At 36.2% G+C, this 72089-nt stretch overlaps 1 protein-coding gene across 1 annotated transcript; it reads right to left on the minus strand.

The window, feature by feature from the left end:
* Positions 1–9540: 9540 nt before the first annotated feature.
* LOC142356203 (RNA-binding protein 39-like) lies at positions 9541–40664 on the minus strand. Its single transcript, XM_075408155.1, has 6 exons — positions 40584–40664; positions 40106–40258; positions 39836–39997; positions 29081–29201; positions 10682–10774; positions 9541–9852 (listed from the first exon to the last, which is right to left on the minus strand). Exons 1-6 carry the CDS (start codon positions 40646–40648, stop codon positions 9541–9543), a joined length of 906 nt encoding a protein of 301 aa, XP_075264270.1. The 5' UTR covers positions 40649–40664.
* Between the last annotated feature and the right edge of the window lie 31425 nt (positions 40665–72089).

The following is a 72089-nucleotide window of genomic DNA, read 5'->3' on the forward strand; positions in this document are numbered from 1 at the left end:
CAGTAGAAATCACTGAAATCGAAAAGTCAATTCTAAGGAGTCAGGTCGCAAGAATCATCAATGGACACGGCGAATAAAAAAACATAGCAGGACAAGTCCTGACGCACAATTCAAAGAATTTTATTTGACTAAACAGAAAACTAGACCTAGAACGGACTATAAATGGATTGGGAAAACCATTTAGAAAAATATCCGATCCAAAAAATTGAAAAAACAGTAAAAATCAGAGTAAAATTGCCGCGCGTGAACAAAAAACCATTTCCGTGAAACCGAAATTTTGTTCAAACACAGTTTTCTCACTCTACTTTAAAATTAGAGCAAAAAAATTCATGCCTCGAAACTACTCGCTTTTTCCCGTTTTGGCGTGACCAAAATCGCTACTCCAATTTGACTTCAAAAATCATGAAAATGTGTGAACAGATCTTAAAAAAAAGGACAGCGCCCCAATACAATTCAAATTCTTAAATTCAAAAATCAGACGACGAAGCAACAGAAACAAAGAACACCGCAATATAGCTCCGCTCAGCTTACAGCTTTGCAGCTATAAACACAACCGACTAACGTCGGGCGAATTGCTCTCAAATGACTTGCGAGCGGTTGGCTTCGTAAGTCGCTAGCCACGGTTTAGTGAGGCTAGCTTTAGATAAATTGCAGGGGAGTAAGGTGAGCGCAGCAGGGGTGCACCACAGCGGGGGAGCAAAAGTGGATTGGGGGACTGATGAGGGGCAGTGTGTGGGTGGGGGTGTGGTATGAATTTCGAAGAACAGTCCTTCACACCATAAGTTTAAGTCTCCAAAACTGTTTCTGTTAATCGCATACTAGTGGGCTGAACGACTGTACGAGAAATTTACAGAATCTGGGCGCTACCTCTTTATCTCGTTTCTGAAGACGAAAGTCAAATGGGTCACATCAAAAACCAGCCAACTGAAAAATTTCATAAAGGAGACTCTGCATGGGATTCAACTCTGCAACCTTTTAGTTTTTTAGCCGTGTTAGTAAATAAATATAGAAAAAAATAGAAAAATAAATATAGAAAAAAACTGAAAAAGGCAAAATTAAAAACAAAAGTTTTCAACTTCACAGTAAAAAGTTCAAAAACATTTTTATCTCGAAATTTCTGTCAAGTAACCCATCTCCAAGACATAAAAAGTTTCGTCGGTCAGAAATGGCGCTAAACTCAGAGAAGGCCAAAAAATATTGAAATTTTGAAACAATTGCAAATTTTAACAAAATCTTGCTAAAATTCAAGATATTAAATCTTAAGAACCATTTCATTATCTTAGGAGACTATCAGGTTTTTCTGTTTTAAAAACTGAAACAGTTTCACTGGCTCATAAAGATCCATACACTTCGAACAAGATAAAAATTTCAAAAATTTGAAAAAAAGTTTAAATTTTGTCCTTAAAATTAGTAAAACTGGAGTCATAACAAATATTGATCACCATTCCATTAACTGGAGAAACTTTGCAGCAGCTTATTATCAAACCTCGGAGGAGGTCCCAGGGCCCTTGGTGCCCGGAAAAAAAATCAAAAAAACAAAAAAAATGGCGAATATTTTAAAAAAGTGCTCAAATTCCTGAAATTAAAATCTTGAAAAACATTCCATTACATCCATTAACTATGCAGTAACAGACTATTAAAACCGAGAGGAAGTTCCGTAGCTCTTGAGGCCAGGGAAACCTAAAAAATGACAAAAAACGTCAAAAAATTAAAAAAAAGTTCTTTAAAAAAATTGCTATAACTTGTGATAATAAAAAGTTCAAAACAAGTCCATGACAAACAAAAAATTTTCAGTAACTTATTATCAAACCCTAACGAAGGTTTTCTGACCCTTGAGGCTCAAAAGACCTGAATAGCGACTGAAAAATTTTAAAAAAATGGCAAAAAATTGTCACAAAAAAGGATAAAATTCGTGATGTTAAAATCCTGCAAGACATTCCATTACATCCAGAAATTATATAGTAACCTATTTTCAAACCCTAGAGTATGTTCTTTGGCTCATGAGGTTGAAAAACCTTAAAAAACGACAAATTCTCAAAATTGAAATATAACCGACTAACGTCGGGCGAATTGCTCTCAAACGACCGGCGAGCGGTTGGCTTCGTCAACAGCTAGCCACGGTTTAGTGTCCTCAGGGCGCTACCTCTTTATCCCGTTTCTGAATACGGAAGTCAAATGAGTCCGACGAAAAATTGGCCAAAGAGCTTTTGAGAGCAATTAACAATAGTTTTCTAAAAGTGCCTGTTAAAAGATTTATGATAAAAAACATTTCAACTATAACTCATTGATAATGAGGATCAGAGATGGTGAAATTACGCCACATAACAGCAGCTGAAGTGCGGAATCAAAGAGAGAGAGAGAGAGAGAAAAAAATAAAACGTGAACAAGAGAGAGAAGGAAAGGAACCCCAACCGAAAGAGAGAGAAGGAGACAGGAATATCTTCCATGATTGGATTCGACACTGCAACTTCTAGTTTTCTAACCTTGTTAATAAACAAATAAAAAAAACTGGAAAAGGCAAAATAAAAAAGTTTTGAACTCCGCAATGAAAAAAATCAAAACCATTTTTTGTCTCAAAAGTTCTGTCAACTAAGTCATCTCCGAGACTTGAAAAGTTTCGTTGGCCAGTAATAAACGTTAAACTCAGAAAAGGACAAAAATATTGAAAGAATTTGGAAATTGCAAATTTTAAAAATCTTTCTAAAATTCAAGACATTAATATCTTAAGAACCGTTTCAGTGTCTCAAGAGACTATCCAGTATCCCTGTTTCAAGCCTGAAATAGTTTTACAGGCTCATAAAGATCCATGCGCTTGGAACTTAAAAATTTTCCAAAAATTTGAAAAGTTTAAATTTTATTACTCCAAAACTAAAAGTTTTAAAGTTTTTAAATATGACTAAAACAGGAGTCTTAAAAAATGTTCATCACGATCCCATTAACTCTAGAAACAAGGCAGCAGCTTATTATCAAACCTTGGAGGAGGTCCCAGGGCCTCTGTTGCAGGAAAAAATTCAAAAACAAGAAAAAATTGGTTTAATTCGTGATATTAAAATCTTGAAGAACATTCCATTGCATCTATAAACAATACAGTTAACATATTATCAAACCCTAGAGGAAATTCGGTGGCCCTTGAGGCTAGAGAAACCTATAAAAATTACAAAAAATTTCAAAAAAAACTTCAAAAAAATTGCAAGTTTTAAAAAGAAATTGCTAAATTTGATATTAAAAATTTGAAAATTAACATATGACCACTAAAAAATTCCCAATTACTTATCATCAAAACCTAACGGAGGCTTTTTTGACCCTTGAGGCTCAAAAATTCTGAATAATGACTATAATGTAAAAATAGGGAAAAAGTGCAAAAAATATCAAAAATATGCTAAAATTCGTGATGATAAAATATTGCACGACATTCCATTTAATCTAAAAATTATTCAGAAACCTATTTTCAAGCCCTAGAGGGGGTTTCTTGGCTCTTAAAACTGAAAAAATCACAAACGACAAAAAATTTAAAAAAAAATTGAAAAAAAGCAAGTTTTATCAAAAACTTGCTAAAATTTGTGACATTAAAAAGTTGAACTACTCCATTACCATTAAAAATATGTTAGTAACTTATTATCAAACCCCATAGGATGTTTTCTGGCCCCTGGGTCTGGAAAGACCTGAATAAGGAAAAAATGTCAAACAATTTGAAAAAAAATGCACGTTTTGTCAAAAAAATGCTAAAATTGGTGATGGTAAAATTTCGCAACCATTACATTACCACTAGAAACTACGCAGTAACCTATTTTGAAAACCAGCGGAGGTTCCTTGACACCTAGGGCTGATAAAAAAATGTCAAAAGTTTTCAAAAAGCTTGAAAAAATGCAAAATAGTATAAATTTGTGTCTTTAGCAAGCGGTTGTTCGTCACTAGCCAGCCACGGGAGCGGGGGGGGGGGGGGGGGGGGGGGTGCAACCGGAGCTGATTGAGGGGGGGCAACACCAGGATGGGGGGCAACAGCGCGGTGGGAGGCAATGGGCTGAAAGGCTCTAAGAGCACTTAATGCCCGCTGCGCGTTTCCTGTTTATCCCGTTTTTGAGGACAAAAACTCAAAAGCATCAGACGAAAAATCGGTCAAGCGAAAAATCGCATTAAAAAAATACGGACGGGACTAATATAATTGCTACAATTTCGTTTGAGAGCAACTTGACACTACTTAGATGCAATCCATTGACCTTTAACTAGTACATGTTCATGAAATTTAAATTTCATTAAGCGAGTTCAGAAGTCATTTTTTGAGTGACGTAAATCACGCAATTGACCTGAAAGCAGAACAAATGACGTCACGCACAAAAAATTTAACTGCAAAGCAGTAGAAATCACTGAAATCGAAAAAGTCAATTCTAAGGAGTCAGGTCGCAAGAATCATCAATGGACACGACGAATAAAAAAACATAGCAGGACAAGTCCTGACGCACAATTCAAAGAATTTTAATTGACTAAACAGAAAACTAGACCTAGAACGGACTATAAATGGATTGGGAAAATCATTTAGAAAAATATCCGATCCAAAAAATCGAAAAAACAGAAAATCAAAGTGAAATTGCCGCATGTGAACAAACTACTAACGAGAAAGCGAATTTTTTGTTCAAACACCGTTTTCTCACTCTGCTTTAAAATTTAAGCCAAAAATTTTACGCCGCAAAACCACTCGCTTTTTCGCTCCACTTCCTGTTTCGGCGTGACCAAAATCACTACTCCAATTTGACTTCAAAAATTATGAAAATGTGTGAACAGATCTTTAAAACATAGCCGAAAGAATTCCGGAAACGACTCGAAGTGGAAATCCACTTAAATGCCATTCAACTACTCATCAGACAATACGTGCCTCCACTAACTTAGGATTGTCTTGAAATAAAACCATAAAACAAAAAAAATCAAATCTAAAATATTGTAACAAATCTGATCAAAATTTGTCATCAATCGAAAGCCCGAAATAATTATATCTGTCAAAATTACTTCATCAACACAACTAGTACCTACTTATGAGAAGTTTTAAAAATACTTGCTGCCAAATCATGAAAAAATAAGCTCTTACAAACAAATAACTAAAAACTGGAAACAAATAAAAACTATTAAAATTTTTTAAATATTACAAAAGCACATAAATCCAACGAAAGGTTCTTTTCAGCCATTTGTGTCATTAAAAAGCTGAAAAACTATTCCATTACCATTAAAAATATGTCAGTAACTTATTATCAAAACCCATAGGATGTTTTCTGGCCCCTGGGTCTGGAAACACCTGAATAAGGAAAAAATGTCAAACAATTTGAAAAAAAAATGCACGTTTTGTCAAAAAAAAAATGCTAAAATTGGTGATGGTCAAATGTCGCAACCAGTACATTACCACTAGAAACTACGCAGTAACCTATTTTGAAAACCAGAGGAGGTTCATTGACACCTAGGGCTGATAAAAATAAAAAAATGTCAAAAATTTTCAAAAAGCTTGAAAAAAATGAAAAATAGTATAAATTTGCATCTTTAGCAAGCGGTTGTTCGTCACTAGCCAGCCGCGGGAGCGGGAGGAGGTGCACCCGGGGCTGATTGAGGGGGGCAACACCAGGGTGGGGGGCAACAGCGCGGTGGGGGCAATGGGGGGTCAACAATGGGGGTGTCAACCTCTAAGAACCGCCCCTCACACCATAAGTATAAGTCTCCAAGACAGTTTGAGCTGAAACAGAGCTGACAGGCTCTAAGAGCACTTACTGCCCGCTGGGCGCTACCTGTTTATACCGTTTTTGAGGACAAAAAGTCAAAAGCGTCAGACGAAAAATCGGTCAAGCGAAAAATTGCACAAAAAAAGACCGACAGGACTAATATAACTGCTACAAACTTCGTTTGAGAGCAATTAAAAAAAGCAAATTTTATCAAAGAATTGCTATAATTTGTGACATTAAAAAGTTAAAAACTACTCCATGGCCAATAAAAAATTGCCAGCAACTCATTATCAAATCTCTTAGGTTTTTTGGCACATTGGTTTGGAAAGACCTGAATAGGGAAAAACAAAAGTAGAAAAAACGTGCTAAAAATTGAACGTTTCGTCAAAAAAATGCTTAAAATCGTGATGTTAAAATGTTGACATCAATCCATTACAACTAGAATTTAAGCAGTAGCCTACTATTAAAACCTAGAGGAGGTTCCTTGACACCTAGGGCTAATAAAAATTTTCAAAAAGCTGGATAAAAATAGTGCAAAATAGTATAAATTTGCGTGTTTTTAGCGAGCGGTTGTTCGTCAGTAGCTAGAAACAGGGGGCACAAAGGTGGTAGGGGTGGGGCAACAGTGCGGTAGGCGCGGGGGTAACAGCGCAGGGGGTGGGGCAATAGTGGGGGGGGGTTGTCAACAGGAGGGATCTTCAACCTCTAAGAACAGTCCTTTACACCGAATTTATAAGTCGGTAAAACAGTTTGAGCGGAAACAGAGCTGAAAGGCTCTAAGAGCACTTAATGCCCGCTGGGCGCTTCCTGTTTATCCCGTTTTTGAGGACAAAAACTCAAAAGCATCAGACGAAAAATCGGTCAAGCGAAAAATTGCATTAAAAAAATACCGACAGGACTAATATAATTGCTACAATTTCGTTTGAGAGCAATTAAAAAACTCAAGAGGGGGCATATACGTTTGACACTACTTAGATGCACTTCATTGACCTTTAACTAGTAAATGTTCATGAAATTTAAAAACGACGTCACGCGCACAAAATTTAACTGCAAAGCAGTAGAAATCACTGAAATCGAAAAAATCAATTCTAAGGAGTCAGGTCGCAAGAATCATCAATGGACACGACGAATAAAAATACATAGCAGGACAAGTCCTGAAGCACAATTCAAAGAATTTTCATTGACTAAACAGAAAACTAGACCTAGAACGGACTATAAATGGATTGGGGAAACCATTTCGAAAAAAATCCGATCCAAAAAATCGAAAAAACAGAAAATCAAAGTGAAATTGCCGCATGTCAACAAACTACTAGCCAGAAAGCAAATTTTTTGTTCAAACACCGTTTTCTCACTCTGCTCTAAAATATAAGCCAAAAATTTTACGCCGCAAAACCACTCGCTTTTTCGCTCCACTTCCTGTTTCGGCGTGACCAAAATCACTACTCCAATTTGACTTCAAAAATCATGAAAATATGTGAACAGATCTTTAAAACCTAGCCAAAAGAATTCCGGAAACGACTTGAAGTGGAAATCCACTTAAATGCCATTCAACTACTCATCAGACAATACGTGCCTCCACTAATTTAGGATTGTATCGAAACAAAACCATAAAACAAAAAAATCAAATCTAAAATATTATAAAAAATCTGATCAAAATTTGTCATCAATCGAAAGCCCGAAATAATTATATCTGTCAAAATTACTTCATCAACACAACTAGTACCTACTTATGAGAAGTTTTAAAAATACTTGATGCCAAATCATGAAAAAAAGCTCTTACTAACAAATAATTAAAAAACTGGAAACAAATAAAAACTATTAAAATGTTTTCAATATTACAAAAGCACAAAAATCCAAAGAAAGGTTCGTTTCAGCCAATAGGGTATCCAGATAATCGCAAAACAATAGGCAAGTCATAAAAGGCTAAGAAATTTATCTAAAGAACAGAAAAAAAACGAAAAACTGCAAGAAATTAAGAAAAATAGTTCCAATTTTCGCTATTTTTCCTCATATTTCTCAGCAAAAAATTGCTTCATATCCACAAAACGGCAACTACTTGTTAAATAAAACTTGCTCAAGTAATAGCGGTCATTCCAATACCCATTTGAGGCAGTAAAACAAAACAAAAGTAAAATCGCAAAAATTAGCTCAAAAGTCAGCAAATACATGAAAAACCTCCGAATTAGCATAAAATTCATATAACTTTCCAGAAACCTTCAAACTACTAACAACACCAGCCTAAAATTTAAAGAAAATCATAACCAAACCTCTTAACCAAAAAAATGGAAAAAACCGCTTTAAAATGCTGTACGTGAAAAAAAAGTTCACTCGCTTACAGAATTCTCTTTCACACCTCAATTTCTCGCTCACTAGAAAACAGCGATATGAACAAAAAAACACTCCCTTTTCGCTCCACTCTTCATTTTGTTCAGCAACAAAATCACTCCAAATTTTTTATTTTTTCACGTGTTTCATTTCCCGCTTCAAAATTCACTGCAATAAAATTGATTTTAAAAAAAGGACTTCCCCAATACTCCTCTTCGAGTCGTAATAAAAAAAGACAGCGCCCCAATACAATTCAAAATCTTTGAATTGTAAAAAAAACATGATGTCTCCAAAAAAGCCGCTATCGCTTCGCGGCTATTAAAAACAATTGTAATCCAAGTGATCAAAAATCATAGCCAAAAATTTTCCATAACATAGCCGGCAGATTACCGGAATAGCTGCGAAAGAATAGACCTGCGCGCCATATAATAGAGATAGAAACAGATACAGATCTAAATCGAAAAAAAATCGACGCCGCTCAAAAAACTAGGCTAAAAAACGTTCAGCGATAAATTAATAAAGCTTGTTAACATTCATTCCACAGAAGCCTCTTATTAGGGACCTTTACTGCACGTAGGAGTTCCTTTGACCTTAAACAAAATCAAATTAAACTTAAGTTTTAAAGTGCAAAAGTCATTTTATTGAGTGAGGTCAGTCACGTATGATCAAAATCAATCACGCAAATAACCTAAAAACTTTCGCAAAAGCGAGTTAGAAATGACGTCACGCGCGCAAACGCCGTTAGTGAGAGGAAGAAGTCATTCAGAAAATTTGACTTTTTCAGGTTTGCGATGTGAACAAATGTAAAACGAAAAAAGAGCGTCAGACGACAAAACAAAAAACATAGCAGGACAAGTCCTGACGTACAATAAAAAGAATTTTCATTGACTAAACAGAAAACTAGACCTAGAACGGACTATGAATGGATTGGAAAAACCATTTACAAAAAAATCCGATCCAAAAAAAACGAAAAAAACAGTAAAAATCAAAGTCAAATTACCGCATGTGAACAAAAAACCACTAGCGAGAAAGCGAATTTTTGTTCAAACACCATTTTCGCACTCTACTTTAAATTTGGAGCGAAAAAATTTCACGCCGCAAAACCACTCGCTTTTTCGCTCCACTTCCTGTTTCGGCGTGACCAAAATCACTACTCCAATTTGACTTCAAAAATCATGAAAATGTGTGAAGAGATCTTAAAAAAAAAGACAGCGCCCCAATACAATTCAAATTCTTTGAATTGTAAAAAAACCAAGAGCACCGCAGTATAGCTACGCTCAGCTTACAGCTTCGCAGCTATAAAAAAAGACCAACACGTTTACAATAATAGCTTCAAACTTTATTCGAGAGCAATTAAACACACAGGTTTGATCAAATTGTTATAAAACCAATACAAAATCGAATGCACTGTTCAATTGGCCATGGGAGACATTTATGAGTAGGCAATAGTTATGAAATATTTACTATCCATTATATATGAAACTTATATCAGCTAGACCTTTCACGCAGTAGCGGGTTACGTAACAGTTTCTATGCCTACCGTGACAAATGCGTATCCTTTAGATGTTCCGCTCTCGTGATCTTTGACCAGTTCAATCTTCTCCAAATTACCGTACGGCTTGAACAGATTTTCCAGCATACTCTCAGTAATATTCTCATGGAGAGATCCCACAAAGAGACGCATTGGACCTGACATAGAACCGAAGACAGAGGTCCCAGTTCCGCCAACAAAAGTCTGGCTCTGGTTCACCACTCTGTTCTTCTCGGCTTGACTTGGCTGGACTATGATTGGCACTCCCAGCACTTTCTTGCCAGTCATTGCGATCGCCTAAAGCACTCAAAGTTAACTAAACCACGCAAAAGGAACAAACTACGGAGCAATGTCCATTTAGCTCCCAAAAGACGTGTCCACAAACACCTGAAAACAATAGAAAACGAATTTTCACCCCAAATTTACTTAATGTCCACAAGTAGACCTGCTGAGCAATCTAAATAGAATTAATAATGAAAATAATGATTGGAGAGTCAAAAACGGAAAGCTGTTTTTCTTCTTGCTCCTCCATCGACCACGCGTGCCCTTCCAGTGTGCATCTAGGCAGTCTTAATTCGTTATTTTATAACACTAAGTTCTCGTCAAATGATGATTTAAATGCTACGCCATATCACTCAATCAGAGTTATATCATGTCTGCTATTTGATCTTTACCAATTTTTGCAATCCATTGTTGGTATTATTGATAAGCTTACCAGCCAGGAGCCATAGAATAAAATTCAGGACGGTTAGCTCTCCAGCTCTTTGTTAGAGAAAACCTAAAACATGGTCTTAATCGAGAGATTTCTCTCTCTAGGAGTGAGTTTGTTTTGCGTGTGTGATTTGATTGCTGGCGCTGAGAGGAAAAGCAAGCGACTACTCTCGTCGAATGACAACCCGTTCCGCTTCATAGACTCACCAATCTAGAATAGCAAACAACTCCTTGTTACCCAAGCTTTCCACACAACACACCCCACTAACATCTCTTTAGTTAGCTAGGCTTGCCTTTATTGCTACAGACACTAGTTTTGCTCGACTCCTTAAAGTCTCGCAATATTTATGATTGCCGAGTTTTAAAAATTGAAGAAATGTTACCATCTGTTGCTTAGTTGCATGCATGCTCATACCTTTTGGACTGATTCTATCTCCAGGAATTCCACATAGGCGATCCCCTTCGATCTGCGACCATGTTTATCTCCAATGAGACGCACGTCTTGAACCTAAATCAGAACTAGTAATTAGCAAGAAATTAAGCACTCAAATCAAACATCTCGATCAATTCTCGTGTTCGGTCACGAAATCAGAACAACAATTAAGACTGAAAGACCTGGTACAAGAGACAACAGGGGTTAGATTCTAGCTTCACTAAGCCAGAGATTCAACTTAATTTTAAATTTCGACCGGCTTGAAAAAATAATACACGGCAGCTTGCCGGCAAATAGTCGCCAATGATTCTCATAACCCCAGTTGGGATTGAAAGAAAATATGAAACACAAACCGAGCAACGTCGGAAAAATTGCTCTCGAATGGCCATCGGGGCAATTTAATTTAGGGTCTGTAGCCTAGAAATTTTTTATGGGTGCAAAATTATCAGAAAAAGGTAAGGTTCAAACCCCCACCTCCTGGGTCGGATTCCGTGACCTCGACAGAAGCATTAACCGCTCGGCTATAAGAGCCTTGGGAACTTTTCCGTTTGTAAGCCCCCCCAGCTTAGTGGGTGCATATTATTTGCAACCCCCAGACGTACGTGCAATATTTTTACATAATGATTTACTATGTAATGACACGTGATCTGTCACTGGGGGAAGCATAACGTACTGGGGGGCACAAACGGAAAAGATCCGAGCCTTGGCATCTCCTCTATAACAATCGGTTTTCTTTTAACAACAAACTTTATTTCGAAGTGAGAGCAATTGAAATCACTCAAAAATCAAGAAGAGGTGCGTGAAAAAGTCACTTGAGAAATCAAAGATTATGCTAGAAAAGCGCAAAAACGGCCAAGCACAAAATCTACAAACATAGCTGGCAGATTGCCAGAAAATAGCCGCAATAGATTCGTAGATCGGCAGTCTAATAAAACAGTAAAAAAGACAGACCAAAATAATTCGTCTTTTCATTTAAGGCTGATCTGTTATATTTTGATTAAAAATCTGTAAAAGTTATTGCTGCCTCTATTAGCTGATCTCAAATAACCTTCATTTAGAGTGACACACACCCATTTGACCTTATCTCTTTGAAATAAAGTAAATAAAAGTCAATTTGAAATTGAAGTCATTTTTGAGAGTGAGGTAAGTCAAGTGTGACCAAAAATTTATTCACGCTCATGAACAAAAAAACTCGCTCCACTAAGAGCGAAAAATGACGTCACATATGCAATTCAGTTGAAATTGCATGAACGAATGAAGAAAAAGCTGCTGTGACGTCATATGGTTGTAACAAAAATCATGACGACGAAATAAAAAAAACCAAGAGAAGGCCAATAATAGCCCCAGCTATCGCTATGCGGCTATTAAAAAACATACGTTTACAAAAATTGCTTCTCATTCAAGAGCAATAAAAAATGATTTACACAAAAATATCTTTAAGTGCATTTCACTTTGATTGGGCTTCGTAGTTTTACGCACTCCGGTTTTTATATGAGAGGATACAGGGATTAGTATTAATACCAATAAGAATTAGAGACGATAAATAGGACTTATATGAAAAAGTAGCTGGCATCTAAACCTGCACTCCAAGAGTTTATCCTATTTCTATTTTGATATCATGTTCCAATACTGACGCCGTTCATTTTCGACTTCTTTGCGGAGCAATTGCTGATTAACTAAACTTTAAGCAGAACGAGAGAAAACTAAAATAACCCAGAAGAGAAACTATTTCGCGAAAAATATCGAAAAAGCGGCAAAATAAGGTAAAGAAATAACATTTTTTTGATGAAGTAAAAATCATAACAGGACAAGCCCCGACAAAATTCCAAAGAATTGAATGCAAAACAACTGACATGACCACCAGAATAATTGACAATTACAAGCCAAATAACAAAAAAATTCACAATAGTGAAAAAACATCAAAATTAGCACACAAAATGTTGATAATTTTGGTTTTAAACTACTGAAAACCAATAGATAATATCAGAAACAAAAAAGCACAGCTGAACAGCTAGATAGTAACTCAGAACTTGCTTCACAAAAAAGAACAGAGAAGAATAAGAGCAAAATAAAAATTTTATAAATTTGCAAAAATAGTTTGGGTTTCTTGAAGTTTGTCTTTCAGATCGAATATGCGTAGGTAAAAAAACGAGTAAACGAGTGCAGGTAAATAAAAATCAGAGCATAAAAAATTATTAGCATCTTGAACTAAACAAACACAAAAAAAAATATAAAAGTTTCTTAAAAACACGGAAGTTGCTTGAACCATTAAAAATCCTTGGTAATATTGTCCTAAAAAACCAACTAATTTTCAGCTAAATTAACAAAAACAACTAACTTTAAAGCTAGCGGGGAAATGGCTGGGCATATAAGAGGAAACGCAAAAAGTAGTAAAAATTTTAGGAACTCTTATAAGTAAAAATCAGTTTCAATATTTTGCCTAAATCTACCAAATGTAAGAAATGTACATAAAATTGTACAACATCGCACACAAAAATCAAATCAAAACCTGAATGAATCATAGCTTATTTGGAGAAAGCTATAATGAAATCCTGGAGAAATATAAAATTAAAGCCGGTAGATCTATATCAAAATTCAAATAATTCCAAATAATTAACTTAGCTGGCAAAATGCCAGAAAAAGGCTGCGATAACTTCGAAACTTTAGTCTCACCAAAATAATGAAAGGGAAAAAAGATGAGAAATTTCAGTTATTTTTCTATTTGCTGAAATCTCATTAATTCAGTGAGAAAAACCTGCATATTCTTTGGTTCTTTTAATTACATTTCAAAAACTTTCAATTAGAGTGAGATATCCTCAGTTGAATTTAATACCTTCTATTAAAGTTAGCAAAAATCAAGTTGAAAGTGATGTGATTTTTGAGAGTGAGAGGGAAGTCACGTATGACCAAAAATTTCAAAATCAGTGGCATCAGAGTCATGAAAATACGTAGTTAAGGTTTCATATTTTGAAACATTAAAACTATTCTTTAGTAGTAGTAGTAGTATAAGACTTCAATTACCTTCTGAGGGTATAAACAAGGATGATGATACAAATGATAAAACAAAGATAAAAAATGATATAAATTATGTAACAGCTAGCAAAAACATTAATTGAACAGAAAATCATGCTATACAGAAACTACAACTACACCTAAGGTACCACGTGCAAGATAAGTCGAAATCATATTTATCATTTCTCATTGCCTTTAGTAGATTTCGAGTTGCGGTTTTGGATTTGCAAGTATCCCTGAAAAAACTGATGCTGACATTAAGAAAATCCGCGGCGTCATTTATAATACGTTCAACTCTGAAAAAAAAACGATTTTTCTGTACATCTTTTCTTAGCTCGTGTGAGTGCCAGACGTTCACGATCAAAAGTTCGTAGGTTTAAGACCTTTGAGTCCAACTTGAAAAATCTACCAGAAAGATTTGCAATTCTCGTTTAAGATTGCCGTAAAAACGCGTATATCACGCTCGATGAGTTGATAGCATATTGGCAGAGAGTTGGATAATTTTAGCAGGGAGGCGTAGTCATTGTAACCAAAGCACCAACGCAGGCCTTGGATATTGAGCTGTTCTAATTTCCGTAGATCATAAATTTCAGGAAACCAAGCAGGGTATCCATATAGTAGAACCGACAAAACACATGCCTTGAATAAATTGAATTTAACTCCAGATGGGAGATTGAACGGAACACTGTGCTTCAAGTAATTAAACAATCGACGAGCTTTTACTATTTTTGTTTGAACATGAAGACTCCATTTCAACGTTTTGGATACCTCAATTCCCAGATCCGTAATATTATCAAGCGAAGGAATCTCGACATCACCAAGAAGTATATTATCCAATGCACTTCTACTAATATGAAAATAACCGCTTTTAGCTGAATTAAAAGACAAATAGTTACAATAAGCCCATAACCGCAACGAGCATAGATCATTTTGAGCACTATTCAAGCAGAGGTTGCCATGGCAGAGCAATTTCGTGTCGTCAGCGTAGCAGAAAACATTTGATACTTCGGGTACGTCAATCATATCATCAATGAAAATTAACAAGAAAAGCGGTCCCAACACGCTTCCCTGAGGAACACCACTAGTAACTGGGAGGCTCTCTGATAAAACACCATCTAATTTAACACATTGACGTCTAGATGATAAATAAGAATTAATAAGTTCACAAAATCTTCGTCAAAACCAAAACGAATAATCTTCGAAAGCAGAGTGGAGTGGTCCACAGAATCAAAAGCTTTGCTGAAATCTAAATAAACAACAACTTGTTCAACGTTTCTGTCAAAATTCAGATATAACTCATGCAGAAATGTGAGCAATTGCGTAACTGTAGAATGTTCTGCACGAAATCCATGTTGTCTAGGATTCAGCCGATCTTTAATCTTTGGATAAATGAACAGAAATAGAATTTTCTCTAGAGCTAAAGATAACCTCGGGAGTATTGAAATAGACCGATAATTTTCAACGTCCGCTCGAGGTCTTTTTTGTGAATAGGGGTTACATAGGCACATTTCTAATTCTCGGGCCAAAATTGTGAATGAATAATATATGTGAAAACAAGATGGACGAATGGTGCTAATGTATGTGCCGCTTTACTTAAAATAGTCGGCGGTATACCATCAAAAGCAGGAGTCGAGCTACTAGGGACCCTTGAAAGATTATTTTGAATTTCGTCAAGGCTGAACTGAACATCAGATAACTTGATCTCATTGTCGCACACAAAGTCAGTTAATCGTATTTCAGTTTTCGGTTGAAAAACTGATTGAAAAAATTTGTTGAACAGATTTGCTTCCACTGAGCCTTCAAAATACACCTCGTTTTTGTAGAACAATTAAACTTTTCAAAATAGCAAACGCTTCATTTGTATTAAACTTCTGTACACTGTTCAACAAGACCTGCTTGTCGATGTCAATAAGAATCATTAGCTCCTTTTCGAGGCATTCAACTGTATTTTTCTGATGTTTTCGAGCTGTATTGAGTTCATTTAAACAATGCATTGTCTGCGACGAATAATAGAATGGAGCTTCGAAGCGCTTTTTCCGTTTTCTGTTAAGACTTTGATTGAGAGCACAAAATACTTCACGATAGAACGTTGATAGAAAAACAGGATTCAAGTTGTGGCATTCCTGAGCGAAAGATCGTGAGAGTGTTAGATGCGAAAAGTCAGCCTCGTTAAAAGCTGATCGTATAAGCGTGCCCACTTGCATATTGGTAATCTAAGTCAACATTTGTTAAAAGAAAGGGATAATGATCTGTGCACAATCGCTCTACAATATTGTAGTCCCAATTGTCGGGGTGAGAGCAAAAGATTAGATCCAAATACTTCCAAGCTTATGAGTAGGCAAATCAATAATTTGTGTAAGCAATAAATCGTGGCATAAAAATTCTAAAAACTTTTCTCGTCAGAAAGAGGCGACGAGATCGACTCCTAACGTACTTTGGGACAGTTAAAATCACCAAGTAGAATCCACTGGACAGCTTTGCGTTGATCACAGCTTAGGCTTGCCTCCAAGTCGGCAAAAATACTTCGCAATTTGTCTTCTGTAACACCAAGTTTGACATAAACCAGCCATCCACGAGGAGGAAAATATGCAAGTATAATGCAGAGAGTAAGAATCTTGTTACTTAAGACAAGAACACAAAATTGCTCACACTTCGAATAATAAATTAAGCTAATAGTACCCAAGAAAGCGTTACTCATTGCTACTAGGAGTCCACCATGATGACCGGCCGTTCGATCTGATCGCAGAACGACTGTATAAGGGTGACCTGCGAAAACTCCATTATCACTGACCGAATCGTCAAGCCATGTTTCTGTCAGACAGACAACAGTGGGTGAAACTAAGCTTAAGAGCTGGCAAAAGTTTAGTCTTCTCTCAATCGATAGAATGCTCTGAACGTTAAGAAGAAGGATCGAAATTCGAGAGGAGCATTTTGTCTGTAGTCAATTCTGTTGTTGTACACGACCACGACGAATTTTGTATATGTTCGCAGGATTTTGACTTTCAAGTTGACGTTTCTGCAATCGCAAATTGTACTGCTGCACTCTCTCAGCTCTAGTTAAGTCTGGTGACACATATACACAATCGAAATCTGACAGTCTCTCAATGCTACTGACTTACGCAGAAACTGATTTCGTTTAATTATTTCTTTAAACTTGAGAAGCAATAACTGATTTCCTGTACCACGTTGTGGTTTTCCAATCCATTTATATTGAACATCAGATGACACAAGAGATACATCAATTTGATTTGCAATTTTTTCAACAAAATCGTAGCCAGCACAATCCTCAGATGGCTTTATCCCTTTTACGATTAAGTTTAATCTTTTTGCATCTTTACGTGATTGCTCTTGCTGAATTTCAGCAAACAATGTTGCTCGAGTCTGCTGCTCATTTTTCAAGGAATTCGTAACCGCTTCAGAGTACGCTTTTGTATGTTTCGACTGATTAGAAGCACAACAAAAGCCGCAAGTGAAAGGTTGAGAGCAGTCAAAATTAGCGGGCACCAAAACTTTTGTATGTACAGGACAGTTCGTAGTCGTGCATGCTATTAATTTTTCAACTAGATCATCGCTGGTTGAACCGATATTGTTACGTGTTCGCGGAGGCATTAAGATTCTTTATTTAAAGGCATATAACAAAAACTCACTGAAAAATTTCGAAAATGAAATGTTTCTGGAGGAAAAATTATGTCTAAGTCGTTAAAATCCTCACAAAAGAACCACAAATATTCACAAAAAAATTAAACCTCATCATGAAGCCACAGAAACTTGTTATTAACGAGACTGAACGATAGGACAACAAAAAATACACGAAGGGCTGTTGTGTGTGTGTTTGGGGCCCTCCACAATAAATTTATGTCTCCAAAAACAGTTTCGCTCAATCGCATACTTAGAGAGAAATTAGTGCCCTCCGAGCGTTACTTGTTCATCCTTTTTGAGAATGAAAAGTCAAAGGGGTCAGACCCAAAATCGGCCGCGCCAAAAGCTGCATTAAAAAAGACCGCATGACTAATAAACTTCGTTTGAGGGAAATTTAAAACGTTAGATATGACATTAAACGGTTAGATAGGCTCATTTATATCCCATTACTGTGCCAAAGGGGCCTGTCGGTGACGGAGCCGTTACAGGAGGATAAAAGAACTACAAAAACAGACCTAATACAAAAAATCACAAAATACCTTAACCATCGAAAACTGTTCAAAGAACAAACTCTCACTTCACAGACAGTTTGACAAAAATTTATGCCCTAAAACACTCTTGCTCCTTTTGCTACTTCAGCTAAAAAACTCGAAAATTTTTTGAGTTGTAAAAAATCCAAGAGAAGGCCAATAACAGCTTGATTTCACAGCTGTTAATAATCAAGAAAAGTAAAATAAACTATTTGAAATATGGAGGAAACAATTTTTGGAAAGCAATTGTGAAAGAACAGTGAAGAAAAACAGAAGAATGCCAAAGAGAAAAAAAGCCATTTTCTTGCTCTAAATTTCAGAAAAATTACGTACCTAAAACTCATGTTTCCACTTTTTATTACTATTTACCGACCCAATAAAATCAAAACTCGAACATGACTTCTAACTTCAAAATTAAAAAGAACGAACCGATCTTAGGAAAAGAAAACGCCACAGTTTTATAACCTATCTGTAAAGTCAATTACAAACTAATATTAAAATGCAAAAAAATTAAACAAAAAAGTAAACATGATAAGACCAGGCCCTAGCAAAAACCAGCTAGACTCCTATATTTGTTAGATAGATAAAATGCTGGAAAACCGTCTGAGAGTTAAAAATAGCAAAACAACAATGGTAAAATAAAATCAAAAGTTAACAAGGATATAAAATCCCAAAATTCTCCTAAATAATGCAAAAACAATTTCTTAAAACATAAACAGACCAATGTCGGTCGAAATGCTCTCGAACAACAGGTGGGGCAATTTAGTTCAAAGGGGCTGTATATTAGATAATTTCAATGCGTGCAAAACATTCCGACCAAAATTTACGCCCTAAAACACTGGCTCCTTTTGCTACTTCGGCTACAAAATTCACAAATTCTTTGAATTGTAAAAAACCCGAGAGCAGCCCAATAATAGCTTGCTTTCGCAGCTGTTAATCAAAGAGAAATGTAAAGAAAACTATTTGAAATACGGAGGAATTAATTTGTGTAAAGCACTTGCGAAAGAACAGTAAAGAAAAACAGTGAGACCAGAATCTAGAGTTCTGTACGAGCACAGAAGAATGCTAATGAGAAAAGGAGCCGTTTTCTCGCTCTAAGTTTCAGAAAAAATTAAGAACCTAAGATTCATTATTTCACGTTTTTCATTACTATTCACCGTCCCAATAAAATCACAAATCGAACTTAACTACTAACTTCAAAAATTGAAAAGTACGAACCGATCTTTGGAAAAGATACGGCCACAGTTTTATAACATACCTGTAAAGTCAATGACACATTAATATTAAAAGGCAAAAAACTTGAACATAATAAAACTGAACATATTAAGACCAGAACCTAGCAAAAATCAGCTCGACTTCTAAACTTATCAGATAGATTAAGCGCTGGAAAACCGTCTGAGAGTTAAAAATAGCAAAACAACAATGGTATAGCAAAAACAAAAGTTAAGAATGATATAATAAAATCCCAAAATTCTCCCAAATGCTGCAAAAACATTTTCTTAAAACAAAAACCGACCAATGTCGGTCAAATTGCTCTCGAACACAGGTGGGGCAATTTGGTTCAAAGGACTGTAGCCTAGATAATTTCAACGCGTGAAAAAAATTCCGACCAAAGTTTACACCCTAAAACACTCTTGTTCCGTTTGCTACTTAGAGTACAAAATTCAAGAATTATTTGAATTTTACAAAAACTCAAGTGAAGGCCAATATTAGCTTGCTTTCGCAGCCGTTAATCAACGAGAAATGTAAAAAAAACTATTTGAAACACCGAGGAATTAATTTGTGTAAAGCACTTGCGAAAGAACAGTGAAGAATGACAGGGAGACCAGAATCTAGAGTTCTGACGAGCACAGAAGAATGCCAATGAGAAAAGGAGCCGTTTTCTTGCTCTAAGTTTCAGAAAAAATTAAGAACCTAAGATTCACTATTTCACGTTTTTCATTACTATTCACCGTCCCAATAAAATCACAAATCGAACTTAACTACTAACTTCAAAAATTGAAAAGTACGAACCGATCTTTGGAAAAGATACGGCCACAGTTTTATAACATACCTGTAAAGTCAATGACACATTAATATTAAAAGGCAAAAAACTTGAACATAATAAAACTGAACATATTAAGACCAGAACCTAGCAAAAATCAGCTCGACTTCTAAACTTATCAGATAGATTAAGCGCTGGAAAACCGTCTGAGAGTTAAAAATAGCAAAACAACAATGGTATAGCAAAAACAAAAGTTAAGAATGATATAATAAAATCCCAAAATTCTCCCAAATGCTGCAAAAACATTTTCTTAAAACAAAAACCGACCAATGTCGGTCAAATTGCTCTCGAACACAGGTGGGGCAATTTGGTTCAAAGGACTGTAGCCTAGATAATTTCAACGCGTGAAAAAAATTCCGACCAAAGTTTACACCCTAAAACACTCTTGTTCCGTTTGCTACTTAGAGTACAAAATTCAAGAATTATTTGAATTTTACAAAAACTCAAGTGAAGGCCAATATTAGCTTGCTTTCGCAGCCGTTGATCAACGAGAAATGTAAAAAAAACTATTTGAAACACCGAGGAATTAATTTGTGTAAAGCACTTGCGAAAGAACAGTGAAGAATGACAGGGAGACCAGAATCTAGAGTTCTGACGAGCACAGAAGAATGCCAATGAGAAAAGGAGCCGTTTTCTTGCTCTAAGTTTCAGAAAAAATTAAGAACCTAAGATTCACTATTTCACGTTTTTCATTACTATTCACCGTCCCAATAAAATCACAAATCGAACTTAACTACTAACTTCAAAAATTGAAAAGTACGAACCGATCTTTGGAAAAGATACGGCCACAGTTTTATAACATACCTGTAAAGTCAATGACACATTAATATTAAAATGCAAAAAACTTGAACATAATAAAACTGAACATATTAAGACCAGAACCTAGCAAAAATCAGCTCGACTTCTAAACTTATCAGATAGATTAAGCGCTGGAAAACCGTCTGAGAGTTAAAAATAGCAAAACAACAATGGTATAGCAAAAACAAAAGTTAAGAATGATATAATAAAATCCCAAAATTCTCCCAAATGCTGCAAAAACATTTTCTTAAAACAAAAACCGACCAATGTCGGTCAAATTGCTCTCGAACACAGGTGGGGCAATTTGGTTCAAAGGACTGTAGCCTAGATAATTTCAACGCGTGAAAAAAATTCCGACCAAAGTTTACACCCTAAAACACTCTTGTTCCGTTTGCTACTTAGAGTACAAAATTCAAGAATTATTTGAATTTTACAAAAACTCAAGTGAAGGCCAATATTAGCTTGCTTTCGCAGCCGTTAATCAACGAGAAATGTAAAAAAAACTATTTGAAACACCGAGGAATTAATTTGTGTAAAGCACTTGCGAAAGAACAGTGAAGAATAACAGGGAGACCAGAATCTAGAGTTCTGACGAGCACAGAAGAATGCCAATGAGAAAAGGAGCCGTTTTCTTGCTCTAAGTTTCAGAAAAAATTAAGAACCTAAGATTCATTATTTCACGTTTTTCATTACTATTCACCGTCCCAATAAAATCACAAATCGAACTTAACTACTAACTTCAAAAATTGAAAAGTACGAACCGATCTTTGGAAAAGATACGGCCACAGTTTTATAACATACCTGTAAAGTCAATGACACATTAATATTAAAAGGCAAAAAACTTGAACATAATAAAACTGAACATATTAAGACCAGAACCTAGCAAAAATCAGCTCGACTTCTAAACTTATCAGATAGATTAAGCGCTGAAAAACCGTCTGAGAGTTAAAAATAGCAAAACAACAATGGTATAGCAAAAACAAAAGTTAAGAATGATATAATAAAATCCCAAAATTCTCCCAAATGCTGCAAAAACATTTTCTTAAAACAAAAACCGACCAATGTCGGTCAAATTGCTCTCGAACACAGGTGGGGCAATTTGGTTCAAAGGACTGTAGCCTAGATAATTTCAACGCGTGAAAAAAATTCCGACCAAAGTTTACACCCTAAAACACTCTTGTTCCGTTTGCTACTTAGAGTACAAAATTCAAGAATTATTTGAATTTTACAAAAACTCAAGTGAAGGCCAATATTAGCTTGCTTTCGCAGCCGTTAATCAACGAGAAATGTAAAAAAAACTATTTGAAACACCGAGGAATTAATTTGTGTAAAGCACTTGCCAAAGAACAGTGAAGAATAACAGGGAGACCAGAATCTAGAGTTCTGACGAGCACAGAAGAATGCCAATGAGAAAAGGAGCCGTTTTCTTGCTCTAAGTTTCAGAAAAAATTAAGAACCTAAGATTCATTATTTCATGTTTTTCATTACTATTCACCGTCCAATAAAATCACAAATCGAACTTAACTACTAACTTCAAAAATTGAAAAGTACGAACCGATCTTTGAAAAAGATACGGCCACAGTTTTATAACATACCTGTAAAGTCATTGACACATTAATATCAAAAGGCAAAAAACTTGAACATAATAAAACTGAATAAATTAAGACCAGAACCCAGCAAAAATCAGCTCGACTCCTAAACTTATCAGATAGATAAAGTGCTGGAAAACCGTCTGCGAGTTAAAAATAGCAAAACAACAATGGTATAACAAAAATAAAAGTAAAGAATGTTATAATAAAATCCCAAAATTCTCCCAAATGCTGCATAAATATTTTCTTAAAACAAAAACCGACCAATGTCGGTCAAATTGCTCTCGAACAACAGGTGGGGCAAATTGGTTCAAAGGACTGTAGCCTAGATAATTTCAACGCGTGAAAAAAATTCCGACCTAAGTTTACGCCCTAAAACACTCTTGCTCCGTTTGCTACTTAGAGTACAAAATTCAAGAATTCTTTGAATTTTACGAAAACCCAAGTGAAGGCCAATATTAATTGCTTTCGCAGCTGTTAATCAACGAGAAATGTAAAAAAACTATTTGAAAAACCGAGGAATTAATTTGTGTAAAGCACTTGCGAAAGAACAGTGAAGAAAAACAGTGAGACCAGAATCTAGAGTTCTGTACGAGCACAGAAGAATGCCAATGAGAAAAGGAGCCGTTTTCTCGCTCTAAGTTTCAGAAAAATTAAGAACCTAAGATTCATTATTTCATGTTTTTCATTACTATTCACCGTCCCAATAAAATCACAAATCGAACTTAACTACTAACTTCAAAAATTGAAAAGTACGAACCGATCTTTGGAAAAGATACGGCCACAGTTTTATAACATACCTGTAAAGTCAATGACACATTAATATTACAAGGCAAAAAACTTGAACATAATAAAACTGAATATATTAAGACCAGAACCTAGCAAAAATCAGCTCGACTCCTAAACTTATCAGATAGATTAAGTGCTGGAAAACCGTCTGAGAGTTAAAAATAGCAAAACAACAATGGTATAAAAATAAAAGTTAAGAATGATATAATAAAATCCCACAATTCTCCCAAATGCTGCATACATATTTTCTTAAAACAAAAACAGACCAATGTCGGTCAAATTGCTCTCGAACAACAGGTGGGGCAATTTGGTTCAAAGGACTGTAGCCTAGATAATTTCAACGCGTGAAAAAAATTCCGACCAAAGTTTACGCCCTAAAACACTCTTGCTCCGTTTGCTACTTAGAGTACAAATTTCGAGAATTCTTTGAATTTTACAAAAATCCAAGTGCAGGCCAATATTATCTTGCTTTCGCAGCTGTTAATCAACGAGAAATGTAAAAAAACTATTTGAAATACCGAGGAATTAATTTGCGTAAAGCGATTGCGAAAGAACAGTGAAGAAAAACAGTGAGACCAGAATCTAGAGTTCTGTACGAGCACAGAAGAATGCCAATGAGAAAAGGAGCCGTTTTCTCGCTCTAAGTTTCAGAAAAATTAAGAACCTAAGATTCATTATTTCATGTTTTTCATTACTATTCACCGTCCCAATAAAATCACAAATCGAACTTAACTACTAACTTCAAAAATTGAAAAGTACGAACCGATCTTTGGAAAAGATACGGCCACAGTTTTATAACATACCTGTAAAGTCAATGACACATTAATATTACAAGGCAAAAAACTTGAACATAATAAAACTGAATATATTAAGACCAGAACCTAGCAAAAATCAGCTCGACTCCTAAACTTATCAGATAGATTAAGTGCTGGAAAACCGTCTGAGAGTTAAAAATAGCAAAACAACAATGGTATAAAAATAAAAGTTAAGAATGATATAATAAAATCCCACAATTCTCCCAAATGCTGCATACATATTTTCTTAAAACAAAAACAGACCAATGTCGGTCAAATTGCTCTCGAACAACAGGTGGGGCAATTTGGTTCAAAGGACTGTAGCCTAGATAATTTCAACGCGTGAAAAAAATTCCGACCAAAGTTTACGCCCTAAAACACTCTTGCTCCGTTTGCTACTTAGAGTACAAATTTCGAGAATTCTTTGAATTTTACAAAAATCCAAGTGCAGGCCAATATTATCTTGCTTTCGCAGCTGTTAATCAACGAGAAATGTAAAAAAACTATTTGAAATACCGAGGAATTAATTTGCGTAAAGCGATTGCGAAAGAACAGTGAAGAAAAACAGTGAGACCAGAATCTAGAGTTCTGTACGAGCACAGAAGAATGCCAATGAGAAAAGGAGCCGTTTTCTCGCTCTAAGTTTCAGAAAAATTAAGAACCTAAGATTCATTATTTCATGTTTTTCATTACTATTCACCGTCCCAATAAAATCACAAATCGAACTTAACTACTAACTTCAAAAATTGAAAAGTACGAACCGATCTTTGGAAAAGATACGGCCACAGTTTTATAACATACCTGTAAAGTCAATGACACATTAATATTACAAGGCAAAAAACTTGAACATAATAAAACTGAATATATTAAGACCAGAACCTAGCAAAAATCAGCTCGACTCCTAAACTTATCAGATAGATTAAGTGCTGGAAAACCGTCTGAGAGTTAAAAATAGCAAAACAACAATGGTATAAAAATAAAAGTTAAGAATGATATAATAAAATCCCACAATTCTCCCAAATGCTGCATACATATTTTCTTAAAACAAAAACAGACCAATGTCGGTCAAATTGCTCTCGAACAACAGGTGGGGCAATTTGGTTCAAAGGACTGTAGCCTAGATAATTTCAACGCGTGAAAAAAATTCCGACCAAAGTTTACGCCCTAAAACACTCTTGCTCCGTTTGCTACTTAGAGTACAAATTTCGAGAATTCTTTGAATTTTACAAAAATCCAAGTGCAGGCCAATATTATCTTGCTTTCGCAGCTGTTAATCAACGAGAAATGTAAAAAAACTATTTGAAATACCGAGGAATTAATTTGCGTAAAGCGATTGCGAAAGAACAGTGAAGAAAAACAGTGAGAGCAGAATCTAGAGTTCTGTACGAGTACAGAAGAATGCCAATGAGAAAAGGAGCCGTTTTCTCGCTCTAAATTTCAGAAAAAATTAAGAACCTAAGATTCATTATTTCACGTTTTTCATTACTATTCACCGTCCCAATAAACTCACAAACCGAACTTAACTACTAACTTCAAAAATTGAGAAGTACGAACCGATCTTTGGAAAAGATACGGCCACAGTTTTATAACATACCTGTAAAGTCAATGACACATTAATATTAAAAGGCAAAAAACTTTAACATAATAAAACTGAACATATTAAGATATTAAGACCAGAACCTAGCAAAAATCAGCTCGAGTTCTAAACTTATCAGATAGATAAAGTGCTGGAAAACCGTCTGAGAGTTAAAAATAGCAAAACAACAATGGTATAACAAAAACAAAAGTTAAGAATGATATAATAAAATCCCAAAATTCTCCCAAATGCTGCATAAACATTTTCTTAAAACAAAAACCGACCAATGTCGGTCAAATTGCTCTCGAACAACAGGTGGGGCAATTTGGTTTAGAGGACTGTAGCCTAGATAATGTCAACGCGTGAAAATTCCGACCAAAGTTTACACCCTAAAACACTCTTGCTCCGTTTGCTACTTAGAGTACAAAATTCAAGAATTCTTTGAATTTTACAAAAACCCAAGTGAAGGCCAATATTAGCTTGCTTTCGCAGCTGTTAATCAACGAGAAATGTAAAAAAAACTATTTGAAATACCGAGGAATTAATTTGTGTAAAGCACTTGCGAAAGAACAGTGAAGAAAAACAGTGAGACCAGAATCTACAGTTCTGTACGAGCACAGAAGAATGCCAATGAGAAAAGGAGCCGTTTTCTCGCTCTAAGTTTCAGAAAAAATTAAGAACCTAAGATTCATTATTTCACGTTTTTCATTACTATTCACCGTCCCAATAAAATCACAAATCGAACTTAACTACTAACTTCAAAAATTGAGAAGTACGAACCGATCTTTGGGAAAGATACGGCCACAGTTTTATAACATACCTGTAAAGTCAATGACACAATAATATTAAAAGGCAAAAAAATTGAACATAATATAACTGAACATATTAAGACCGGAACCTAGCAAAAATCAGCTCGACTTCTAAACTCATCAGATAAATAAAGTGCTGGAAAACCGTCTGAGAGTTAAAAATAGCAAAACAACAATGGTATAAAAAAAAACAAAAGTTAAGAATGATATAAAAATCCCAAAATTCTCCCAAATGCTGCAAAAACATTTTCTTAAAACAAAAACCGACCAATGTCGGTCAAATTGCTCTCGAACACAGGTGGGGCAATTTGGTTCAAAGGACTGTAGCCTAGATAATTTCAACGCGTGAAAAAAATTCCGACCAAAGTTTACACCCTAAAACACTCTTGCTCCGTTTGCTACATAGAGTACAAAATTCAAGAATTATTTGAATTTTACAAAAACCCAAGTGAAGGCCAATATTAGCTTGCTTTCGCAGCCGTTAATCAACGAGAAATGTAAAAAAAACTATTTGAAACACCGAGGAATTAATTTGTGTAAAGCACTTGCGAAAGAACAGTGAAGAAAAACAGGGAGACCAGAATCTAGAGTTCTGTACGAGCACAGAAGAATGCCAATGAGAAAAGGAGCCGTTTTCTCGCTCTAAGTTTCAGAAAAAATTAAGAACCTAAGATTCATTATTTCATGTTTTTCATTACTATTCACCGTCCCAATAAAATCACAATTCGAACTTAACTACTAACTTCAAAAATTGAAAAGTACGAACCGATCTTTGGAAAAGATACGGCCACAGTGTTATAACATACCTGTAAAGTCAATGACACATTAATATTAAAAAGCAAAAAACTTGAACATAGAAAAACTGAACATATTAAGACCAGAACATAGAAAAAATCAGTTCGACTTCTAAACTTATCAGATAGATAAAGTGCTGGAAAACCGTCCGAGAGTTAAAAATAGCAAAACAAAAATGGTATAACAAAAACAAAAGTTAAGAATGATATAATAAAATCCCAAATGCTGCAGAAACATTTTCTTAAAACAAAGATAGACCAATGTCGGTCAAATTGCTCTCGAATGACAGTTGGGGCAATTTGGTTCAAAGGGGTTGTAGCCTAGAAAATTTCAAAGGGTGAAAAAAACTCCGACCAAAGTTTACGCCCTAAAACACTCTTGCTCCGTTTGCTACTTCGAATACAAAAATCAAGAATTCTTTGAAATTTACAAAAACCCAATAAAGGCCAATATTAGCTTGCTTTCGCAGCTGTTAATCAACGAGAATTGTAAAGAAACTATTTGAAATACCGAGGAATTATTTGTGTAAAGCACTTGCGAAAGAACAGTGAAGAAAAACAGTGAGAGCAAAATCTAGAGTTCTGTACAAGCACAAAAGAATACCAATGAGAAGAGGGAGCCGTTTTCTCGATCAAATTTTCTGAAAAAATTAAGAACCTAAAATTCATGCTTTCACGTTTTTTATTACTATTCACCATCCCAATAAAATCACAAATCGAACTTAACTACTAACTTCAAAAATTGAAAAGTACGAACCGATCTTTGGAAAAGATACAGCCACAGTTTTATAACATACCTGTAAAGTCAATGACACATTAATATTAAAAGGCAAAAAACTTGAACATAATAAAACTGAACAAATTAAGACCAGAACCTAGCAAAAATCAGCTCGACTTCTAAACTTATCAGATAGATAAAGTGCTGGAAAACCGTCTGAGAGTTAAAAATGGCAAAACAACAATGGTATAACAACAACAAAAGTTAAGAATGATATAAAAAATCCCAAAATTCTCCCAAATGCTGCATAAACATTTTCTTAAAACAAAAATTGACCAATGTCGGTCAAATTGCTCTCGAATGACAGTTGGGGCAATTTGGTTCAAACGGGTTGTAGCCTAGAAAATTTCAAAAGATGAAAAAAACTCCGACCAAAGTTTACGCACTAAAACACTCTTGCTCAGTTTGCTACTTCGAATACAAAATTCAAGAATTCAGAAAATAGTTAACAAAATAGTTAACAGGGCTATAATAAAATCCCAAAATTTTCCCAAATGCTGCATAAACTATTTCTTAAAACATAAACCGACCAACGTCGGTCAAATTGCTCTCGAACGACAGGTGCGGCAATTTAGTTCGTAGGTGCTGTAGCCTAGATAATTTCAATAGGTGAAAAAAATTCCGACCAAGGTGGGGTTCGATCCCGCAACCTCCAGGGTAACAGACTGCAGCATTAACCACTCAGGGCCTTATACCACTCAGGGCCTTATAATCTCTAATACAATCAATTTTTTGATAGTGTCAGACTTAATTTCTGAGGAAGAGCAAATTAGGTCACGCAAAAATCAAGTGAAGGGTGAAAATTCACTCGAGAAAAGAAATCGAAAGAATTATCCAGAACTAAAGCGCAAAACGGTCAAAGCAAAAATTTTACAATATGCGACGCGTTAAAATAATTACATTAAACTTCGTTCGAGAGCAATTAAACAGTCAGAGTGTTTATATTTCAGAGTTTGCTGAACTTGTGAAATAGGTTAACAAAATTATCTGTTTACGGATAGGGGAAAAATTGTATCGAAGCCGTTGAGTTGGCTGATATTTGCCGAAATATAGAGCGGAGAGGCATTTTAGTCAGTATATGCAACTACTGCCAGATAACTGTACAGCTAGTCGTTGGTAATAACTGCTACTACGTCAAAAAAGTAATCAACATAAAGATGTACCTAAGGCACCTATAGCTTGAGGCAAACGTTGAAACAAATTTGCGCTGTTAACTTTAACAAACTTACTGTTCCGACACATGAAAATGCTTTCTCCAGATCTCTAGGCGCAATATTTGCTGCCAGTTGCATGCAAAACACTGTACGCAAATCTCTGTCTTCTTGGGTCAGCTGCACAATATCTGGCTTCCTAAAAAACAAAGTCAATTTTCATTTTTGGCGATAACTAAAAATGCTAATATAAATTTAATTAAAACCCATTCACAAGCAAAATTGTTTAAAACTTTCAAATACCAGCTTAATGTTTATAACTTCTGACATATATTGAGAATTTCAATTTTGCACGCGAAAGCGGGAACCAAAGGAAACTGCTCGGCAAGATATTTCATTTATAATTGCCGATTGTTCGTGCTAATCCCCGCTTGAAAAAATAAAACCTGCTGCATGAAAACTCGCATCACTAACAATCCCACAACTGTGAGCATCCTATCATATTATTGAACCGTTTTCTTTCAATGTAACCAACATTACCAACTCATAGATTGTCCGAAAATAGCCGCCAGTAATTCCCATAGGCCCGGTTGGAATTGAAAGAGCAGAAAAAATGATTACTTAACAAAAAAATTAAGATTGATTGGATTTCGTAGTTAGACAAACTCCTGTTTCTTAATGAGAGGATACAGTCATTGGTACCAATACCAATGAACATTAGATCAGGAAAATAAGACCAATTAGATTTTTTCCGTTTGATTTTTCTTCTCTATATAGACTCTGTTCATTTTAGAATGCTCTGTTCAGAAATTGTTGCTTGAAAGCACTTTGAGCAGAAAGAGAACAGTGAAACTAGCGGAAAAGCCAGCAAAATTTCAGGCAAAATGAAAAAGCGGAAAAGTGAAACAAATTTATGTCAGATGTAGAAAAACATAACAAGAGTGGTCCTGAATTACAATCTAAAAAATTAATTAACTAATGAGCTGTCAATTGACATTTTTACAGCAATGTCAAACTAAGACAATCAACAAAGCACATGAATTTATATGAGGAAAATGAAAAAATATTGAAACAATTAGCATTTGTTTTTCCTCGAGATCTAGTAACATAAAAATCACTAACAATAACAACACTACGAGGATTGCGAGCATACGCAACCTTAAAATGAGTACACATTAAAATCATAACCAACTAAACGTCGGAAGAATTGCTCTCGAACGACTAGTGGGAACTCTAATCAATTGCAGCCTGCTTCAGTCGGGGGGGGGGGGGGGGGGCTAAATGGGACTAAGAAGTTCAATAGTGGGCTTCAAATAACCACATTAGAGGTTAACATATAACACTATTAAGCTTTAAAGTAAAAAATGACACGCGCCACTTTGAAATTGTTCAGCTGCTTGAAATTGTGATTGAGAGCGAAATTTAGATCACGCGAAACGCAAAAAGTATAGGGCGTAAAAGTCACTCAAAAGTCGAAACACCCAAGCGAAAATTTTGCATAAAAAAAGACACACGCGTTTACAATAATTGCTATGAATTTCGTTCAAGAGCAATTAACAATCTTGTGGTATTCCATGACAAAATGAAAGGCAAAAACTGAGGAAATGGACAAACAAAGCCAAACTATACGCCAACAGCTTTAACAAGCGCAGGACAAAAAATAGAAGTCATGAAAAACCTTAGCAGATATAATGGCTGAAGACACAACTTACAAGTGCATTTCACCCCATAATTCGGAAAAAAACCGGTATAATTGAGACCAAAAAATCTGTCGCCCTAGAAAACTAATCAGAAGTTATTTTTGAGACAAAGCAATAAGACTGAGAAAATAGCAGGACCAATAAATTAATTTAATTTTTGAAAATGTCGAAATCAAATAAAACGACTCCGGTCTCCAACAGATAAATAGATGCACTTATCTCTCATTGGTAGCCGACAAAACAAGCAATGGGACGAAATGATAAGATAACAAAAATACAACCAACTTTTCCAAGAACTTAAATCCTCGCTATTTTAAACAGTGTAAACGTCATAGAAAGCGATAGTTACGGAATGGAACTTCTTCGATTAACTAACCCCAAATCAGCAACCAATAAAATCTCCCGTAAATGAAATTAAGTAACAAGACAGCAATAGGTACAAATACTAGCAAAATTAATGTTTGGAAACAAAGTCATTGAAAGCAAAAATTTCGAATTGAAACTACAAAATCGAATGATTCAAGCATCCTCTACTAAATCGATTGATTCAAGCATCCTTAGCAACCGATGAGACTATCAGACAACAAAGTAGACAAAAAACCTCACCAATTTGATATTTCCAGAAAAACCGGTAAAAGCCATAGAAAGCTCTAGCTTTGAACAGAACCTGTTAAATCGACTAAATATCTGCATGAGCAAACTATGAGACCTATCGCAAGAGATTAAACGATAAAACAACAAAAAGTACAACAGGTAATTGGAAAACTTAAAAACCTCACAAGGAGAGTTAAAGTCATGAAAATCACTAGTTGGAGCTCAGAAAAATCAAACTAAGACAACAGAGATAAAAATCAATTAAATGGACAAAAAAATAGTATCAAAGTCAAAAAGAGCATTAGCTGCCGATTGATAAAATCAAACAATTGCAATTACGCAAAAAACACCTGTATTATATTAATAAAACTCAAAAAAGAAACACGGAAAACAGAATTCGAACTGACGCACGTGAAAAACGCCATCTCTTAAATCGAAAATTCGTTAAAACAAGTTCAAGCACCACATTAAGTAGTTTGAGAAAAAATCGCTCTTCAAACCTACTTCTTTTTTCGCTCCCCTTACTACTTCAGTGTGACTAAAAACACCGCTCTAATATCTCTGGCGTGAAATCACCGCAAAAAATCAGAACACCTCTAAAAAAAGCGCACCAATACAATCCAGATACTTTGAACAGACATTTTTCATGACCAAGATAGGGAGAAAAAAGAGCAGAGCAGGTCTCAAAAACTTGAACTTTTTAAAATACTGATCATACTTTCGAAATTTATGTCTTCAAAGGAAGCATTTTGTAAGTTAAACCAAAAGAAAGAAAAAACCAAAATCACTCTGAAATAAACGATAAAAAAGGTCAAACTTCCAAAAACAGATAATTGTAAAATTTACTCATAAATTGTCAAATTCTTTGGACTACAGAGGCAACTAGTTTTCACATAAATCTATGAAGCACCTAATTTTAACACCTGCAGAAACAAATCTGGACATGAAATTTCTTTAAAAATTCAAAAATTTGACGACACTCGAAAAAACTCGAAGTTCATATCATTTAGTGTTGTCTGGTCTAAACCTCCCTATAACCTATCTCCAAGATTTTAACAACTTAACTTGCTCCCTGGAACTAAATAAACTATTACAAATGGCTAATTAAAAAAGGAAAAAAATTCTATTGCTATTTATTTCAATTTACATTTTATTCAAAATTTTTGAAGAAAACAAAAAGACAGCTATCCTGTAGACTGGCAAAAGCTTAAACATATGAGAGTAACAGAAAAACAAACAAAATTATAGGAAGAATATATAGAATGCAGAAGACTCATATGAACTTTGACTCACTTCGAATTAGAACTCTGAAAAATCGAAAAATTACGAAGTAAAATTTTTTTTTTATTTTGCGCTCAGGAACTCAAAATGACATTTTTCACCTTGGATATTGGTCTTCCCGTCAGCTTCAGCAGACTAAGCACATAAATTTACTGAAGCCAGGTTGGGGCCTCAAATGAAACTTAATGAGCAATGGGTACCACTTCACAATTAAAACAAAAGCTCTTGTAACGTACGCGGTGGCTATACTTCTACTATGCTTGAAGATCAAAATTTTACTCAAAAAGGGAAAGCAGATCCCGGTAACGTTGCTGGTAGCCTTCGATCGATATGAATCCAAATAGATAAGCTCAATGAAATGGCAGTGCAATTGGCTCGTGTTTTTGGTTCAGTTGTTTGTTCTCAAAAAAGCTGCTAAGATTTCGTAAAGTAAAAGTTAATTAACTATTCTGGCATGCTTAACAAACTCGCCAAACATAGTGAGCTGTGATCTCAGAATGAGTACGAATCATTAACAAATGTAGTGTAACATAAACTGGCTTTTATTGCACGGACTACTCCAAAATCTGACTGTATGCCGCAGGAAGACAAAAATTATGTTGAAAAAATTTTATCGCTTCAATGTTGATCGATATATATTCCAAAGATAAATAAGGAAAGCTTTCTCTTCCAATTAAATACGATGGCCTGAGCATTCCTCCAACTAAATACAGCTAATCAATCTGAAAGATCTACTCAGATATGAGAGCAGTTGCTGAATCAACGCTGTAGATGCAGGTTTTCAGGAAGAAACCTTTGAAAAAATCAGAATAGAAAAGCAGGAAAAGGCCCGTGCAAAAAAGTTGCCGTTAAAAGATCAGATCAATGAAAGAGGCATGCACACTAGATTTGGCAAGCTCACTAGATTGGTCATTCCAGTGGAAAGATATTATTTCGATCAAACCAAGGTGAGATTAGAAATGGAAATGCAGTTGGATATGGATGGGCTCACGTTAAATGTCCATCAGAATGCGGATAAAAAATCGCATCGCTAATGCAGCACACGCTTTTCATTTCCTAAAAGGTGGATATAGATACATCCAACACACTGAAATTCGTAATTATCTTACCAACCTGCTCAATGAGGGGATATGCTTAGAGCCCTATCTTCAGACTTCGCGAGGTGAAACCTTCGCAAATAGAATTACCACTACTGATGACGACGCTCGACTAGATTTCAAAGCTAACGGCTTCCTCCAATGACTTTTAAGCACAACGTTATTTTGTGAAAGTTTAAATTGTATGCTAAGAGTTTCCCAAGAAGCATACCGGATTCCTACAAATATCAGGACTCTCGAGAAGCTGAAATTCCACAAAAAGATAATCGAAGTTGAGAAACTACCTTCTTCCTGCTAATGTTCCTCTGTACAGTAGGAGGCGGTCAATCTCCATCAAATACCATACAGAGGTTGGCTAACAGGATCAGCGATACTTACATAGCACGCAGATTGCCGGAAAATAGCCGCGATAGCGGCCTGTGGCCTAAGGTGGATTTGAAACAACTAAAACAATAAGATTGACCACCAGTCCTTTAATAGGCCATTTTTTGGGTTCGATTCGGAGTCTCATTTTATGAGACACATATGCTCTATAAGGAAAAAGCCCTAATAGCTTCTAAAAATTAATATTCGAAATCAAAAACTCCAGCCTCTATTAATCAAGAACTTGGGTCTATAAGTCGTTTGGCACTACTTAGATACACACTAATGATCTTCAACTAGTAAATTTTCATAAAAATTAAAGTTCATTAAGTCAGTTCAGAAGTCATTTCTTGAGTGAGTAAGTAACGCAAATGACCTAACCGCAGAAAAAATGACGTAATACACACAAATTTTAACTGCAAAGCAATAGAAGTCAATGAAATTGAAAACTTCAAATCCAAGAAGTCAGTTTGCAAGATTCTTGCGAACTAACTTATTGGAATTGAATTTCTCAATTTCATTGACTTCTATTGCTTTGCAGTTAAAATTAGTGTGCATTACGTCAATTTTTCTGCGGTTAGGTCAATTGCGTTACTTACTCACTCAAAAAATGCCTTCTGAACTTATTTAATGAAATTCAATTTTTATGAACATTTAATAGTTAAAGATCAATAGTGTGTATCTAAGTAGTGCCAAACGACTTATATGCCCCAACTCTTGAGTATTAGAGGCTGAAGTTTTTGATACCGAATATTAATTTTTACAAGCTATTCGATGGAAACGAATTAAAAAAACACGATGTCCCAATAACCCGATAGCTGCTATCGCTTAGCGGCTATTAAATGAGGTCTCGAGGTTTTGCGTACCTCAATATTCTGCCTCCGTGGCGCACTCACCATGCGCCCTGTAGTAAAGCGTCAATAGGAACCACTGTAGAGGAAGGGAGGCTGCTTTCTTAAATGTTTCTATAAGTTTACTTCAAATATTGATTCATAATCACCACATTTTATAAACTGATTGCTATTTCTCAAATTTATTTTGTTCATTCTATATAGAAGTTGACTTCCCACCACCAAGTTTCCCGTCAACCCTATTAGGGGAGGAGCTTTTCTAATTTGATTTTCATGTATGCAAAGCTCATTCTTTTGAACAGTTTACATGCTATCAAATGTCAATTCAAATTTTATAAAATATACCTTCAATAAATAATATTCTCTTCACGCAAAATTCTTTTTATGGAAGTAAATTGAAACATGTTCCAACCAAACATATCACTGTTCAATATAGAGCAAGTTTTTCAAAATTCTTTAGTCTTGGATGCCTCTTGTAGGTTAAAAATTATTATCAAAAAGTTATTATGTCAGTACCCGAAGCGAAAACTGTTGCAGACCATAATCATTATTGTGTATAATTCAGAGGATTCCGTCGCAACTGATGTTACAAAAAGCAAAGAAAGACACACTCCGTCGATGAAATAAAAAAAAACAAATTAATAATTAATCATATATTCATGAAAAAATAGTCAAGTATTAAGATGACATGTGAGTAGGCTCGTTTGAAAATAGTTTAATGACCAAAATATGCAATAAAAAAGCGAAAAATCACGCTAATGTCGTAAAACAGTCTCTTAAAAAAGAAAACTCGCCACAACTTTCGAAAGTTGAAGATCAACGATTTTCGAAGGTTTTAAAAATTCGAGTTAAACAAGTTGACCAACTCCAAAAACTCAAAAACTTTTATCTATATAATTGTAGATATATTTTCATTTTGGTTGAAAACACTCATAGAGTAAAGTTGATAACCTGACAATGCTGGTTATAGCAAAAAAACCTTCCTATTTAAATTTAGAATAAGATTAAATGGCTTTTAACTTCTTTTAATTTCTATTAAGTCAGTTCATTTGTAAATAGCCGAACAAAACGCAGTTCTGAAGACGTTCTTTTGAAATGAAAAATTTTTAGACCATCATGAAGATTCTGTCGGCAAGTTCCCTTTTTCATGCAAAAAACACCATTATCCCAGGCCTGAATCTGAACGCCTACGCTTACAACCAACTGAAGAACGTGCAGTACCTAAAACGCCACAGCAGGAGGTTGAGACGTGCCTGAGTTATTTGGCACGACACGATTAACAATACGCTAAAAAAAAACACCGACCAAACAAAAAACCCTTTCACCTGAAAAGCTGTGCAACTACTTGAGGAGGAGCACCTTTCGATTCCAGGTTGATATCTACTGTCAACGAGGAGGCGCACCAGATATACGAAGACACTTGCTTATAGCTGGAAAACCTGATAATTCAGGCAACAAAGCAAGCACACCTCACGAAGGAAACAGCGATTCACGTGGTCCAAAGCAGTACAGAGCTCTGCATCAGGAGGCATCACAAGACTAACGCACACTACGTTGTGTGGAATCACTGAGACGACCTAACATGCCTCAAAATTTTGAAGACCTATTTTATGCTTCCAGTGCGTTTAAAGAGGTTTAATTAGGCTGCTGTTAAATTTTGACGACTGTAGCTAAAATATTTTTGTTTTTTTTTAAGCCCATTTCTTCATTTTTCTGTTTTTGTTATCATAGGAACCTCTTTGTTAAAAGAGTTCTACAGCCTAGTTTACAGAATTTCTGAGGGCAGGGCGTGTGGGTTTAAATACCCCGTTGCCTGTCCTACACTTTGATCATGTTTGTACGAGTCAATATTTACGTTTATTTTTTGTACTTGTTGTTACTTATTTGGTAATTGATCAAATAATTAAATTATTTCTTTCTTTAACACGATTGTTAAACAAAGGTAGAGGTAAACCAAAAGTAGTTTAAGAAAGCGAAAAGCAAGACAAAAGCCTCAAGCTAAGGAAGCCAACCCGTTACTTACGGACGGTGTTGTCCGTAGTTCTGTTGAACATCCTATGCGCGATGCAGATGTCTGCTTCAAATGCCGGTCGTTTGGATGCGATTTGTATTACAAAAACGTAAGAAATGGAAGAGGTACTTGAGAACACGCCTAATCTTTGGAAAAAACGTGTGCTTGAGAATACTTTTTTGTTAAACGTTGTTTGAATAACGATCTGATTCCCGATTTTCTCAAATCTCGTGTTCCGAAAACAAACATCCCGCGCAAGCCGTGCATAGTTTCCAGCTTAGATGGTTAATGGAAGAGCTGCGGAATTCCAGAGAAAAGGTTGAGAAAGCAACGGGGAACGTAGCAAATAGCAGGGCAACACTAACCAAAAACATCGATCGCATATGGTTGTTACCATCGCTTTCAATTTAGGCACAAAATGTCAATCCCTACTGGCAAAACAAAAAATGCAAATGCTTTGGAAGCTGCAAAAACTTTTAAAGAGGCAAGATAAATCGCCTTCGTACACAAACAATTTTACAATAAGAACACACGATGGTATCGAATTTCCCGTTTTTAGCAAATAAATTCTCTCTTATGGCCCAAAGCATCCAGTTTAGGACAACTTCAATAAGAATCATTTTTCGCGGATGTGGATACGCTTGTCCGATCACTAAGCGAAAACGGAACTTCCTGAGAAAAATGTGCGAAATCCATTTCTGTAACCAAGTGATATGCCAATAACGTTACAGAGACCCCTATAGATCGTGGCCTTGTCAATGTAAAACTTTTGCCTGTGCTGTTCGACAAAGGGAACGGTTTTTGCGTAATGAAAAAGGAAAGTTATGAGCAAAAACTCCTGGATGAACTTAATTCTCCGCTGTTTAAAGAAATGGAAAGTGAGAACGATATGTAAAAATGAAAAAAAGCACCTTACAAGAATTGAGGAAACAAGAGTTGATAAGTGAAGGAAAGTGCTACAGACTCCGAACAACAGGAGCGCAACCTGATCGTCTGTATGCTTTCGCAAAAGTTCAAAAAATCGGCACGCCACTGAAACCGGTTCTGTCGATTCCTGGGAGTAGTTACCACATATTTAAAAAAATCCGTACACCACTTTTTGAGAAGTTACCCGGAGCAAATATTGAACCATCCACACTTGATGCACGTAAAGAAAATTGAACTAATTTGTTTCGGAAGGGATATAAAACACTAAAATGCCTCTATTCAAATAACCACGCTCCAGATATAGAAAAATCAACAGTAAAACTTCCATAAAAAAGCGGCTGTGACGAATGTCCATTTCAAATGTAACAATAAAGGGTACTGCCAAGTAGACGGCATAGCAATGGGCGCATCTTTGGCGGTCATATTGGCAAACATTTTGGATGAAATCGTCCAAAAGACAAACGAAAAGAAGAAAGTTGTGTTCCTAAACCAGGCTTAAAGAAAATCCCATTGGCAAATGGCCCGATGGCTCACGAAAAATAATTTGGAATAGTACAGGAGTTGAATGTGAACGATGTGGAAATTGGTTTCACGCGAAGTGCCAGAAAATAAGCAATAAAGAATACAAAATAATGGGGGATAATGTATTGTTCTGTAGTCACTGCAACAAATTACCCAAACGAGAATGCAAGTTAGAGAGAAAGCATTTTGCGCGATATGTTGACGAAGTATGTACTACGCAAACAAAGAATTGCTCGAAAAATTACATAAAAACCTTCAGCTTACATTAAATGTAGATGAAAACTGCGAACTGGCTTTTCTTGACAAGAATGTGTTAGCTAGGAAAAAAATTTTCATGCACATGGTGCCGTAAGCCTACCGATACCGCTTCAATTCTAAACTTTCGTAGTTGTGCCGCGTTGCAGCAAAAGAAAATATAGTGCAGGGCACTGTGAAGATTTTCTGTAAAGAAATCGGAAAACCTTTGAAGAGGTACTTGGAAGAAACACGATATGTTTGAAAAATCAGTACCCTGAAAGTTGGACAGCGAAAATGTAAACGAAACTCACAAAACCCTTATTGTAGGAAAGCCCCACTTTTTAATGTAATACAGGCAATTTAAGTGTGCGATTGAAACAAGAACTACAAAATGTAGCTCGATTAAATCTCATTCTTTAGACTGGGAAAATGGAAACTTGATTGCCATCGCTTAAGTCGAGTTTCGACAAAAAAATGAAATCACGTGTGGTTTATGAAATTTCTTGTAATGGATGTGCATCCAGCTATGTCGATCAAAGTTGCCGTCATTTTACCACGAAGATGACAGAGCACCAGAAATTTGATTCACAGGTCGGGCAGCACGTTAGCGACTGCTGTAGAGTATCGGTGACCAGTGCAGGGACACTGAAAAATTGATTACCGTAGAGGCAATGCATATAAGGCAACGAAAATAAACACGCGGTACGAATACAGGGGGTGGGAGCTGACACTAAAGTATTAGTGTGACATGTGATAAGTCGCCTTGTTCGGAAATAGTTTAACAAACATATATGCAAAAAAAAGCGAAAAATACGCTAATGGTGCTAACTTTAATCGCTGATGTCTCTCAAAAATTTAAAAGTGAAAATTAGCGATGTCTCTCAAAAATTCAAAAATGAAAATTAGCGATGTCTCTCAAAAATTTAAAAGTGAAAATTAGCGATGTCTCTCAAAAATTCAAAAGTGAAAATGTTTCGAAAGTTGAAAATCAAATATTTTCGAAAGTTTTAAAAATTGGAGTTAAACAAGTTGGCCAATTCCAAGAACTCACAAACTTTTATCTATATAATTGTAGATATATTTTCATTTTGGTTGAAAACACTCATAGAGTAAAGTTGATAACATGACGATGCTAGTTATAGCAAAAACGTTCGTTTTTCAATTTAGAAGTAGATTAATTGGCTTCATTTAACTTCTTTTAATAAATTAATAATGTCCGCATACAATGTGTCTGTAATTTTACGAAATACCTTCTCCAAGGACTTGGCGATCTGGACCTTCGCCTAGGAGGAGTTCTGGAATAAGCTCTGCCTCTCTGATCGTACATCCTGGGATCATAGCGCGGAGGTGACCTTCGTTTTGGACTCCTGTCTCGATCACGTCTCCCTGATCTCGACCTTTCTCTCCTGGGACTGAAATTAAATAAGACAAAGATTTAAGCTGCTGCAAATCACCAAATTTTTAGTACTTTTATCATTCAGAAATAAAGAAGATGAAATGAGGCAATAGCAAAATCGTACCTTGATCTTCGATCTTTGGAGCGAGATCTCCTTTTAGGAGATTTTCGTCTTGAACGACTGCGTTTTCTATCTCGACTGTTTTTTCGGTCCCGCGTCTTTTCGCGACTACTGCTACGCTTCTTCACTTTCTTTTTATCCTCTTTTTTCGAGTTGCTAAAATAAGAAGTCAGTGATGAAAACGGCATAATTGACATGGAACTAAGCTCGAATTCTTAATATCACATGCCACGGTACATTATTCTCAACCTCGTGCCTATTAAATGAGTCTAACTCTACGGCTATTTTCCCTCTAATTATGTCATTAAAAAAAGGAACATTGTTAATTTCCTCTGGTACACATAAGTATAAAAAGCAAATGGTAAAAGAGGCAATGTAAAGTTAAGAATATAACATTATGTAAAATTATAAAAAAATTATAATTTCCCATTAAAGAATATGATATTGATCTTTTCACAGATCACTAAATTTCAGAACTAACCTGCTGGCTTTCTCTCCACTAAAAGCTTCATCAAGCAAGCGTTCAACATCAAACTCATCGTCCATGACTATTCTCAATCTGAAATTTAACCACTTCCACATTTAAGTTAGTTTTCTCAACCGTAAATGGGTCTTTCCCATTATAGCCCCCCCCATTATGGTATAATTACCATGATTGGGGGGCTATAGGTTATCTGACCACTAAGCTGGGGGGGGGGGCTATAATGGAAAAGACACCCGTATATAACGACGAGAATAAATTAAAAAACATAGCAGAACAAGTGTAAAAAACATAGCAGCAGATCTGAAATCCCACGTGGTATATGAAATTAAATGTAATGGATGCGGATCCATCTATGTTGGGCAAACAAGCCGGCATGTTACCACAAGGATAACAGAACATCAAAAGAAGGATTCACAGGTGGGTCAACATCTAGTTGAATGTCGTGGCGCCACGAATGACATTGAATGGAGAATTCTGGACGCCTGTCGGTCAGTAGAAAAACTAATGATCATCGAAGCTATATATATCAGCAAGCTGAAGCCGGCACTAAACACACGCGACGAATATAGGGGGAGGGAACTCACGCTAAAATATTAGTTCAAATCATATTTTTGACTAAATGAGAATGCATAGGGCAAAAAACATTTTGTGCATGACAAAACGAAATTTGCAAAACCTCCACAAGAGGGATACTTATGGTTAGGGCAAATTCGGAATAACCCTAAAAATACAAGAACATGGACAAAATCGAAAAATCCGGAATAGGAATGTTTTTAAGTAAATTGATAACAGATGTAAATATGTGTTGTAAATAGGCTAAATATTGTATATAAGGAAAAATTTTCGATTGAATTTTTTAGAATGTTTCCCAGAATTGTTTTAATTGTCATCTCAGACAAATGTAAATACATATTCATTTTATCTTTTAACAATTTGTAAAACAGTTTTAACCTGACGATGAACGTAAAGTTCGAAAACGTTTGTTTTAAGTATTGGAAGTAATTTTAATTTGACAAATTGGTTTCTTTTACACAATTCAAAGAATTGAATGAAAAACTCAGAGGGAATCTACCTGACCAGCAGATCAAATGAACAATGCCAGCCAAAACACATAAAAAATATCGAAAAATTGAGAATCTAAAACAATCAAACAAACTTAACAAAATTAAACTCATTGCTAAAACTCTTGAAGCTAATTAAAGGCAAAATTTTTTTCCTTTTAAAAATACCTACTTCAGTAATATATTTTAAACCAGTTTTCGTTTCTGAAATCGGTCCAGTATTATATCTGCAAGACCTGAAAAAAATTCATTGTTCGAGTTCGAGTATTCTGGTCTGTAGGTTTGTTGCCTCTGTCGACCAGCTCCTCCGTGTTGTCCCTTACCCTAGGACAATTCGCGGAACATCCTGTGTTGCCAGTGTCTGTCAAGTCGTGTCTTGAAGATATCCAAGCTTTCACTTGACAAGACGTGTTCTGGTAACTCGTTCCAATCTTTAGGTCCATCAACTGAGAAAAACTTTTTCCTCAGCTCCAGTCGTGCTCTTCTGATGGAAAGTTGCTGCCCATGTTTCCTCGAGTTTCGTTCGATAAACCGAATTAGATTTCCCGTAGCAGATTCGTCGTACATTCCATTGATGATTTTGAAGATTTCTATCATCCGGCCTCTTTGTCTTCTGTATTCTGTGGTTGGTAGCTTGAGTTCCCTGAGCCGCTCTTCATAACTTAAACCTTGCAGGGATCCAACTAGCCTTGTGGCTCTTCTTTGAACATTTTCTATACTGGTCTTATGCTTTTTAAGATTTGGATACCAGATTTGGTTCGCGTACTCTAGGTGGGGTCTGATTAATGCTTTGTACAGTTGTAGAAATACTTGTTTGCTGATGTTAATAAAACTTTTGCGGATTAGGGCAAGAATAGAGTTCGCTTTCTTCAACTTCATACAGATGTGCTCTTTGAAACTAAGTTTGCTGTCGGTCATTATTCCCAGGTCTTTCTCTTTGTACACACTCTTAAGATTTTGGTCTTTGTTAAGATTGTACGTTCTCTCTGATGTGGTCTTCTTCTTTGATGTCAATGTCTTCTTTACACATTTCTCTGCGTTGAACTCAAGGAGGCTCGTCTTCGACCATGTTCGGAGTTCTTCTAGGTCTTTCTGGAGGACTAGTTGATCTTCTACTGTTGAGATCTCTCTGTAGAGCTTTGCGTCGTCTGCGAACAGTAGGAGTGGGGACTGAACCACGTCTGTCATTGAGTTGATGTAGATGATGAACAAGACTGGTCCTAGTACCGATCCTTGCGGTATTCCGCTCAGTACTGGTTCCCATCTTGAAGGAATTTCGTTTACCATCACTCTTTGCTCTCTTCCATTGAGGAAGCTTCGGATCCAGTCGTGGGTTTTACCTCCAATTCCAAGTTGATGTAGTACTCTGAAGAGTCTCTGGTGAGGGACTGTGTCGAAGGCTTTTTTGAAGTCAAGGTAGATAATATCCACTTCGTTATTCTTATCTAGCGCTTCTGTCCAATCGTCCATTGCTCTTAAGAGCTGCAGTGTTGTCGACCTTCCAGTCATGAACCCATACTGTTTCTGACTAATCAGGTCGTTTGTCAGAATATGGTTCATGAGGTGTTTTCTTACAAACTTCTCCATAACTTTGCAGCATACGGATGTCAGGCTAACCGGTCTGTAGTTAGCTGCGTCTTTCTTTGGTCCTTTTTTGTAGATCGCTGAGATGTTGGCCCTTCTCCAGTCGTCCGGGACTGTACCTGTTCTCCAAGATTCGTTGAAAATTTCTGTGAGATATTCAGCTATTTTTTCTCTTGCTTCCAGCAGAACTCTAGCGTGGATTCCGTCATATCCTGGTGATTTCGTGTCGTCTAATTTTTTTAGTTGCTCTAAGACTTCACTTGTTGATATATTGATGTTGTCGTCGATTTGGTCTCGGTTTGTGACTGCAATGTCCCAGTCTGGTTCTTCTTCGTGGACAAACACAGATGCGAAGAACTTGGATAACGTTTCTGCTTTCTCATAGTCACAGCTTGTCGTGTTTCCATCCTCCCTCTCAAGGTCGGGGATGGTTTCCCTTGTTTTCGTTTTCTGTTTGACGAAAGACCAAAACGCTTTCGGGTTGCTCTTGCACACCGCTGCCACAGTTTGTTCTTTTTCATGTTGGCGTTTTCTAGTTAGCTTCCTGACCATGTTCCGTCTTCGTGCGTACTCTCGATATGACCAGTCCGAGTTCTCTTTGATGAACTGCTTCCATGTCTTCTTCTTTTGTCTGATGGCTTCTCTAGTTGCGGAGTCAAGTGGTAATCTACTTTTTTCTCCTCTTGTTATTTTTGTCAATGGAACGTGGTTCTCCACTGCGGTCTGGATCGTGTCCCGGAAGAGCTCCCATTTCTCGTTTACATTTTGGGTGACTGTGGAGTTGGTGTCTAATTTAGATTTCAGGTACTTTCTGATGGCTTTGAAGTTGGATTTCCTGTAGTTTCGGCGATACTTGATGTCAGTTCCTACAGTTAGAGCAAACGATGTTTTGGTCATTACATGATTGCCTTTTCCTAAGGGTGCACAATGGTCTATTCTCTTTGGTTCCAGGGAACTATGCGTCAGCATTAGATCTAGCAAAGATGGTCGGTTGTTTCTGGCATTTCGAGTTGGCGTCTTCACATGTTGTTCCATGAAAGAGTCCTTCACGGCTTCCAGGAATCTCCATTCGTTGCTCTCTGCTTCACCAGTTGCACGTGCCACTTCCCAATCAATATCTGGATAATTGAAGTCGCCTACCACTATGAATTTTTTCCTTGATCTTCCGATATTTTTCAGATACTCGTTGATTTTCGCGTTGTTTTCGTCGCAGGATCTCGGGCTACGATAAATGTTTACTACTGTTAAAGGGCTGCCGGCTAATTTGATCTCAAGTTGTTGGATCTTGGTAATGGATTCCTCACTTATCAAGTTATATTTTAGGTCGTCTCGGATGTAGGTCAGAAGTCCTCGTCCATTTTCCTTTGGGTTCATATTGGTACCCTCCAGTGAATAGTTGTCAATTTTGTGCCATAATGGGTCCCATGGTAGAGTTGAGTTCTTTGGTTTTGCCTCTGATAACAGGATAATGTCCGGTTTGACAGTTGATCCCTCAATTTGTATCCTAAGTTCTGATGTCTTCTGGGCACTTAGTGTGTCCACGTTGCTGAACCAGAGTTCGAGGTTCCGTCTGTATGTTTTTTTCTGGCTCTGACTCTTATTATGGTTTTCCCTCGGACGAGGTGCACATAGTCTCCTGTTTCGTTTGCTGTCAGGTTTTTTGCCCTCTGTACTAGTTCTCGGACAATTTCTCGATCCTTCATACTTCGGTCTGGAGAAACTCTCAGGTTGACGAGTCGTTTTTCCTTCCCCTTCAGTTTAGTCAAATTCTGTAGAACTTTTGCAACCTCTTCCTCTGTCTCGAATGTTACCATCAGTGGTCTATCTTTTGCATTTGGGTCATCTTGGGTGGGTTTCTTACCAAGTCTCTTGCATTTTTTGGCTCGTAAGTCTGGTAGTTCAATCTCGCACAGTAATGAGTCAACTAGTTCGTCGTCTTCTTTGAGTCTCTCTTCTTCTCCCTGTTGGTTGTCTTCCGGTGCTCTGTGAATTACAATGTTCTTCCTTCGTCTACTTTCTTCCTCCTGTTCTCTTTTCTGTTCGGCAGATGCTTCTAGGATTATTTCTTTTTTAGGTTTCACCGGTTGCTGAGGAATAGGGACCCAATTTTGGGCGGTAGATCCGCTCGATTGGGGGACTTCTCTGCTCTTCTGTTTGGGGGACTTCTCTGCTCTTCTGCATTGGCCCTTGAATTGGCCCTTGAAGATCGATTGGCCCTGCTCTCTGCATTGGCCCTTGAAGATCGATTAACTCGAAAATGACCAAAAAAATTAAGAATAGAAATCAATTGCAAATTATAATGAAATGTTGCTATCGTGATATTAATATCTTCAGAATAATTTCTGTGCCTCTAGAGGTTATCCAGTAACCCAATTCCAAGTCTTAAAAAGATCAATGGCTCAAAGACCGATAGGCGATCATTTCTAGACAAAATTTCAAACTTCAAAAAGAAATTCGTTCTATTAAATTGTTGAAATCTATTCAATTGCCCCCTAGCAACTATTTAATAACATATTATCATACCCTGGATGATCTAACCAGGCTACTGAGGCAAGAAAAACTACATGAAAAACAATGTTCCGAAACAACTTGAAAAAAGTTGCAAATTTAGTCAAAAAAACTTCTAAAAGTCGAAAGGTTAAATTGCTGAAAACAAATTGATTGAAAATAACAACCATGCAGTAACTTTTCATCAAAACGTGGAATAGCATTTCCAGCACTTGAGAATGGACAAAAGTCAACAATTGAGAAAAACTTTAGGATACCTTCAAGAAATTGCAGATTTTACCAAAAAAAATGCTGAATTTCGAGATATTAAAATGTTAAAAACCAATCCATTGTTACTAGAAAAAAATGCAATGCCCTTATGTCAAACCTTAGAGGAGATTGATTGGTCACTGAAGCTGGAAAAACTCAAAAAATGACGAAAATTTTCAAAAAAAACCTAAAAAAATGCGAGTTTTGTCAAAAAAATTGCTAAAATTTGTGGCATACAAAAGTTGAAACGCACTTCATGGCCATTTAAAAATTTTCAGTAACCTATTATCTAACTCCTAATGAGTTTTTCTGCCGCATGGGATTCATTCAACTTGAAATATGACAATAAATGACAATTTGAAAACAAAAGTATGAAAAAAAAGCAAGTTTTGTCAAAAAATGCTAAAATTCGTGATAGCAAAAAGCTGAAAACCACTCCATTACCAGTAGAAACTATGCAGTAATCTATTATCAGAACCTAGAGGAGATTCCTAGACACCTAGGTCTGCAAGAATTGAAAAAAACTGAACAAAATGACAGAAATTTTCAAAAAACATGAAAAAAATTGCAAAAATCAGTTTTAATTTGCGTGTTTGTGTTTGTAGAACCAAAACATATAGCTCAAAAAAGGTCATAACAAGCAATTGCGTCTTGCAAAAGGCCTTCATGAACTTTTAAAAACTTCAATCTAATACTAATCAAAGAAAAAACTCAAAAAGATCACAAAAAACATGAAAAATTGTACCATTTTGAGCCCAAAAACTCCTAAAAATGAGCTTTTAACCTTAAATTAAGGCCATCCCGTAGATGCGCCACTATAGGCACTTGAAGGACAACTGAAGCCCACTCTGGGCCTCTATTGAAACTTAATGCCCGCTGGGCTTTACTTGTCTATCCCGTTTTGAAGGGTCAAAGTTATTGAAAAATGTGTGAACACATGTTAAAAAAAACACAGCTCACCAATACAATTCAAATTCTTTGAATTGTAAATAATACGCGGCAGAATGCCGGACCGTCGTTAATTCCCATAACCACGTTTGGGATTGAAAGAACAGAAAAATGCGATGTTCTATACACGTATTCTGATTTCTTGATTTGACTATTTTTTTGCCCTCAGCTTCATCATGTTGTAATATCCGTGCACTGTGTACGGTTACGGGTTGGGTTGGGGTTTTTCCCTTAAGCACTTTAAACCTCGGGGTTACTGATGAAAATTCTCCATTTAATTATGATGTAAATATTCAAACGGTTCAATATAGAGTTATATTTATTGATTGGAAATTCAATAAGTTTCAAGAGATGAGAAGGTGTAAAGCTATTAAGAGAAAAGGCAGCTCAATTATATGAGGTTTAGTTTTGAATATAGTCTTTGGTTTCAGTTCTATCAAGTGTTGATTAATCTTACGTTATTTTTACCCATTTTTGTTAATCTCTTTGGGATTTTCTCAAGTTATTTTCTACCGCACCGGTCCCTGTTAGTTAAACTAACAGATAGCAGGTTTACCTGCCTGACGATTCCGTCAATAATAAACATTCCTTGACGTCTCCAATCAATATGAAATTCCGTGATCATTCCCATCATTTTTTTTGATGCTTTCTTTATATTGTAAAAATCCGGTTTACTCTTAGTAACCATCTCTTTTTATTCTCCAATTTATTGTGAAAATTTCGAATTGTGCGTTCACTATCTATTTTATGAACATGTCATACATTAAGTTCATTGGTTTACTACACTGCCTCCCTCTTAGAAAATAAGAGTGTTCCACTCACTCACAAGCAAGAGTTTCTAAAGTCCAGTTTCGGGATCAGATATTCCTCTTATTTTTCAATCCCGTGCTTGTCATAAATATTACGGGCCTCCTCATCTTCCATATTTTTTTTTGCCTGAGAATATATTTGAGCAGGTTCTCCCGAACACCATTGTCCGGATGACAGAGCATTGCCAACGTTTTGAAATGTTTCTGGATAGTACTGGTTGTGACCCCTGTGGCAGGAATAGAAGCTCATAAAAGTTCAGAGGTCGACTGAACGGGCTCTGCGCGTTGATCGCCTCCAGTTTCCTCTGAATAACCTTCTTTGAGGTCTGTTCTATTCTTACCCAAGTCCTTAGTTTTCTGATATCTATCTCGGCATTCTCCAACTCCCGAGCTAAGCACTCCCGCTCATCCACCAGAGCGATACATTCTCGTGTCTTTGTTTCGGCTACATTTTTAACCTCCGCCAACTCTTTCTTCAATATTTCCAACTGCCTCCTGCAGGACTCCCGCTGATTCCCAGCGTATTCAAGCAGTCGTTTGCTCTCAAGCAATTGATCGCTTAACCTTTGACTTTCAAGTTTTAACTGACGGAGCTCCTCTTCGAGCCGAGACCCGGCAGTTCCCAGCATTTCGCTGTTGTCAATCTTCTTTTACTGTTCCTCGATTCTCTGATATATAACATTTAAATCCATAACATTAATTGCGGCTCTATCCACTATATTGGGCGGTTGCAGCTGCGTCAATGGCACCACGTATCTTTTATTAGAGGTTACTCCAACAATCCGATACACTTGGTGCCTGACTATCGACCTGACCTCGAAAACCTCGGGTAGATAGTAGCAATAATCGCCAATTTTGGGTTCTGCCATTCTTACATATAATACATTTAAATTAGTCTAATGTGGCGATCTCAATTATTGTCATATCTGGTACAGATTTAGCCTTTTATAACTACAATGTCTGTATTACCATCACAAAGTTAAACTGTTCTTTTTCTTGTCAATTTTTGTTTCTTAGTACGTTGTTTTAGATGATGAAAAGAACTTAGTTCCCCCATTGGGTTAATGGGTTGCAGAGCAATCACAGGATTGGTGCCACTGCGAAGCATATCGATTGAAAAAAACACACGTACCAAACAACATATGATTTTACTCCAAAAAAAATAGTAATCAAACTGATGGTTATTTCCCTGGCCACATGCCAGACTTGTTTCACTTCACTACACAGGTATTCAAAAATCAGCAATTCATGCCACTGGTGATTTTACTTCAAGTCCGTATTGAAATACTCTAGAGTCTCATACTCATATAAACCTCCTTGTCCCAGGAAAATTTCTCTTCCTGTAATCGTTCTTCTCGAATGCCTTAATCTTTGGTCCCTCTTGCTGAGTTCCAGGTATTTGTCATTGAAAATCCCTTCCATTGGCGCGGAGGTTGACCAATTGACGTTAACTCTGTAATAAGGCATATCATTGGATTTACAATCAGTTGTAATCGTCTGCCATATGTTATCCATGAGCCGTTCTGCATTTCAAGAGCGTTCGGGTACATGGGGTTGCAACTAATTCGTGTGAAATTTCTACAGAATACTCTAGAAATAGGGTCCATGTATCTAATTCCTTCTGAACTGTTGTCAGAACACACCCTAATTGGTACATCCTCGGTACAAAACTTTTTTTCGACAACATGTACGATGACTTTAGCGCACATATGGACATAAAGTTTTCCTCCCGCTCTTTCTGCGTGTGTACCCAGAGCGTTTTGTTGATTTAGGAAAAATTTATGTGAGTTTCAGTTAATTGGTGTCGTTAAAATCATAGCTCTGTGCAGTGTTTCTATGTGACAATTTAATAACTCTATTTGTTTCAGATTTTCAAACATGCCTCGAAAATCCCACACAAACAGTTGGTCGAGTTTTATGTCCCTGAGATCTGTCTCAGATATATCTGTTGGTGAAAAATTTTGTTCCGTGGCCGTCAACGTTTCCTTTGTGTAAAACAAATTTTTGTGGTTTGTTTCAAAAAATTGTAATTTCTCTATCTATTTGGTCCTGTTTTTCAACTGAACAACTAATTTTTTTTTCTGTCTAATGTGGTCGTCAAGTACTTTTTGTTCCCAGCGCCGACTATTTTTGCTGTTATCGAGTCTGAAAATTTAACTATCGTTAAGATATTTGGTTTTTTGTCTTGGTCGAACAAATATTGTACTGAATCTGTTTCAAATAAGACTCCTTGATACAACAAGGTCTGCTCCTGTTCCTTCATTCGCTTCCCTAGTTTCAATGAACAAAGTTCCCATGAAAATTTCAGCATTTATCATGATATTACCTTTCTGTGTTTCTGCTTTTGGATTGATCCACTCCACGGGGTAGACATAATTCACTCCTTTCTCATCTCCGCCTTTCATGAATGTTTTTGATACCTTCTGAACAAACTCTGCGTCGGTTCAGTCAACATTCATCTCATTAAGGACTTCTTTAGGAGCATTGAAATTAAATAGTCACCAAGACCCGGTAATCGCGCTTTGTGTCCCTGCCATAGGTTTTGGCAGACTGATTTTTTTTTGGGAAAAACGTTGAAATTATTTGTGATTTTTCGTTTAAGTAAATTGCCTCGTTATACCAACCAATTTTTTTCAGCACAGTTACCTTATATGCAGCCCTGTATATGCAGTATTTTAGTTTAATCCTGCTGCTCTTGGCGTAGATGAGTCCTCCTTTATTTACATGCTCCTCATTTATGTGTGACGTTTCGCATTTCGTCCGTTCCATCATGGCAAATTTTTGCGTCCGCAGAATTTTCTCAAAAACATACCCCACAATCTCCAAGGATTGTGGAAAACCTACTTTGCTAACCAATTGGATAAGTTTCCAGTTCAGCTACTCGTTCCAATGTGGGTTCCATGCCCTCTGCATTTTGTCGTATCACCTTTTAATAAAATACATCATTATCAAATTTTTCATCTGAATCGTTAACCTTGAATAAAAAATAGACTTTGAGTTTCCGCGATCTTGTTATTCCCGAAGTACATCTTGTTTGATATCGTCGTTCGGTAACACTTTTGCGAAGTAGAAGCCGTGCTTCTATTTGAAAATTCTTCGCCTTCACTCCTTTCGGATGTTGCCATCAGGCTATCCCGCTTCTGCTGTTTTGCTACTTTAGGCGCAGGTATCTTTGTGCTTCTGCTTTTGTTGTTTGTGATAGTATTTATTGATTCTCTTGTACTCTCACCCATTGGTGTTTCAAACAATTCCTCCTTGACTGTCTCGTTGTGAGTTTCAGTACTATGGTTAATTTTACTATTATTCCCTTCAGGATTAAGTTTTCTTCTTCCTGTGTCATGCGTTTTTGGAGTGACTACATCAATTTCCACATCATTGTCCTCCGTAATATCATTTTGGGATATTCTTGGTTCACTCTCTGCCTTCTTAGGTTCTTTTTTATCAATGGTAGCACTTCTACTGTTAAAACGTTTGAGTCGATCGTAGCGGACCTTTTGCTGTCTTTTCGTTTTCACATCCAAACAAAGTTTAGATCGTTGATTATTTCAGGTGTTACTTGCGGTCCACTGTAAAGGGATTTAAATTTCTTTATCTGTTCAGTTTGCATTGTAGGGTTGAACACCATTACTAAATCACCTACTTCATATTGTGGTTCGAATATGCTACGGTCATAGTAGGTTTTCTGTCTTTCTTGCTACACATCCATGCTTTCCCGAACCAGTTCATGGCATTTCTGTAATTCGTCTTTCAAGCCACCAACGTAATCACTCAAGGTCGGGTAAACTTTGGTTTGTATTGTTTGATACATGCAATCAATCGGTAGCGCGCATGATCGTCCAAAAAGGATGTAAAAGGGGCTGTACTTGGTAACAGAGTGAATTGATGATCTGTACGCCATCATTGATAACGGAAGGTAGTCGCTCCAGGTGTTGTGAAGTTTCCCCCCACATATTTTGCAAGACTCTCTTCGATTGTGCAATTGGTGCGCTCTATCATTGCGTTTCCGTGAGGATGATAAGCTGTTATTGATGTCCTGATAATTCCCAGGTCTTTACACATGTTCTTGAAAAGATTCGAAATAAAGTTACTGCTCTTGTTGCTATGGAGACTTGCCGGACAATCAAATTTTGAAACCCATACGTTTATAAAAGCCTTAGCTACCGTTGAAGCTTCTTGGTTGCTCATAGGAATTGCTTCATACCATTTTGTAAACCGATCTCCAATTAACAGAATGTATTTGTTTCCACTTGACTCAGGTAAAGGTCCCATAATGTCCAAGGCGATTTGCCAAAACGGATGACTTGGTTTCCACGTTGTCAGGCTGTGAATTCTTTTGACAGCATACTTCGCAAGAACTTACCCACTCGTGAACATCTTTTTTCATCCCGGACCAGTAAAACCGTTCTCGAACCAGATCAAATGTCTTGGCCATACCAAAATGTCCGCAATTTTCATGATGAATTTCATTTAAATGTGATTTCTGAATTACTATTTGTGTTAAGTTGTTAAATTCGTCAATACGTTTCTGTCTCTTGATTAGATCATTTTCAATTTGTAAGTTTCTGAAATCCGTCCAAATTTTCCACAGTGCCCTAGAGGCTCCTGCCATGATTTTTATTTGAGGGCGCCTCCCCTTCTAAATCCAGTTTCTTAGTATCATGAGGTCGGCTGCATTTTTCTGATGCTCAACTAGTTGTTCAACAGATTTCCCTAGTCCAATGGACCAGATATTTTGGTCTTCCGTATTTACTTGGTTCACTTGATCGCAGTTTTTGACTTGGTCTTCAGTCTGTGGAACTCTCAACAGAAAGTCTGCGTGAGGGATCTTTTTTCTCGCTTCGTGTTTGATTTCAAAATCAAACTGTCCGAGTTTTTCTATCCATCTGGCCAATAATCCGTCTGGTTCCTTAAAACTATATAACCACGTGAGGGCCGTATGGTTGGTAACAATTAAAAATTTTTGTTCCAGAAGATAATTTCTGAAGTTTTGAGTGAAATAAACTATTGCAAAAAGTTCTCGTTTTGTCGCAGAATAGTTTCGTTGACTTTTGTTGAGCGTTTTGCTAGAGTATGCAATAACTCTTTCACCCCATTGTTGTCTTCGGGAATTAATTGCGCCAATGCCAAACAGAGAGGCGTAGGTGGTTAGCGTATAGGGATCCGTTTCAATCGGATAACCCAATATTGGTGCTTTCTTTAGTGCTTGTTTTAGTTGTTCAACTGCTGTTTCACACTCTTTGCTCCAAGAAAAATGTTCTTTTTTGTTTAATAGCTTATAAAGCGGCTGTGCTATTTTTCAAAAATCTTGTATGATTCTCCTGCAAAAACCAACTTGTCCCAATATTGCTCTCCATTCTTTTATTGTTCCTGGGCATTTCAATTTACTGACTGCCGCATTTTCTCTGGATCCACTTCTACGCCTTGATTTGATACAATGTGTCCCAGGAAATGACTTTTTTCCTGAAAAAAAACCTTTATTTTGAACCTTTTATTTTCTATCCAGCGTCCTCAAGTCGTCCAAAATGAGATCTAGATGTTTGTGATGCCCCTCAAAAGATCTACCGAAGATGATTATGTCATCAAGGTATTCTAAAACCACTTCAAAGGAGAGTTTCCTCATGATCAATTCAATTAAATTTTGGAAAGCTCCTGGCGGTGACGCCAAACCCATGGGTAGTCTCTTCCACTTGTAGAGTCCCATTGGAGTTATAAAAGCTGTCACGTACTGCGACTCTTCATCCATCGCCATTTGAAAATATCCCGATGTCAAATCGATATGGGAAAAGTAACAATTTCCATCTAGAGAGTCAATAACGTCATTTTTTCTTGGTAGCGGCCAACTGGTTTTCTCGATTTGTTTGTTCAAAGCTCTGTAATCTCCAACTAGTTTGTAGCTGCCATCTTTAATTTTACCAACATTGATGGTGCTGCCCAATACGAATGGCTTGGGGTCAATTAATTTTGCATCCTCTAGATCTTCGACAATTTTTTTACTGCTTTTTTTGATCAAAGCTCATACTGCAATAATTTCTTCTGAACGGATGTGCATCTTTGTTTAGTTTATTTGGTGTTTAATTTTGTAATAATATCCTAAGTCATTCGAGTCTCGAAAGAAAACTTGTTGATATCTCATGAACAATTCCTGTACTTTTTCTTTCTGCTGGTTATCTAGATTAGAACTTTCCAAATTTGTGTGTTTTCCCATTTGAAAAGTTTCCAATGTTTTTGGATTGTTTTGATTTGTGAAAATTCCGTTCAAAACTAAATTCTGTTTGTTTTCAATATAAGTTTCTACTTTAGTGCTTTTATACACGGTCACTGGTGCGTCCGTTAGATTTAAGACTTTTATCAAACTAGAACCATCTTTCATTGATATCATACAGGCGGCTGAAAGCAAACCAGTCTTTAGTTCAAAATTTTCAATTGCTTCCACTAATCCCTCCATTTCCGGAATTTCATCTCCGTTTTCGTCAGCTAATCTAATTCTCATTAGACTTTCGTTTTTACTCTGTATATAAGTGTTTTGTCCCGCAACTGCAAAAAGCTGAACACCATGCGTTTTCTCTGTGGTAAGCGGTATTGAAATATTAAAGTGACTGCTATATAGTTTCTCTTCGTGTAAGTTCAATACACATTTGTTAGTATTCAGGAAATCAATTCCCAGCAGACATTCTATACCTTCGTGTGCGTTATCACAAATTCTTGTCCAACCTCCGGTAGTCTTGGTTGCAACTGTATCAATAGCAAAACTCTTCCTATTATTTTGACAGCTGAGTTATTGGCTGTTAACACTCGTTTTGTGTATGTTTGAACAACTCCCGGTTTGCCCATTTTTTCGTATGTGGACCAGCTCAAAAGCGATATACTACTTCCACTGTCTATTAATCCAACGCATCTGTTCCCATGAAGTATGATTTCTGCGTTTAGACATTTAATTGTATTTGTCGAACAAACTCTAATGACATTACAGTTCTCGGTGGTTTTCTTCTCAAAAGGGCAGTTTATTTTCAAGTGTTGGGAACTTCCACATATGGAAACAGTTTCGACCATTCCTCGAAATGTGCCCTTCTTGTCCACAGGCTCTGCACTTGAAACCCTGCCTTTCGTTCCTCCCAGACGGTTCATCTCTTCCAAAAGATCTGGCTCGGTGACTAGGTCCTAAGGTTGGACACCGCCGCTGACCGTTGAACCCACGATCTTGTTGCTGTCCTCTATCACGTCTGTCGTCACCCCACCGTCCCCGGGAACTGCTTAGTTCCCTAGATTGGTTTCGACGGTTTTCTCGATGTTTGTCATCTACTGACAATTGGTTCACAAGCTTTGTGACGGCCTCCACTAAATCTTTCGTTTCATCCCGTCTAATTACCGCAACTTTTGGTGTTTGCTCTTCCTCTTCTATTCTTGTTACAGCTTCTAGATGCAATGCTCGTTCCAAAACTGTTTCAATTTTCATATCCTTGTCGCCGATTTGCTTTCTGAGATCTAACCTGACCTGACTATGGTCTCCAATGTCCTGAGATTCCGTTGGGTAAGCTTTCAAAGCCAACTGCTTTAAATCTCCCAAAAAATCTGTCAGTTTTTCTCCTGGTTGCTGTACTCGGCGAGCTAGTCGTCCCCGGAAAACGACCGGTTTTTCGCTACAGTGTTCTCAAAAAGTTTTAACGCAATCATCATAATTTTCTCTTGGAGCTTGCGGTAGAGTGCGATAGAATTCTATGGCAAATTTTTGCAGCCTAAGTGCAAAGTAATGCTATCGTTCATCATCTTCGCTGGCCGGATCTCCTTCAGTTCTTTTCCACTTCTGTAGTTCCGCTAATAGCTCAAATTGCGTCACGCAGCTTTCGAGGTCGTTTGAACCGGTAAATGCTTCCTGTAATAGCATTCTAACGGTCGAGCCCGTTGCCATTTTACTGTTCCCCTACTTGTATCGTGCCCTTTTAAAACTTTGTTTAGTTGTTGAAAATAATAGTTTCTATAAATAATTACCAAGTAGATCTATTAGATTTTTTGGATCTTTTGAATTTCTATAACCCTCTCTTTATTTTAATGTTTAAAAACTTTTATTCGTAAAACCTAACGCTTATTTCAATATGGTATTTCCTTTTCACTTATTATTCTTTTTTCTTAATTTTTAGTGAAACTTTAATTTACAGTCTTATAGATGATTGTCCCACCTAAATTCTCTTTATTATTTTAATGTGATACTGGCTGAATTTCGATTTTTCCTGTTTTATTGATGTTTATAATATATATATATTTTCTAATTACGACAAGGATGACACTAGGTGCTTTGATTTTCTTTTGCTTTCTCCTGCTTATTGTTACTTGATCAACTTTTTTTTGCTTTTTTGTTTTTTTTCCAATTAATGGTAGTTTCAGAAAAAGTCAATATATAACTTTCAGAGTACAAAACAACGCAATTGCTTCAATTGATTTTACAACGCAAATATCCTGCAGTTTTTTGTTCCGATGGTTATGCCGCTCGTTATCTACAAGTCAATTTCGCAACTATGACCGAATGAAAAAAAATATCCTAGACTAACAAGATTAACTCAGTGGCAATTAATTTCGATTACCAACGACAATAACTAGAGAAAACTCTTTATTTGTACTCACTCGGTCTTTCCACACAAGCAATTTTCTCTCTTCACCAACGATTAAAATTTAGCCCCACGCGAGTAAATTCTAACTTGCGACTGATACCGTTGTGACTTCTGAAACTCACTCCCACAAACTTTGGTGAAAATAGGTGGAAATTGGAGTTTGTTATCCCAAATTTTGTGTTTTGTGTATTTGTCTCGAGATTAATTTGATTCTCGAGTTATCGGGATTAAAGTTTTTTTTTATTTGCGTCTTCCTACCGACAATATTGTTAAAGTTTTCAAAATACTAACTCTTTTTTTAAAAAAATCTCTGTCGCCAGTGTAATATCCCAGCACTGTGTACGGTTACGGGTTGGGTTGGGGTTTTTTTCCTTAAGAACTTGAAACCTCGGGGTTACTGATGAAAATTCCCCAAGTCTAAGACTTTAATTTAATTATGATGTAAGTATTCAAACGGTTCAATATAGATTTATATTTATTGATTGGAAATTCTAAAAGTTTCAAGAAATGAGAAGGTGTAAAGCTATTAAAAAAAGGCAGCTCAGTTATATGAGGTTAAAATTTGAATATAGTATCTGGTTTCGGTTCTATCAAGGGTTGATTAATCTTACGTTATTTTTACCCATTTTCGTTAATCTCTTTGGGATTTTCTCATAGTTATTTTCTACCGCACCAGTCTTTGTTAGTTAAACTAACAGAGAGCAGGTTTACCTGCCTGACGATTCCGTCAAGAATAAACATTCCTTGACGTCTCCAGTCAATATGAAATTCCGTGATCATTCCCATCATTTTTTTTTTTGATGCTTTCTTTATATTGTAAAAATCCGGTTTACTCTTAATAACCATCTCTTTTTGTTCTCCCATTTATTGTGAAAATTTCGAATTGTGCGTTCACTATGTATTTTATGAACATGTCATACATTAAGTTTGATGGTTTACTACAATGTACAGATCTTAATTTAATAATGTAAAAATATCAGCTTGGTAAATTAAGTCTTTTCGTCCTAATACTACTAAAATTTTAATTTTTTTTAAACGGATAAGATCAACTTTTTTTTTTAAAAAAAAATGCTGTGACAAAAATAATAAAAATAAAACAGAATTAAGGAATAAATCCAAGGTTTATACATTAACCCCAGTTTTTCTCGTTCAGTTTATTAGATAACCAAATTCAGTTTTTTCACGTTCTTGCAGTTGTTGCACCCACACATAATTCGCCAAGAGCACGTGTTGTTTTCATCGTAACGCAGCCTGAAGTAGACAAAATATATATCGAGAAGTTTGGTTTTGTGGTTTTCATGAAATATGATATCGTATTTGAGGAACTCGTTGAAGGTGTTCGCAAGGTGGCAGGCCCTATACCAATAATCGGATTCACATTTTTTTGAGTTTTGGTTGTTGACAGATGAAGCTACGAGTCGTTTGGTATCAAGTTGTCCTGGCTCTGTTTTTGATACATGAAGTTTAAAATTTTTGCAAATAACAACACGACATGTTGTTCATGGTATAGGGACAAAGGAAAAAAATTGAGTTTCAAGAGTTGTTAGTTGTAAGGAATGTTGGCAACAGTGATCCAATTTGCTGTTTTCTTCTGTACACTTTCAGTTAGACTGAGTTCAACTTTGCCTGGTTTCCACACACTTGAGCCGCAACTGATAATTGGAACAATATAACTGACATACGAGTTTTTCCTGTTTGCGTAATTTGCCAACGAAAGGTTTTTCTTGATAGAGTAAAGAGCGGTTAAAGCCTTTTGAGTACGATATTGAGATTGAGTGGCCCATGTAAGAGTGTCGGTTACAACTATTCCTATGTCTTTCTTTGAAGTTAGATTGTCAATAGTTCTTATATTCGTGTTATTTATAGGAAATCAGATGTTATTCTTTTTTCTTGTTTCAAGTCGTCGAATGTTTGTAGTTCTTTGTGTGATCTATCCGTTTTTAAAAAAAATCTGCGATTCAACTTTCTCTTTCTTCTCTGCTCTCAATCTGCTAACATGGAGTAGGTCATAGTTTATGCTTTGAATCAATCTGATTCGGAGTTTGGACCCTTCACTTCACAGATAAGTTGACTCTCTGGATTGGGTCGCAATTTCCGCAATTGTACATGAAAGTCAACGAACATAAATATACATCTGATTAACTCTTGGTAAAGTAATTCCAGTAGATCTAAGTTAATTGAAATTTGTTGAGTTCGCTTGTTAGTGTACATGTCTGTTAAGAAACTATAAAAAGACAGTACAAGAAAAGACAGTAAAAGAAGGACGTTATGAAGTTGAAAATACATTGAAAGTGGTAGGATCTTGAGCTTTTCCAGCCTGGTCTTATAATTAGGCTCCAATCATTCAAAATCCAATTTGTAGCTTTGCGCTGATTTTTTTTCAAAATCCTTCATTTCACCTTGTTATTTTGCACAACCGAACTGGGACACATAGCTTATCACCTGTAAAAGATAGCCCACTTGCATTTAAGTTTGCATTAGACTTGGTAGAGACATTTCGCTTCAGAAAATAGTACGTTTTCCCGTCTTTTGTGCAACGATTTTATTAATTAGATTTCCAGGGCGAGTTTGGTTGATATTGCCACGCCTAAATCTTTCAGCTCATTTCTGACTCGGGTGTTTTGCCGTTGTGGTGTAGTGGTTTGATACGCTCCGCTGGCCGCTTTCCCGGGTTTCAATGTCCGCGATGTATTTCAAAAGCAGTGCATGCTGATCGCAACGTCCCCATTACAGCCTTGCCCAAAGATACCCATACCGAAAACCAGGACCATACACGCCCCTCATTGCCACGAGGACCTCGGGTTGTCGCTGATGATGCAATGATTGACCCATAGTCACAAGAAACCCCCAAAACACAGCGGAAAAAAGAACAAGTTTACGAGACGCTCTGGCATACACTTACAGGAAGGTCGAAAAGATTTTAAAAATTTGTATAGAAAACAACCTACGCTTTTTCGGTGGCAACACACAATTTTGCCAAAAGTGCGGGATTGAACACGCAATTCACTCTTTGCGCTCACAACGTGCAAAACTTGAAAATGAAAGTGTTCCTCTAATAGACGCAAAAAACGCCTTCAACAGCCTCAACCATAACTAGGCTGTTGTATATATCAATGGAGTTCGTCCCGACTTGATTTCTGTTGTTCAAACCTCATAATTATCCCCGTCCAATTCATACGTTGCAGGTAAAACATTGATGTCACTAGAGGCAACAACCCAAGGGAACCTCATGGCTAGGGCTATGTATGGAGTAGCGGAGTAGCCATCAGTCCCTTGCACAGGCTTCTCCAGAGCACCACGTGTCGCAAAAATGGTACGCAGACGACGGCAGTGCAGTAGGACGTTTGGAGGATTTACTCTTGTTCTTCAAACATATCACTGTAAAGATTATCTGTTTTGGCTACAACGTGAACGCCCCGAAGTGTCAATCAATAGTAAAAAAGGCTTCAAAGATCAAAGCTTTCAGATTGTTTGAGGGGTAAGCAATTAAGCGCTGCCGCTTTCTAGGATCTGTAGTAGGCAACGAGAAGGCCTGTGAAGATTTCACGGTAACCACAGCTGGAAATTATGTCAATTCGTTGGAAAAGTTAAGGAAAGTGGCAAAAACTTCCTCTTATAACGATTAAGCATGCCACACAAGAGGCGTGCAAAAAAAATAAATTTCGTATCTAGGACAACGCCAAGCTAACGGAATATCTTTATGGACGCCGAAGCCAACAAACGCACCTCCTACTGATGTTCTTTGGCGCTACGGTATCTCAATCAGCACGGCGATTGTATTTGCTTGCAACCCGGGCCAGCGGTTTCAACATCAAGGAGCCAATTGATTGTGAAACAGCGTATGCCAAATTGCTGACCACATGCGCCCTTTTTAAGATGGGAATAAAAAAATGCTCATCTCACCCAAGAACGCATAGCGCACGACATGCAAATCTCATGCATGAATAAAACTCAATCGCCTAAGAAGGATCTTATGGAGAACCTTGAGACCAAGCAGCGCCACGTAATAGAGATGACTTCAACAAAAGTTTCGAACTGACTCACTGCCCTACTGCCTAAACATTACGGTTTCACGCTAACGAAGTCCGAGCTTAGAGACGTAGAGACGGGCTTTCTATTAAAAGTAACCTCGAGGCCAATAGTACGCCCATCAATTTTCCATGTGGTGAAAAGTTTACCCTATCACATGCTCTCCATAGTGCGAAGTAAGGTTATATTCACATGCGACATAACGGGATCCGAGGTACTTTTGCTAGGATCATGAATGACGTTTGTGAAAATGTCGAGGTATAGCCGCCGCTTCAGTTGCTTCAAGTAGAGTCCCCTACCGACGTGTACATCTTCAACCCACTTGCCACGTCATGCCTGAAAACTCCTTATAAGCGAACAAGTATCATGAGTGATTGAAGTACTTCAGGTATGAGCAAAAAATACTTAACGTCAAAAAATTAACTTCGTTCCGCTCGTGTTTTGCTGCATGGGGTTGTCAACAACGCGTACTATACAACAATTAGATAACAAAATTGCTGAAAAGAAAGGCGAATCATACTCGGACACAATAACATACATAATCACGGAAGTAAGTTTTGGTCTACTTCGCGTGCCGTAGTTCCAAACGGCCAACTGACATTAAAATTTTATGCAATGCCATAGTGCGGGAGGGGAGACTACATTCACAAGTTAGAAATTTATATAGAAACTCAATTCTCATGACGCAGCTCTAAAGAGTTATAGTGCCCTGTCTTTGAAATTATAAATGATGCAGTAATGTCTCAGTTCATATAGAAATTCGATTCTCATGACGCAGCTCTAAAGAGTTTTAGTGCCTTGTCATTAAAATTTATATACGCTGTTTTCTCATGGTAGGAATTTGCAACTCTTCCCCCGGATTGCCTAAGAGCAAACCCCTAATATTTTATATCATTTAAATTAAAATATAAGATCTAAATTAGCAACCTCACCTACTTATATTTGGTAAGGTTTTTTCCATCAAGTTTCAAGCAATTTTAATAGCAAATCAGATTTATTAAATTCTGAGCGGTTGAAAGATATGTGCCTCTGTTTGCAAGACATAAAGGTAGCACATAAACTAGCCATATCAAAACTACTTTAGCATCTTGTCAGTCAACATGCATTCATCAATAATCTTCTGAAAATAGCCAAGATTATTCCGCGTCCTTATGAAAAATTAGACCCGAAATTGGGTTTACCGCAGCCCTTCTGGAAAAAAATTGTCATGCATATACACCCATTAATTATTTTGTAACTGTAGATCAATTTCTTTTTATTAAATTAGTTCATTGGAGAGCGTTTGACTTTGTCATAAACTGGGGCACCTGAATTGCCCTCAGTTGTTTCACTTAAGGCAATTTTTTTCTCATGAGACGATCTTCAGGCAAAATTCGCCAAAATTTCGTGTCTCCCTCGGCAACAAATATCATTGGTTTGAGTTGCATCCTTTTGCTTCCAACGGTCAACTGAGCCTGAGTGTGTTGTTTTTCTTACCACTTTCACAAGTATCTACCCGCACGTTGGAGAAGTTTAAATGCTAAAATTTCACGCTAAGAAATCCATATTTAGAGACGGGATTAACATTGTTTATAACAGTGAGGCTAACAATAGGCCGAACAATTGTTCGCGTCATGAAAAAGTCACCCTATCACAGGCTCCCAAATGAGTTAAGTGTGGGTAATTGCACATAAGACAAAAAGAGATCCGAGATATCTCTGCTCAGAACATGCATGACGTTTGCTATTATGTCGAGATTGAGCCGACTCTTCAGTTGTTTCAAGGTGAGTCCCTTTTACGTAAAACTATTGGCACTGATAATATCGCTCGACTAGTCATTAAATTGAATGGCATGTGGGATCCAGGTTCAGTCGTTATTTCTTCGACGTGAAGATCTTTAACCCATTTGCTAATTCATGCCTGAAAAATCCGTAGATGCATACAAATATCATGAGTCGTTGATGTGCTTCAAGTATGCACAACGAATCCTTGAGTAGTTTTGTTCCGCTCAGTTTTTTAATGCATGGGAGCGCAGGACCGTCCGCAACGCTCACTATAAAACAACTAGCCACCAAAATTGCTGGAAAGAAAGACGAATCATACTTGGACTCCGTATTATACAAACGCACGAGAATACGCTTTGTTCAACTGCGCAGCGCAATCAAATTCATCAGAGGGTGTCGTTGCTCCGAACGGCCAACTGACACTGATTGTTCATGCAGTGCCATAGTGCGTGAGGGGAGACTAGATTCATAATAAATTAGTTTATATAGAAAATCATTTTTCAAGAAGCAGCTCTAAAGGGTGATAGTGCCTTGTCTTTAAAGTTATATACCATGCAGTGAAGTCTCACGCTATATAAAAATTTAATTTTCACGACGCAGCTCCAAAAGTATAAGTGCTTTGTCTTTAAATTTTAAAAACGATACTGTGATCTCTGATAGTAGGGATCACTAATCGTCCATTGGACTGTCCTGCGGGGCTTAAGATCAAAACCCCTCATCTTTGATGATTTTTAAATAGAAAAACAGAGAAAAGTCTACTAATATTCAACATCAGTCTCCACTTTTTTTGTTAAGTTCTAATCTATCAGATTTTAAGCACTCTTAGTAGCCAATCAGATTTTTTAAGTTTTGAGAGAGTGAAAGAGATTTTCCTCTTCAGTCAACTTGCATTAATCAATAATCTTCTGAAATCAAAACTGCTAAGATTTGTAAGCTTCTTTATTAAAAAATAGCCACAAAATTTTGTTCACTACAGTCTTTTTAGAAACTAATCGCCATGCATATTAGCCCATTAGCTGTTTTATAATTGTATTGCGATCTGTTCCCAAAGTTCGCTCATAGGAGAGCTTATTACTTTGTCATAATTTAGGGCACTTGAACCTTCTCACTTGTTCACTTAAAACTTAAATATTTCTCATCAGAGGATCTTCGGGCAGAATTCGGAAGAGTTTCGTATCAATTTGGCGACAACTATCACTTGTTTGGATTGCATCTCTTTGCTTCCAATGATCAACTGAGTGAGCGTGTGTTGTTTTCCGTTCCAATCTCATAAATATCCCCTCCAACATTGGATAAGGGGCGATATAATGAAGGGATTGACTCCAATCATAATCGTTAATTGCGAAATTGGTTTAGCTATAAATCTGTTTCCCGGACGTGAATGTATGGTGTTCATGTCAATTTTTTTTTCAGTTTGTCAAGTTGGTCAAAAAATTTCGTGTTGTAGTTGGGCACTTGCGTCACCTCTAACTGGATTTGTTCAGTCATTTTTTTGTTTTTTGTTGCAATTGATCTTTTGTTGCAATATCAGGCAAAAAGCTAAGTGATGATATTTTTCAGAGGCGATATTGCAGAAGATATGTTAAGTTTGACTCCAATCAAACTGTACTGTTGTTCCTACAAGAAAAGATATCTGCTCTATTTTCTCTGAATTTCGTTCATGCGTTCGTTCCACATTCAATTTCAAGCACACATGCCTTACATACTGGAAATCTCTTTCCTCTGAAAATATCGTTGTTCCTGTTTTCCCTCCGAAACATTTTGAACTGCTCAGTGACAGAAGTTAATGGTCACTTTCCATTACCTATATTTTATGATTTTTTTCGACAGCCAAACCTTTCGTGTTAATATTGCAACTTGGTACAGCTGCGAACTGACTTCCTAGGAGAGGAGCATCAAATCATGTGTCTTCTGCTGCCTTGATTGAAAAACAAGTCGTAGAGAACAAAAATTGTTGGAATTGCTACAATTATATTTATCGTGCTGAGTCAGGAGATCAATTCTTCTTGTTGGCTCTACAATCGCAATGATGTCTGCCTATGTTTCGTATTGTGAAGGATACCCATCGGAATTACTTATTGGCATAGGGATTGAAATAGCCTTAATAAAATTCAGTGCTGTAGAGACAGTGGCATTTGGTATGGCGAGTCAGAAGAGTATTCTGAATTCCTCAACACCAACATTCTGTAAGAGTTTCGTTTCACCAAAAATCAATATCTGAATTGGTGGGATCACCAAAATTAATTGCGCCCGACGTACTTTGCTTTTGCGCAACTGAAATCAGTAACAGTTCCAGTACTTGTTTAGGTAACAAACTCATCGGGATTAGCCTGATGACCCTTTTCATAGCGGCAACACATAAGTTTAAATAGTATAACTGTTTTGAAATTCTATAGATTTTATCTCGTTATTAAGCGCAATAGGAGAGCTTTGGCAGTGACCGTTAAGGTACTTTAATAAATTTGCGAGAAATTGACTCTATCAAGTCCATAGCTTTTTGGAGTATCTTGGAATAATTTTCTAGTGTTTGCTAATTTTGTCTTTTTGTTTGCTTCACTTCCTTCAGTTCTGATGCCACAATGAAGAGTTTTTATTCAATGTTTGATTTGACTTTGTTTCAATGTTCATTTTTTCATCAGTTTTTCTGAAGGCAAACTCAACTTCCTCTCCTATTTTTCTTGTGACGCTGCAACCTCCAAAATTACTACCCACCGCACAAACTACTCCTGTACCTGAAATAATTGCCGTGATACCACAAAAGGCAATTAATGGTACACCAGGTAGTTGTCTATATTTTGTGATGTTCATGCAAGTGTTTTCGGAATGTTTTGCTTCAATTTAATGCGATGAAATTGAGCGAATTATTATTGTTTCTGTCACGTATTCGGTTGAAAAATTCAATAATCAATGTGAAGATTGCAAGAATTTTCATTGATATCATATAGGGAGGCTTCTGCGGTGGGAATTATTGATAATATGACGTCTTAATCACAAAGATTCGTAGTCAGTTCGGACAACATTATTTGAAGGTCATCTAAATAAAGATCTTGTTCGTTGTATGGGACTAAGTCGAAATTCTGTTGCCCAGACAAAAGTACATGGAACAACCAATAGAAAAGTAGGATAAAAATTAGATATTAATAACTTCCTGTGCAGAATTACACAATGTCTGGTCCTCCCGCGAAAGTTAGTTTAAAGATGTGCGGTAAATTTTTGATAATCAATTTACAGAACGTGTCTGTTTCAGTTCTTTTCAGCTCTGCAACTGATATTTATGAATTGAAAAAATCACATGATGGTCATGCATTGTGATTTTTTAAGATTGATTCATGTTTATTTTCTGTTTCTTGATGGCCCATTTTAAAATTCTTCGGTTTGACAATGACACGAATCTAATGTGCTGCAAAAATTGCGCTGTATTTTACGAGGGTGAATTATTTGTCTACAATGTGCAAAATGAATACCCCCTGCAATGGGGATTTTGATGTTGACAGTGGCCCTCATTGGTCCTCTAATATGTTTTTAGTGTAGGTGTTTCTCGGAGGCCTTGTGAAATAGCTTTCTCAGGCCTTGTGAATAATTTATTTTTCTACGTTTTTCTAATTTTAGGTAAGGGAAGTAATTTTTGATAGAAAATTTCAGTTCGTTGATGATTTTATGAAATTTATTGAGTGCAGTCCCGAAAACGTTCAAGAAAACCAATATGCAGAGTTTTGTATTCCTGAGCCAGACAAAACGTTGTAAAGTAGTTTTTCTGCGCATGCTGCTATTACCTCTACTGATTTTATTTCAACTCTATGGTGTTGACCAGCCCCTTGCAGTAATAAGTTTCAAATTGAACATTAATTGCAAAACTATGGCTTTGGCATGCGGCAGAAGTGAATTAAATCGTTGTAAAGCTATGCTGTTGTTGAATGCTACCTATTAATAAGCATGTCAAGGGATAAGAGCCAAAGTACTGAAGTCAGTGGTCTTACTGAACTTTCAGATCTTTAATTCTTTCAACGAGTAGAATAGAATGGGCTTTTCGTTAAATGAAAGCTTGATTGAAAATATCAACTTTCATGAAATAAACGTATTATCGCGATATTGAGGGGTTTATTGAAGTTCAAAATCATTCTCTAATCAGACTATTTTGCAAGCACTTTAGTCTAGTAAGCGGCAACTTCCAGCGCACTTTATTCTGATCAAAGGTGACTCCGAGCGCCTTCTAGTTTGATTATAGGAAATTTCGAGAGCACTCCAGTCTGATTGGAGACGATTTCGATTGCACTTCAGTTTGTCCAAAATTTTGACAAATGATTCAGTTGAATCCTGATTGACTATATATCGTCATCTTATTCTGGCCAAAAACGACGAAAGCCCTGATGATTTTTTCATCGGTATCGTCGTTGTTGTTTGTTATATTAACATAAGAGGGATGCGGTATAATTGTTTCTAAACATAAGACAGATTCGGTATGGCCGTTTTTCAGAAGTAAGAAAGCATCGGTATCGTCGTTTTTTAAACGTAAAAAGCATCAGGAAATATGCAATCAGTTAATATGCAATAGGAAAATACGAATTTTTCATTGTGACATATTCTTTGAACGAAGTGAACTTCATTAATGGTTAGTTTTAAAGTTTCTGACTACAGGTGTGCCAGCGAAGTTACTGGTCTTTTACTCGATGCATATCCAAGAGAAGAAGAGGGTCGCCTATTGTTCCAGTTCAGTGAAGAAACCTTTAGCAGAACCTGGACTCCTTCTCGATGTGGTTGGCACTGCAAAATGCACAAATGGTGCAAGTCTTACAACCATCAAGAGTCTTTCGGAGTTTGTGAACTGCTCATGACCGATATCAGATTGCTCAATTCGACGAGCGGTAATTGAAACTGTAATTGTGTCCTAATTTGACAGGAGTCTGGCAAGCTCTGTGCTAGATTAGAACTCAATTGTTCCAATACGAATGCATCCATAAAACCTAAGAAAAGGTACATTGCAACCTGACAACCATATACATGATCATACATAAGTTGCAACCAACTGTGTGAGATGAAAAGTAGAATTATTGTTCCGACCCCCTATTGTGGGGGGGAGGAACTATATACTCAAATGGGTTTTTTTTTGTTCCGTGAATTTTGGCCGACCGATATATTCATCGTAGAGAAATGTGCGTGGTATCATTAAAAAGCTCGTCCAGCGTAGAATTCGAAATTAAAAAGATTTTTTTGAATTTCATTTTTTTCGAGGAGTTATCGGGGTTTAAAGTTTCATGTGAACACTGGATATTTGGTTCACTTTTGTTCACTTTTACCGTAATTTTCGTTCGAATTAACGTTTTTTCAACGAAAAATTTAATTCAAAACTAGATTTCACGCCAAAAAGTAAATCATTTTTAGGTTTTTAATAGACAAAAGGAGATAAAAAAGACTAGTTCTAGTCTTAGAGGGAGGTTTAATATATAAAAAAAATTCGAATTACGTTTGGGAGCTCTTTAGAAAATTTTGCAATTTTTTTTGTTTTTTCAAGTCACCTAGAGACTACTAGACACTTTTAATATCGAAGTTCCGTTAATGACAAACTTCTTTTACGATCAAATGAAGCCCAATGAACAAAAAATTTGTTTCGAAGGGATCGCTCATGTTTTTTTTGGACTCGTATCTCAAATTTCGTAATTTCAAATGAAATTTCGATTTATTTTTTGAGGTTTTACTAAAGTTTTATAATCCTATGGAATAAACTTGTTGACTAAAGGTGCAATAGATTTGCTAATGAGCATTAAGTGAACCTATCTAGTGCTGTGAATGGACAGCTAATGGCTGTTAAGACTTTGAAAATGAATTTTCGAAAGTTTTTTAAAAAAATTAGTAAATCATAAACTTATTTTTAAGAACTGTAACTTCGTCTCAGTAAAAACAGGATTGAACTCCTTCATACCACTGCAACATAAGTTAATCTCATTGGCGGCTTTATCAAATAACTATTGGTTATACGTCTTCAATGCCACAAGGTTTCAAATTTTTTTAAAAATTTTTTGGACATTTCGTTTTATTGGTTCATTTTGAAATCTTATCACGTCATCCTAATATTGATGGCTACATCTTCCTTTAGTTAAGACGTCCAGAGGATCATAGATAAAACTTTCTGAGAAAAAAATATGGTTTAAATGGCTTCAACACTTTCTTCTCCCATTTTTCTAAAGAAATTTTGGTTTTTGCCTGTATTTGTTGTTTTTTTTCATAGTCATAAGACATATTGTGATGTCTTATTGATTATCTAGGCATCATAAACATCCTTGTGTTCACATCGTGGCATAGCTGACCGTATTCATTGAATTCCTATGAAAGCTTTTGAGTTTAATGGCTGTTAAGACTTAAGCTTAAGCTTATTTTCGTGGATTGTAAGTCAGTCTCGGTAATGACAGAACCGATTTTTTTCTACATCAGCAGCAATTTATCTAGTTAGCGGTTTTGTCTTCTAACTATTGGTTTTTTTGACTTCGGTGCACGAGTTTTCATAATTTTTATAATTTTTGGATTTTTTTTTAGTAATTTTGGTTCCTTTTGAAATCGTATTACATTATCCTAATATTGATAGCTCCCATTGGCTTAGTGAAGACGTTCAATGGATCGTTGAAAAAGTTTTCAGAGAAAAAAGTTTATGGTTTAAATAGCTTCGACACTTTCTTCTCTCAATTTTCTACCGAACTTTTGGATTTTTCCTGTTTTTGTTGTTGTTTTCATAGTCATTGACTTGTTGTAATGTCTCATTGATAAATTTTGAATGACAAACATCCTAGTCGTCACATCATCTAGGCATAATTTAGCGTATTAAATGCCTTCCGTTGAAAGCTGTAGAAATTTTTGACTTTGATACTATGGGTTTTCTCAAAAATTTCGTGGTTTTGATGTATTTTTCTTTGCCATACGACTTATTGTGATGAGTTATTGATGTCACATGAATGAAACTTATGATTGCTATTTCATCGAGGCAGAATTTAGTGTGTTTAATTAACTTAAAATGTAGCATTTTTTTAAAATTCAAACAACTATTTTTGTTATCTCTTCATTTGGTTGACAATTAAGTCAAAAATGTAGATGAGCTCGGGTCGGAACATCATGTGCAAACGCACATTAACGAGCCGCCTTGTTCAGATATGTCAGGTTAAGTGAGATAGAGCTCTATGGTGAAGTAATAGCTTCATGTTGTTTCTTGATACAGTTCATTGTTTTTGCTGCATTTTGAATGCTAAAAATTAGTCCTTTAGGAGAATAATATGTTTTTGAAGAAGCTGTTCATCCTCAAGTCTCGAAATCAAATAGAGTTTGAGCGCCGATTAGAACTACAATTTTTAAAAACTTTTAATCGCAATCACTAATTCAACAATTACTTAAAAAAATGAGACGCCGAATACATAACTCTTTTAGTTTTTTTTTTTAAAAAATTAGAATTAATTGGCGGAACACCTTCAAACAGTGTTGGCTGGAAACATAATATGCCAGCATCCCGTGTCCGAGGCTGCGAAAACTTAGATGTCGAAGACTGCATTCTGATCTGGCCAGACATCTCAACTGTAGCCAAAAATTCAATCCAAGTAAAGTGCACACTTGCTGATCGAAGTGGAACAACTTTTGACGCAGATCAGGAACTAACAATTCATAGAGTAGAGCACCCGTTGCAAGTGGGAACCCTACCCAAAGATGTTGAAATAGTCTCCCCGAGCAAAGATATAAGAAGCCATCAGCATATTTCTGCTTTCGTAGTTCCCAGAGTTTGCTATGTTTTTGAGCTTAAGAAAGTCCAATTTACTTTTTAGCATATTTTTTAAAGAAAAAACAGGGTTCGCGACTAATATAGTTATCAAATGAAAAATAATAATGATAATAATAACAGTTTCGAATCACTAAGCCATCCACCAGTTGTTTTAGTAAGGAGATGCTACTTTAATGAATTAAATTTGATCATAACTTACAAGGAAAAAAAACAAAATCTCATAAAAATGGTAGAACTTTATGCTAACCTCATCTTTTTCGGTTCCGACATTTTGTGACTTATTTTAGCGCGTTCCAGATTAACTGATGTGAAATATTTTTGAAGTTGGTTGTTTTTAGAATTTCAATGTATTTTTTTCAAGAAAATTTCATATTGATAAAGTTAATGAGAATTAGAAATTCTACTGTTTTTGACTCATTTTCGACAAATTTATGGTCGTTTTTAACACATTTTCGTCCTTCATCACCATCTTTGGAAATTCTGCAGTTTTCCTTCCATTTGAATTGAATCTAAGAACAAACAGTTTGTACTACTAGAATCCATTTTATAAGAGTTGATTTTTGTAAGTTTGAAAAAAAACTTTATGCTAGCAAACTTTATGCAAAGATAATGCTAGTTTATTTATGCTTATATATATATATATTTTTTTTAAAAAAAAAAGGGAAATTCCAGACCATAATAAGTGGTAAAAATTAAATACTCTGTGACCTAGAGTTGAACTAGCACATTCTTCTTAACAATACTAATTAATAAAAATTTGTCGTCAGTATAACTGACTTAATTTCTCAATTTTACTTTTTTTCCATTTTCGGCATTTCTTCGTATAATCAGCTTTAATTTTGTTTTTTTTTTCGATTAGCATTTTTAGCATCTTTCAATTTTTCTGCATCTATAAATCAATCTGGATGAAAAACAAACAGGAATTTCTTTTTCTTAAAAAAAGAAAGTTTTCTCAATCCGTGACCAAATTGGCTGAAAAGTTGTTCAGTTTGTCTTTTTGGAGTTTTCTGGCCTGCTTTGCAATCATATTGCTGAAATTGAGATCTCCTCTCCAGAAACCTACGATTGAAAGATTTTATCCGTGGGTATTTGACAAAAGAATAATTCTGATGAATTTTAGCTAAAAATGTTTCAGCTGAAAGTTCGAAAAACCCATTAAAAACGTTTTTTGAGAAAATGCATTTAGAAGTTCTTCAAACGATATAAGATAAACATGTATAGTGCTTAAATATTGTTTGCGTCTCAAAATTGTTTTTTTTTGCAAAACTTTCCAAATGCACAAATTCGATTGCAACAAATGTCAACTTATTGGCTGTTTGTGAAAAATCTCATCTGAAAAAAAGTTGTTAGTAATTTGGATCATCTGTATTCAAGTTGAGCTGTTGTTACTCATTTAATCATTTTTTTGTTTCATGGCTCAGCTTTGGTTATATTATCTGTCTCCAAAGACTTAATTAAGATGCATCAGAAACTGGAGTTCTTAACATGACCACACAATAATTGGGAGAGCTGTTTGCTGATGTCATCTGCTATGATACATGCGATACGTGTTTACTGATGTCTTTGCATTCGATACTCTTTTTTCACTTCTCTCGAAGAGAAACGAAAAAAGCGCTCATTTTGTTGATTAGAATGAAATCAGGCAATTAATTTTTTTTTGTCGGAATTTCGTTCAATTCTGGAAGTTAATTCCCTAATTTTCGTTTTTTGTTCTTTTTTGCATGATTTCTAAATTGAAAACTGCTTTCCTTTTGAATAAAATAAATCCGTCATCTTAATTAAATTTTATATATATTTTAATTAAGATGACGTTATATACGATTTTCTTCATATGAAAAGAACGAGCATTCAAATAAAAAAAAAACAGTTAACTGTTAGAGAGCAGTCTTTGCTCATTTAAAGACAACGTTACTTTTTAAAGACAGACAACAATTAGAACAGTTGCAAAACTGTTTCACGAAACTGTTAGAAAGTTATTTTTAATGAATTTTTTTATAAAACAATCTTATGGTTACACAAACAGCATTTAAATGCTCACAAATGTTTTGATCTATCGTAATAAAATGAAAGTTATGATGCCAGTAACAGTAAATTACAGAGAAAGTTTCAGTTGGTTTTTCCCATAACTCAACTTTTCCATATTTTCATTGCTTTCAATAATTATTATTAAGAAAATCACTGACCTCAATCAAAAAT

Source organism: Convolutriloba macropyga, unplaced genomic scaffold, assembly GCF_964194025.1.
Source record: "Convolutriloba macropyga unplaced genomic scaffold, txConMacr16.3 SCAFFOLD_811, whole genome shotgun sequence".
Taxonomy (NCBI): domain Eukaryota; kingdom Metazoa; phylum Xenacoelomorpha; order Acoela; family Convolutidae; genus Convolutriloba; species Convolutriloba macropyga.

Coding starts and splice junctions, on each gene's coding strand:
- LOC142356203 (XM_075408155.1), bottom strand. CDS start 40,648: ATGGACGATGAGTTTGATGTTGAACGCTTGCTTGATGAAGCTTTTAGT. Junction 40,259..40,583: donor AGTGGAGAGAAAGCCAGCAG/GTTAGTTCTGAA, acceptor TTCTTATTTTAG/CAACTCGAAAAAAGAGGATA. Junction 29,202..39,835: donor TCGCCAAGTCCTTGGAGAAG/GTATTTCGTAAA, acceptor TTTGTTTTTTAG/GAAGCCAGATATTGTGCAGC.